Raw genomic sequence first — 72,089 nt, forward strand, 5'->3', positions numbered from 1 at the left:
GTAGGTTTTTTGGGAAAAGTACAAATCAAAGAGACAGATTTTAACGGAAAGGCAAGCTCTCTCTTCTCCACCGTAAAAGGCAGATAATAAGAAAAGGTAGTTGAGGACAAAAGTGTTCAAAATTCTACAGAAAATGTACATAATAATAACTCAATATGTATATCTGTATGTCATATTGGTGACAGCTTGTTCGTAAATCGTGCGTATCATATAAGTTTCATGTTGTATTCTATTTTTCACGGCTATAATAAAAATAATAAAACTAATACGCTTTTTTTCCAACTTTAATACCATACTTATAACTTTGATTCCAGTGTCGACAGTGAAATATAACGAGACCCTCATGTCGCACAGAGTTTTCACTGACACGTTATGTCCAGTTATGAAGCTACAGTTCAGAAATCTAATGATGATTACTTTTGTCTTTCGAAACTGAAAATTTCTTGGTGGAATGCAGTACTAGTCCACTCTAGTCCATGTTGTATGGAGGTCTCGCACATAACTGACTATGGTCGACTAGGGTTGCACTTCATCGAGAAATTTTCTTAGTTGGCGGAGAACAGGTAGAAAAACAAATGACGTCAGAACGGACCTGCTGTTGACGTAATTTCCGGTATGCTGAATTAACTTGTCGATCATATGGGATACGACATGGGTTATAATGAAATGCTACTTGTGAATAAAATTCAAATTATATAAAGCTTTTCAAATTATGAGCATGATAAAATAATATCATTAATTTGAATGATTGTATCTATTAACAATACTGAGCCATAGACATCAACTGAAGATTCTACAAGTTTATCTTATATATATAATGAAAAATTTTTATCATATTTTTTTGTCTTGGATTATGACTCTAACACGAAAAGAGCTAAAACATCACGTTTTTCAGTTTAGCATGCAAAACTGTGTTTGATTTATAAACTCTCGTAATATTATTTTACTGGAAAACAAATACTTATTAAATGATGAAATGAGCTACAATTGTGATATTAAATCAATCATACTTTTTTTGCTGTTTCACAAATAACGTATGTCAGTATAATTTGATGATTTACAACAAATGTGTTTCTTTATTCGACACAACATAATTTTTTTTAAACTCACATGTTTTTCAATTAATTTTTTAAAGTTATTTGTTATATTAGTAACATAATGGGGAAATATATATATATATATATATATATATATATATATATATATATATATATATATATATATACTCCCCCTCTACGTTACTAATATAATGAAATCATTATAAAAAATCTAATTCTTCTCACAGAATACATGTAAGTTTTTTTAACAACGTGCTAGTAAAATATATTTTATCACTGCGGTATAAATTAAAACTATTCATCCAATTTTACCAAATCCTATTATTTACATGTCTTTTATGATTTATAAATATTGAACATTTACTCAATTTATTACTAGTCATAATCAATGTTCAGCTTACTATGAATGCTACTAAGAAAAGTGTTTTCCATTGATATACATTTTAGTTCAATTTTTATCATTCAATAAATCAAGTCATAAACTCTTAAACAACAAATTATATTTTACATTCAAACTATGCGTAATAATCTAACATCATCACTTATAGCATAAATATGCATTAAATAGAAAAATGTTACTGTAGTAGTGATATAATTTATTCATAAATTATCCGTACAGTAAAACTCCGATTATCCGAAATCAATTTTGCATCTATAAAATTATCTTGAATACTATTCATCATTATTTTCCTTATACACGTCTATGCTTTATTTTCGAGATAGATCTGATCGGTGTTGTTAATTAAGGTAAAAATTATCTACGCTCAATCCGGATAAGCAGTATACTTTATTCTCTTTTGATGAACATAGTCGATATGACAGCACGGCTACTCTTCATTAAAATTCATAGGCAGTGTATCCTCATCTGGCCTCATACAGGTTTAACTATGAAATGAAAACTTTTCTCGCACAAATTTTCGGGATTTATACCACTCGAGGGCATCACAATAAACAAAGAATGTTTCAATTGTGTAGAGTTATTCCCAACAGTAAAAAAGTTACGGCCACTCTTCACATAAATACATGAACTGGCATCCTCACCGACCCGATCTAATCCTCCCCCCCCCACCCCCCGCGTCTTCTACGCCATCATAACTTGATTATAATTTTTTTCGGAGCTTTTTGGGGTTTTTTCACAAGTAAGGTTGATAACAAACAAACAACGTTAATATTGTGTAGAGTTATTTTTAACAGTTGAAAAGTTACGGCCGTTCTCTATTTAAGTACATGTGCTGGTATCCTCACCGATCCTCCCACGCCTTTCACGCCATCATAACTCGATTCTAAAATTTTTTTTCAGAGTTTTTTGGGGTTTTTTACTACTAGAAGGCATCAGAATGAAGAAAATACATTTGTATTGTGTGGAGCTACTTCCACCAGTAAAAAAGTTACGCTCACTTTCCATGAAAATGTATGGATTGGCATCTTCTCTGATTTGCCGACGCCATACGCGCCTCCATAACTTGCTTATAAATTACTCATTGACTGTTTGAGTCAATTTTCCTCGAAAGTATACCTCCGTTTATCCGGATTGTTGATAGTGTTTGATAATCAGTGTCCGAATCTATGTATATCGTTTTGATTAACACAGTCATTACTACTAACTAAAATTTATTACATTGGCTCGATCACATTTGGATATGCGGTACTTTACTGTAGTATAGTGATATAATTTATTCATAAATTACCTATTAAAGAAGCACGTTTCAAAAGCGATGCACATATTCGTTATTGTTCATACAGATGATGACTAATATTAACAAAATCAACTGATATGCAATCAAAACGTTCTTTGAATAATAAAAATGAATATTTTCTAATGAAATTTTTGATCAGATGTGCTATCAACAATATTTAACATAGATGTTTTTCAGGATAGTGATAATAATACCATTTATGCATGCTTTGTTAACGCTTCGCCGACTTTTTAAAATAAAATTTTCGACAAGGGTAAAATATTCTACTTTTTATGCTACTTATTAGTTGCCAATATAGGGGAAGTATATGTATTTATATATGTCGGAGATGAAAGAATAAAATGGAGTTTTTCAATAGAACGGGAAATTCCCAACAGTCGAGACTAGTTTTTATAGTAGAATTAGATAATAAAATATAAGTTCTAGTTGTTTACAACTCAAGCAGATTATGTTTATTACGGCAGGCTTAGGCTCGCTGTGGTAAACATCTGTTCACCAAATGTAGCCACGGTCACAGGATAGGTATGGTAAGACACAGAGGACACGATAGTGAGATAATGAGACGGTTGTTCTTCTTTGAATATTTTGACCAAAAAGGTTTTTAAGGAAGAGTACAGAGTTTTTGGACGAGTGGAGTCAGGCAGTTCTGATTGAACATTCGTTGTGCGAGTACAAGTTTTCCTGTCGACCGTGGATTCGTTCTCGAGCCTAGTTTACCGTAGCATTTGTAAATTATTCGATCAGATTTTATTTGAATATTATTGGACTGTCGTGTATTACAATTATTATAATTTTCTGTGTAATCAATTATTGCATTAATTAGTATTTAGTGTATTTTGATATTTGCGTGACACTACCATCATTATATTACTTGTCTAAGCATCATTATTTGTGAAAAATACTTTTAATATCAAATCAATGTGTTGCACAATTATTATTTGATCACAATATAAATAAAAATGAGAGATATTAATATCTCTTATATATATATTAGAGTGCGCCAAAAATAAGGACTAATTTTTTTTTCTTTAGTTACCGTGAAAGTATCGTTAAGAATGATGAAAAAAAAATCCTGGTAAAGTTTGAGCTCTTCATATTAATATTAAGAGGTGGCGCTTCGTGATTTTTGATTTCCCGTTTAAATAACATGGAAAAAAAAGTGTGTGTGTCAGCTCCGACGCACGATTGGAGTTTACTCCTTCAGATCGACTGTCTAGATAGGCACAGAATTAAAGGCTTACTAGTCTAAGAAAAAGATTAATACCATATCAGATGGTAAATAAACAAATCAATGAAAATACCTAAATAATGTATTTTTATTCTATTTTAGTCTAGTCGAGAAGTTGGGTTTCTGCGAAAAATAGTTACAGGTCTCCTAAAAATCTAGTTGATGGCTTAAACGATCTGCAATGGCGTCTAGAAAAAGACGTTTTTTGGATTTTTTTTGGAAAAATAAAATTACAATTGTTATGATCAAAAAACCGTTAAAAAAATCTAGCCGTCCAGCTTTTTGGCAAAATCTCAAAAAGTATAAGTGATAGCTCAAATATTAGAAAAGTTTCTGAAAGAGCAGAAAATTTTAGTTAGAAAGTTCTCGACTCCCCGAATTGTAGCTCCAATATTTATAATTTTAATTTAACGTTAAAAATTAGCATTTGCGCGGCAGTTTCGGCATGCGCGCGCCGCCACTCTAGTGAGCGCAGTTTTTAAATAGTTCTTTTTTTTGCAATTAAATATCAATTAAAAAATTTGAAAACAGGTGTCATCTAGACACTTCAAAGAATATGATTTCGCGGTAATAAAAGTTGAATCACCATTTTTCAAAAAGTTATTCAATTGTTTATCAACATTTTTAACTTCCCGCTAAGAAAATTGTAAATTTTCAAAAATTCGGGAAGTTATTGGTTTCGGTCCGATTTACGAAAATCGAATTTCCATGAGATGTCGACGTTTTGAGGTCCGAGGGAGCTATTCTGACTAATTTTACGATGATGTCCGAGTGTATGTATATATGTATGTACGTACGTACGTACGTATGTAAATACCTGTATCTTTTGAACGGATTAACCGATTTTGAACTTTAAGGTGTCATTCGATGCGGATTGACAATATCTTGAAGCCGAGAGAAAATTGAGCTTGATCGGTAGGGCTCGTTCATAGATATTCCAAAAATAAAGTTTTTTGAAAAATGTTTTTTTTTGATAACTTTCAATGTGCTCGATAGATTGATTCCAAAATGGACTGGGCTTTAGAGCTTTATAAGCCGCGTCGAATGCCACAGCTTTAGAACTTGACAAAACGCGTCGATTGCCGCCTCAACCATCATAATCGGTTAATTCGTTCGCGAGATATCGTGGGAGAAAGAAATGCTAAAAAATGGTTTTTTACAAAACAATGGCATACAAAAGTATTTGCGAGCTCGAAGAGCTTGAAAATTTATTCACAATAGTGTTTTCGAGCTCAACGAGCTCGAAAACAGCGGGAAGTTTTGGGGCTGGCCCGCAGGGTCAACTTATAGACCGATGTTTTTTACGGGTTTGTGTTGTCATAAAAGGCGGCATAAAAGTTTAAATAATTAATCTATAAATTTTTTGTTTCTTGGAGCCCTTTTTATAAACATACTCAACAAGATGACGGTATGAAAGTTTATACAATATTTTGATTTCATAAATTATTAATTTTTGAACTATGAAAAAAATTAAAAATTAAAATAATGTAGGGGAGGGTGGGGCAGAGCGGCCCCCATGGGGCAGAGCGGCCCCCCTGAAATTTTGACCAAAAAAAAAATTTTTTTTTTTTCCGACTAATTATTATAAATCCGATATGTTTGCGCATTTTTACCCCCACGCATGACATTTGGGGCAAAATGGACAAGCCCAAAATTTAGAAAAAGTGATTTTTTCATATTTTTATCGTCAAATTAAAAAAAAATTATTATAATTCCACATTTCTAGCCCTACGCATAACACCTGGGGCAAAATGGACCAGCCGAAACTTCCGAAAAAATTATTTTTTCATATTTTTCGGCCGTTTCTCGATGTAAGAGGCAAATTTGGTCACTAAAAATTTATAAAAATTAAATTTTGTTTTTTAGTTGATAAATTTTTGAAATAAAGTAAAATTATAGAATTGATTTGTTTTTTATTAAATAACAATTAGTAATTAAGATAATCGAGAGTGAACGATTTTTTACGCTTTAAAAAACTTTTTTCGAGTAATATAAAACCAAAAATAGTTGTCAAGAGAAAGAAATACATTCTTAATGATGAAAACAACTTAAAAAAAAAATAAACGAAAAAAAAAATTTTTTTATCACTTTTTGGAGGGGGGCCGCTCTGCCCCACAAAAAAAAAATTTTTTTTTGCAGAATTTTGGCAAAATGTCCATAAATTTGTTCGAAATAGGACAAAAGTAAAGTGATCTTATGGTTGAAAGCCACAAAAAATAATAATTGGCTTAGGGGGGCCGCTCTGCCCCACCCTCCCCTATATATATATATGGGTCATTCCACCAAATAAAATTATTTTTACGGGGCGACCCTCGTCGATTTGGTTCAAATTTTGTGGAGTCGTTCTGTATATTAAAAAAAAAATTCTCTGAAAATTTGAGCCTTTTATATGCAGCTGTTTCAAAGTTATGATTTTTTGAATTTTTTAAAAATATTTGTTTTCAACTTTTTCATTAATTTTTTTAAAGGAAAAAATTTTTTTTTAAAAATGAGCACATAACAGTTTTTCGTAGGAAAAATTCTCAGCTTTCCAATAAAAATATCTGTTTTTCATTTTATGTTACAAAAGACCTTTTAAAATTCGATTAAAGACGAAAAAACGATTTTTATGACTGTGCGGCGCTTGATACATCTAATTTGATATTTTTTTCTGAAAGCTGAGACTTTTTCCCACAAAATATGTGATTTTCACGGTGTGCATATTTTTTGTTTGAATAAAATTAAATAAAATATAAACTCTCTATGATTAAGAAACGTTAATTCTTATTTTTTTTGAGGATGTTGATACATTTTTACCACATATATATCCTAAGCTATCAACAATAAGTGAGATAGGGTGCACTGCTTGTGATTCGTTCACCGTTTATGACTCAAAGTATTGTATGTCCAAAACATTTATTTTCTAAAAAAAGTCATCATTCCCTGATTAAACCAAACGATTGGAAACGGTTTGTAATGTTAAATACCCATAAAAAGGGTGATTCAAAAGTATTCAAAGTATTCAAAAGCCTTAAAAAGTATTTAAAATTTTTTTTCCAATCGTTTTAAGTCGTTTCTTTTAATAAGGGATGGTTATAACAGTGAAATCAACGCTGGTAAAATTTTGAATAGCCCGGATGTATAAATTTTGCGGTGTGAGGATATGTTTTCGGGTATGTATCTGCAGTAAAGCTCTAAAAACAAAAATTATAAAACTACTTTTCATGATACCAGCGTCAATGATTCAAGTCTAGGAGTTAGTAATTTGAACTTTGATTCTTGTGTTTTATTCAATAGTGATTTCAGACTATTGATGTCATCTGCATTAATGACAGTTCTGACTTTGTAATCAAGTTTTATAAAAATTTGTGTGCATAATAAATAGTATTTATGGTTTCTGTTTAACTATAAATTGCAAAGCATAAGTTAGGCGTACACTAATGGTTGATCGCACCATTGGGTTTAATATAACTTGATTCTAACTGGCTGCTGACACTGATAATAATTTTCAATGCAGGTAATCATGAAAAAAATAGTGTGTAACACTAGATGAAACACGACTTCGGATTGCAGTTATTGTCAGCTTTTGCCTACGGCTCGGGCAGCCTACTTTACTTTCTTCTGACATCGTTTTGTTTCATCTCTTGCCACACAATGAACTATTACAGTTTGTTAAAACTATAAAATCAATGACTTGTATTTAAATAATTATTGATTTTATTCAAACAAAAAATATGCACATCGTGAAAATCACATATTTTGTGGGAAAAAGTCTCAGCTTTCAGAAAAAAATATCAAATTAGATGTATCAAGCGCCGCACAGTCATAAAAATCGTTTTTTCGTCTTTAATCGAATTTTAAAAGGTCTTTTGTAACATAAAATGAAAAACAGATATTTTTATTGGAAAGCTGAGAATTTTTCCTACGAAAAACTGTTATGTGCTCATTTTTAAAAAAAAATTTTTTCCTTTAAAAAAATTAATGAAAAAGTTGAAAACAAATATTTTTAAAAAATTCAAAAAATCATAACTTTGAAACAGCTGCATATAAAAGGCTCAAATTTTCAGAGAATTTTTTTTTTAATATACAGAACGACTCCACAAAATTTGAACCAAATCGACGAGGGTCGCCCCGTAAAAATAATTTTATTTGGTGGAATGACCCATATATATATATAGGGGAGGGTGGGGCAGAGCGGCCCCCCTAAGCCAATTATTATTTTTTGTGGCTTTCAACCATAAGATCACTTTACTTTTGTCCTATTTCGAACAAATTTATGGACATTTTGCCAAAATTCTGAAAAAAAATTTTTTTTTTTTGTGGGGCAGAGCGGCCCCCCTTCAAAAAGTGATAAAAAAAATTTTTTTTTTCGTTTTTTTTTTTTTTAATTGTTTTCATCATTAAGAATGTATTTCTTCCTCTTGACAACTATTTTTGGTTTTATATTACTCGAAAAAAATTTTTTAAAGCGTAAAAAATCGTTCATTCTCGATTACCTTAATTACTAATTGTTATTTAAGAAAAAAAAACATCAATTCTATAATTTTACTTTATTTCAAAAATTTATCAACTAAAAAAAAAATTTTAATTTTTATAAATTTTTAGTGACCAAATTTGCCTCTTACATAGAGAAACGGCCGAAAAATATGAAAAAATAATTTTTTCGGAAGTTTCGGCTGGTCCATTTTGCCCCAGGTGTTATGTGTAGGGCTAGAAATGTGGAATTATACTAATTTTTTTTTAATTTGACGATGAAAATATGAAAAAATCACTTTTTCAAAATTTTGGGCTTGTCCATTTTGCCCCAAATGTCATGCGTAGGGGTAAAAATGCGCAAACATATCGGATTTATAGTAATAAGTCGAAAAAAAAAGAATTTTTTTTTTGGTCAAAATTTCAGGGGGGCCGCTCTGCCCCACCCTCCCCTATATCGTTTTGATTAACACAGTCATTATTATAAACTGAAATTTATTACAGTCGGCTCGATTACATTCGGATATGCGAGACTTTACTGTAGTATAGTGATATAATTTATTCATAAATTACCTATTAAAGAAGCACGTTCCAAATGCGATGTACATATTCGTTATTGTTCATGCAGATGATGACTAATATTAACAAAATCAACTGATTTGCAATCAAGACGTTCTTTGAATAATAAAAATGAATATTTTCTAATGAAATTTTTAATCAGATGTGCTATCAACAATATTTCACATAGATGTTTTTCAGGATAGTGATAATAATACCAATTATGCATGCTTTGTTAACGCTTTGCCGACTTTTTAAAATAAAATTTTCGACTAGGGTAAAATATTCTACTTTTTATGCTTCTTAGTAGTACCAATATAGGGGAAGTATATATATTAGACTGTTTCAAATTAAGCGACTATTTTTTTTTTTTGAAGAACTTTGAAAAATCGAAAGGGTATGTTAAAATATGTTGACAGTTAAGATATGAGTTCTTAATATTGATATTAAGAGGTGGCTGTTTATAATTTTCGGTTTTTCATTTAGTAACATGGTAAAAAATACATAACTTCCGAAAAAATCAAGATACAGAAAATTTCTTCAGAAAATATATTGTAGCAAATTTACCGATCCACAAAAAAGGTCTTGTATGATTTTTGCATAAATTCAACCATTCACAAGATAACCGACGTCAAAGTTTGATACAATTCGAAGAACTTGTTTTTGCTCGTTCTGAATTTTATACCATGTCGACTAATGAGAATTCAGGAATTGTTAATACAGTTTTTTGTAGGAAATTGAATGCTCTACAAAAAAAGTCTCTTATCATTTTTTGATAAATCCATCTGTTCCAAAGTTATTGGAGCATGAAGTCAAGTTAGAGTAAATTTTGAGATCTTTTTACTTTCCCGGCGAAACTATCGGACTTATCATAAAATGTCATAGGATATTTTTTGTAGACAATTTTATTTTCTAGAAATTATCATTGATAAAGTTTTTTGAAATTCTGCATTGTTTTCTAGTTATTTCCATTTTATTGCCAAGCACCGAAAAAAAAATAATTCTTATCGATTTTAAGAGCTTGGCATTAAAATGGAAATAACTAGAAAACATTGCAGAATTTCAAAAAACTTTATCAATGATAATTTCTAGAAAATAAAGTTGTCTACAAAAAATATCCTATGACATTTTATAATAAGTCCGATAGTTTCGCCGGAAAAGTAAAAAGATCTCAAAATTTACTCTAACTTGACTTCATGCTCCAATAACTTTCGAACAGAAGGATTTATCAAAAAATGATAAGAGACTTTTTATGTAGAGCATTCAATTTCCTACAAAAAACTGTATTAACAATTCCTGAATTCTCATTAGTCGACATGGTATAAAATTCAGAACGAGCAAAAACAAGTTCTTCGAATTGTATCAAACTTTGACGTCGGTTATCTTGTGAATGGTTGAATTTATGCAAAAATCATAAAAGACCTTTTTTGTGGATCGGTAAATTTGCTACAAAATGTTAAGGGAGAAATTTTCTGAATCTTGATTTTTTCGGAAGTTATGTATTTTTTACCATGTTACTAAATGAAAAACCGAAAATTATAAACAGCCACCTCTTAATATCAATATTAAGAACTCATATCTTAACTGTCAACATATTTTAACATACCCTTTCAATTTTTCAAAGTTCTTAAAAAAAAAAAAAATAATCGCTTAATATGAAACAGTCTAATATATATGTATATAGAAAGTAAAAAGTTTTAATTTTTTGAGATGTTTCCCTTTCGAAATTGAGGATTGATACATAGAATTAATTAATCAACTCAGATAGCTTCATGAGCTAGACAAGGAAATCCCGAAGATGAGATGCGATTCTATAGCTTTTTTAATGTGTAATTAAAATCGTGAACAAATTTATCATAGACAATAATAAGCAACATATGAGCGATCTATTCTAAATAACAGTAAGTTATAAGATTAAACACACTAGATTTACAACCAAACTTATCCTAATAACTAATGTTTACTTACAATCTACTAAAATTACACTATGAACATCAAATAACTGTATTTTATCTAACAAGCCGTTGATATAACGAACTGGAGCACTGTAGAATAGAAGAACATGAATTGTGTAGCTAATGAGAGACAATTGTTTCTCTGCTTACAAAGATCACGCAATGTTGTTGACAACAGTATGATTGCACTTTCGATGTACATAGAAATGCATATATCTATCACACAAAACGCTGGCGCCCGGTCTACACCTGCGCAGGAATGCAACAAGATAGGAGACTTTTCCACACGGTTTTCACTTGAGAACTGAACTTCAGCCTCTGAGTCAGCACACCTCACTGCCAAGACGAAGTCCAGGAAGTTTTTGACATCGTGAACGTAAAATAGGTACAGTGCTTTTGAATAAAACAGGAAAACAACAATGCCTATTGTACGTACTTTAGAGGGCATTTTTCGTCGATTTGCCTAACTCGCTGAAACAATGAGGCATTGTTGCTAATGAGGTCCTAAATTCCAATACCGGAAAACCTACTTATATTAGTAATTTTAAATATATTTACATCATCTATACCATGACTTTGTAAAAACCGATACATATTTAGGTAATGTAAACTTTTTCCTCTGCCTAACTGAAGTAATTATTGTGAAATATTTCCAGAAAGGCGATGATATGTTTTTGACCCGCACCGGTGGTATCCACTATTAGATCTCTCACTTTATGAATCAACTATAGACGCAGCGATCCCGGTCCGATACCATCACTGGTAGAGCCCATGAGGTGTACCATAAGATGGTAATAATGCAAGTTATACCATGGCTGATGCCCGCACCTCATGGTTAGTTTTCGATCTTAAGTCTATACTACACGGTAGAACAGCAGTTTATATCTACTGATTCTATTACAATGTTCCGGTTGTTATCTGTTCTCCTCACTTGACTTCTTTATGGATGCCAAGTGATACATCATCAACCGGGAATAAAGGTTCCGTAAGAAATTCATGTATAATTAAACATTACGAGGAAATTATTTTTCAGGCCTCATTTTCAGTTGTCATGAATTGATACTAAAGTTTCCAAGGTTAGATAGGTTAACTGTGCTCGTGCTCACATATACAAAATTTCCAGGGATTGCGTAATTAAACTAACAATGAACAAACAGTTCGGAGAAGACCTGTCATAAAAGTCTAGGTCACATTAGCATTCACGCCCCTGTCGTAAAAAAAATTATAGCTTCATAATCGTTGGCACATAATTAAATGCAGAACCATGAGTGAATAATGTGATAATTCATGCTATGGTGAAAAAGTTGGTATCAGGCGTTTTGAGCACCTGACATAATATCCCCGACAAAATATCCCCGACAAAATATCTCCGGACAAAATATTCCCATGAAAAGGAGGCAAAAATAGTGAAAGTGGCAACTATTACATAATAATATTATGGGGGATATTTTGTCCCCATGAATATCCCCATGAAAAAAAAGCAAAAATAGTGAAAAAAGCCAAAAAAACTGACACAAAACTGGGGATATTTTGTCCAGAGATATTTCGTCGGGGATATTTTGTCGGGGATATTTTGTCAGGTGCTCAAAACGCATGGAACCGAAAAAGTTAACTGAATGGAATTCTCACTTATCTTATTGTCAATAAATAAAAAAATGGTTATTTATTACCTCCCTTACAATTGAAATGTTCAGCCTATATAAATCCGCCCAATTTGAAAAATCACATAAAATCCAATGGATTTTATAGATTGATTGTCGTATTTATATGAACCTTATGAATAGTGAAAGGAATTTACTCCGAGGCATGCAAAACTGAGTTACCGAGCGCGAAAAGTTACGAACAAATAATACTTGTTTGAACAATGTCAACTAGTTTTCTTAGTTCACCTCTATTTTTTGGCTATAAAATCTAGCAATTAGATATATTATAATGCTCTGTATCACGCAAGTCAGGTATTATGGTTACCTCTCGAAACTAAAACTGGCAGTTGATATTACTTATTTACTCCAACCAGTTCTGTCTCTAATTAATAACTTTGAAAGTGAGAGTAATTTTCGATTACGGAATACGTTTTTTTTAGAAAAATAATTTTCTAAGGTAAAATTTAAAGATTAAATCAAATAAAACATTTAAAAAATGAAGACGTTGTGGATACTCATAGTTGTAATTTTTATGGTGGAGGCTGGTCCAATTCCTCCATTGATAAGAATATTAGATCGACGTATGAATGCAGGCCTACGTCACTGCAAATCCAACAACGGTGCCGTAAGTAAACTATTACAATTACACGTAAGAACATATCGTTAATTTTCCACGTAAAAATGCACGACATTCAACCTCAGATAAAACATTTTCATGATACCAGCATCGAAAATTAAAAGTTCAGTGTCTCTACAGCCCGCCGAAACAAGCTAATTTCAAGCCGGTGCTACAAACAACAGCTAGCGAATTCGTAATTCAAAAATACTTTTATACAGCGGGCAAAAACATCTGTGATTCTTCTCTTGGGAAAAAACACAATTGTTTCTGCCCGGTTTCAGATATATTTAATGTTCATCTGCAGCCGTATTACTCTCATTTGTTTACTGGTCACTTTAATTTACTCATTTCATTTTTTAAGTGACAGTTTTAATTAACCAAAGAAAATTACTAATAAATGGGTGAAAATAATATTTTTGTCTTATTTACTATTCAATAAGTGACTGTAAATCGCATATTTCTCATTCTCTGGCAGTTCTCCGCATCATCGGCTTGATATTTACTTGTTTCTTACTGGCTGCTGACACTGAATCTTAAAGTTTCGATGCAGGTAATCATGAAAAATATAGTGTGTGACTCAGGATAAAATACGATTCCTGAGAGCGGGTGATGTCATCAACCTCACCCTAGTCTGCAATCGTCTTGTTTCATCTCTTGTCACACAATATACTATTGTCTCAATAGAATAGTATGAAATATAAGCAGAGCTGAACATTCATTGAGATTAATAAATACGTTTTTTTCTTTTTTTTTAGTGCAGAAAACCGATGACTTTCCAACAATGGGCCGATGAATTTCAGAAGACCATGCGTCATAACATTGAAGCTATGGCAACGTCTATGTATAATTTTTTTTTTCTTTCTGATGGAAGAAGAAGGTCACCGTCAAAAACGTTGCGATGGGGTAAATAGATATCTACTCAAGAACTGCAACAATGACTCTGAATTTCTACCACTGTAAGATTTCCGCTACATTTTCATTAAAAGAAACATTTAATCTCTATAATTGATTAAGTATTGTTAAGTATTTCTTAAGTATCTAAATTTGATTGTATGACTTTCTATTACACGCATAAAATGTTTATAAAAAGTCATGGAATATCTCAATTCCTGAAAATCCTACCATGACAACAGCCACTCTTTACAGAAAGTTGTAAATACTTTAAACTTAATTAAAATGTAAGTGACTAACGTTTCTTTTTTATTTCTGGTATAGATAATTTTCAAGAAGTTCGAATCTAAAAAATACCGAGTGTTGTTTAGTAAATAGGCACCTAGTATGTTTTTGAAATAGTTCAATTAATTCAAAGGCATCTAATATTCGCTACAGTATCTAGACTACCTATGATTTTTGGGGACCTAACGATGTATAATTAGATATGACATATTGAGCGCACACAGTCAAGACAAGTACCTCGTGCGTATTTTTTAACCACTGGCTACTTGATAGAACTGGGCGGATGACGTAAGTGCGACAGCGGCAGATAATTAAACCTAGATTTTATTATGATGAAGTGTACTTTCATTTATTATATCTAAAACATTGAATTTGTCACAGTAAACCGGATCGAATGACACGGAGTTTTTTATAATCCAAGTTTCAGAGTTGCTGAATCTTCAATGAAAATATAGATTTATTTGAATACCATTATAATGAGACTGACAAAGATGTCTCCGTGGGATGAGACATTTGCCCATCGATTAAAGAATTAGAATAACTTAAGATTAACTATGTTAATACTGTACGAATCAAAGTGGTATGAATAATGAGATCATCTTATTATCATGCCTTTAGAAAAGCGTAGGCTTTATGCCTCAAGGCGTATATAAAGCAGCCTGAAAATTTGGTATTCCGTCACACGGCAACAGGCAACCGACAGGACGTTCAAACCAAATAGCTTCGAGCAAACAAATTCAAGTGTAACCTCCAGACAGGTAAATCCCTGTTCATACGTTTTATTATGAAAGTGAATAGTGCACGTAATGAAGTAGATAAGCTCTCTTCACAGAACTTACATGCCCCTACACCAATAATGGTACATTGTAGTGATGGTTTCAACAATTCCCGTATTTAATGTTTGTTAGACATCTGTATATCTAAATTTAGAGCTACCAATAAGGTATCTTACCTAACACTCTACCTAACACTTTCGTCAAAATAAGACAGCAAAATCTCAACGCTATTAGTCAGCCGGAGAACTACGTTTATTGTTATCAAGCGCTATATGTTTGGATTTCGTCTAAATTGAATTCTTTGCGCAATTAAACCCGTCTGTTTTGATAACCTATGTGACCTACGAAAAACCCGAGTGTTAAAACGATTTTTTTAAAAATAAACAATAATTTCCTTATATTGTATATTATTAAGAGAATGGTAAAATGCAGAACGGCGGATCATTACTATACCGTTGAGGGCAAGGTTACTGCAATAATATTAGTTACATAATCGTCTTTTTCTGAACCATGAGTTAGTAAATAGAATTTTCATAGGGTTATAACAGTTGAACGTTTTCGGACATGCGAAAAGAGGGTCCGGTCAAAATCGTCTGTTATTAACTTTTTGACGCTATTATAGTTTTAATTACCACTTAGATTTATAGAAATGTAAAACGTTTTAATAGTGTACTAAAACTTGGTATTCTCTAGTTAGTTCTGGATAGCTATAAAATGTAATTTATTCACAAAAGCTACTCCCTTGTGATATTAAACGGTAGTAAAAAAGTCATTACAAGGTTTATTGTTATGGGTTTCAAATAAGTGTAGACAAATTTTTCGGAGTACACTTAATGTTCCAATTAGCGTAATTATAGAGCATGCGTATTCCACAACTAAGGCCAAATGGTATAAAAGGCTAAAAAATGTAGCGGGAAAGTTAGTTAAGTAAACACTAATCCCAAGAGTTGATCGTAAGGCTCACACACGTTGTCGGTTTGATTTTGGGACTACCAGTGCACGTTCAGTGATAGTAAATAAGTGGGTTACCTATTGGGAATTACTAACTGCATATCGGCTAGATCGGTTAAAGTGATTTAGTTCTTCGACGCATAACATAACAGGTAGAACGATGACTACCCAAGCGAACAGTATAAGTGCAATAGACTTTCTGATTTTTATGGAACATCCGGGGTCACTCAGCAGCATCATCGACGAATATTATACCATAGTATCTCGACAAGAAGTGAAAGCACTCAGTTCCTCCAACCACACCATGCACGAGGAGCAAGAAAACAGCTGCACGCGGATCATACGTTTCCTTCACTGCCGAGTGAAGCTCAATGGCAACCGGAATGTCTTGAATGCTAACTATGTTGACGGATATGAACATAAGCGGAAGTATATTTCCACCAGAAGCCCGTCTGAAAACAACACTGACAAATATTTACAAATGGTGTGGGACAAGAATGTAAAAATAATTGTTGTGCCATCTAGATCAGAGAATAAAGTTAATTTTCACCAATATTGGAGTTCAAACAAAGGTGCTGTAATAGAGTGTGCCAAATTTCAGATAGAGACTTTAGAAGTTACGACAAAACCTCACTACGTGTTATCCTTATTGATTCTAACTAACCAAAAAGGTCGAACACACAGGATATCACATTTTGAATATACCGCTTGGCCAGTTGATAGCTTTTGTCATGATCGTAAAGCCTTTTTGGATGTGGTTTCTAATATTAACGAGCTGTATACTTATCTAGAGAAACACAAGTCCTCAAACGACTTCGGACCCATGATTGTGCATTGCATCGATGGTAGTAATAGCGCAGGGGTATTTTGCGTAGTTGATACCTGTGTTACAGAATTCAAAAAGACTGGAATGCTATCTATATCAAGTACGGTGAAAAAAATGAGACAGCAAATATACGGCAGTATGAACCGGTTAAATGACTATGTTTTTTGCTATCGTCTTCTCCATGTCTATGTTAAATATGAAATGGTTATGTATTGAAAGTATTTTGAGGGCATTTTTAGTAAAAATAAGTGAGGGCCACCTCGTTTGTCATCTACCGATGGCGCTAGCCAGTGCATCAATTCATTTTTACTGGAGATGCTTTTATCTAAGTAAAAGTACTATGTAACTTGCAAATAAATATCAATTTTGTCTATGTCTATCTCGCATGATGACCTACAACTATTCTTAGCTCACGTAGGCTCTTTCCTAAAAATGCTTTAATAATGTACGCATTTCATCACCCGTTTTAATATTAGGTTTAAACTTTGAAATGCACTTGTTTTCGGATTGTTATCGAATTAGGAAAAACCGAAAGTCTTGTTAGTATGTATTTTTTTCCTTATAAATGATAACGTTTTGCACTTACCTACTCCAGATTGGTCTTGACCCCAAAATTTACGAGGGAGTAGAAGATAATTTTTGTTTGGGACAAATAGGGCAAAGTCGGCAAAATTCGGCACGTCAAAAAAATTACTAACTTTAAAAAAATATTTTTTATTTTAATTATTTAAAAAATAGTTTAAGTTGATAAAACTGTCTAGCTACACCAATTTTGGACGTCGTCAAAAAGTGGCTCTTGCGATGTCCAATACATATTTAACCTTCTCATTATTTTTCAATTCTTCAAAAATGTATTAAAAAGAGTAACACGTTTTAATAACCGCGGTCAAAATATCCGCGGCATAATAACCAACGACACAATAACTAAATGACAGAATAACCGAATGAAAAAAGAAACTAAAAAAAAAAACTTCTGATTTAGATTATATGGAATACCCCGAATGTTATGGACCCTAGAAAAATGGTGGTCATAATATTTTGTAAATATGTTAACAACAATCGGAACAACTTTCGGTTCAGTGTCCATATTTGGTGATTTTACCCTAATGCCTACATCAGATTGTCATCGACTGACGTGTTCCAGGCAAAAATTAACTATAAATAGGGAATTTTTTATGTACCGACATTAATTTTGGTTTTAAAGCTGTACAGTAACAATGTTGCTTCTTCAATTATTTTATTCCATACTTCCGATTTTAAATTACATGTATTCATGTTATGAAATAATAATTAGAGTATATAACTGCATGACGACGATAATCAATTTTGTAAATTACCTGAAGCAACAAAAACGGGGTAACTGCAACAAACCTGACCAAGAGCATCAATGCCGAACCACCAGCTGCTGCATTCACAAGTAAGTGCCCTATCTTAGATTATCAAACCATAAAGCAATATTTATATGGAAAGGAATGGGCGGTAACGATTTTAATATTCCATGGGAAAGGTTCCTATATCATATGGGAATAGGTTTTTTTGACGTTTCGGTTATAAAAATTTCACCCATACAAATCGTGGTAGTCACTCTAATGCTTATGACTTTTAACCCGATAAGATATTAAAATAATCCCTCTGAAATTATAGTAATCGTCCCGTCATCATAGCGGTATTTGTTTCTGTAATAGTGTGAAAATCGTTTCCATAATTTTATAGTACTCCCGTTTTTCAACATCAAGACTTACGGGCTGAATTTTACAACAAAAGCTTCTTACGCTTATAAGCAACCCCCATTGAAAAGTGCTGTCTTTTGTATACTATGGTGCCGAAAATGCACTCAAATATAAAACATGTAAACTATATGGTAAATATTTTCTTTTCAGCGCGCCATGCGTTCAACGAACGGACGCCGCAAGCTTGGATCGAGGTTCAAGCTTATCCTGTGAAAAATCGCAGAAGTTATTGGCAGTCGTGACCGTTTAACTATTATTGTACTTAGAAATAACCAATTACCAAAACAATAAGATCTGCTAGTTATGCCAATTAATCTCATAGAATATGCATTTATATTTATTTTATAGCTAGGATGTTATTTAGGTTTTAAGACAACTTTTACAAGATATATGTAATAAAATTATCATTTTAATAACTTTCCGTTTTATTTAAATCTAGGTAGACTACAGTCCAAGATTTATGTAACGAAATAAGTATCATCTTTCTATCTTGAAATCGTTTTCCAATAGCTAGATAGCTTTCAAACTTAATACCGTAGGCAGTGTACATTTTCTTTAGAGTCTTTTACATTTTTGTCTTTAACTGCCTTTTCCCATTAGCTGCCTAAAACGACATAGGAGAGAGAGCTTGCCTTTCCATTAAAATTTATCTGTTTATTTCCTACTTTTTCCTAACTTCCTACCTATTTTTGTGGCTAGGGCCGTCTTACTATACTGTATTGCATATGCTTGTGTTGGGTATGCAAACAAGTCTACGACAATGATACGGAAAACTCTAGAAGACCTGGTCGAGTACAGGTGACCTTTCTGTAGCAACTTCCCGAAGCAGGGACATGGTAGAAAAAGTCCTGTACTCGCAGGGGCTCGAACCCATGTACCTTGCGTCTAAGGTCAGAAGGACTCTCCCAAGACCGGCGCATTAGACCGCTAGCTATGCCGACTAGGTCATTGAAACTTGAAATTTCAATAATGATCGGAATACCTACTGTGCAGATAGTTTGTGAAGGAAATTATATTATATTTGGCTATCCTTTGCTGAAATTAAATGCTGACTACAATGTATCGGAAAACCCAATAGACTTCAGTTGTAGGCTACATTACGATTGTCTAAACAAATCGACCTGAATCCACGGGATGACATTGAAAAACGCCCACCTCTCGCAGTAACTCACCCTTATGCCTGTTTCAGTATAAAACAATTCCAATACCTACTATCCTGCAGTGCGTGTAAGGTAGTATATGAAGCACTCCTAACGGGCGAATCCCATTCGCCGAATGACTTAGATGGAACGCCTCTTACGCCCACAACCAATGTGTCCTTATCTTCACTTCGCACACATACTTACAGCAAATACTTATTGTAATTATAAACATTATAGATTGTGTAATCTTTCTCAGTCACATATAAACGGCTTCACTCACACATCAATGTTTTACTCTTTCTGATATTAGTCGCATAAGGCAAGGTCCCATCGCACGTGCAGCGAGTTGCCATTCACCGATTGCAAAAACTATTCTTCGGCCTTAGATCACTGTAAGTATACCGACAGCATCGTATGCCTATGGAAAAGCATGCTGACAAGACATCTGCTTTTTGTCGCTACGGATGCTGTACGTGACGACTTAAACTTACCTCTTGCTATTGATTCCCTATATATTAATGGATCACACATGATATCAAAGTATAAATGCTACGGGGTGTGACAAAAATGAGCGATCATGGAAGAGCTGCGATGAGAAGAGCATTATTATTGTTGGCAAAAGTTCTTAAACTCCTAGTGGTGAACAAGTGACTGTTAACAAATATAAAAATTGGTAAACCCCAATTATTCAGAATAGTTAATCTAATTATGAAAAATGGTTTGTTTTTTCTGTTTCTGGAAGGCCGAAGAGAGGTTATCTTCCCCTCAGTGAATGAATACCAAAGTCATTTGAATTTTACAGCACATTTATTGGCACTGATAACGATTAACCTATACTTTTTTCCCTCTGAAGCTGGTCAAATAAAAATGGATCTTATTCCCTAGTGTGTGAAAACATAATTATTTGAGGCAACTTAAGAACAATGGAGTTATCCTTATTAATACTATGGATGGGTTTCACCATTTGGTCTGAAGGTTTCTTGACAGTTAAACGTGTCAAAATGTTTTCAAAAGCTGAACGTTTGAAACATGCAGCTAATGTGCTAAAACTTGAGGATAAAATTCGTGAACTAAAGTGTCGTAAACCAAAAACACCTGAAGATGAAGACAAGATAAGTGAAGAAATACAAATTGCCGAAAGACGATACCAATCTCTCAAGAATGAACTGCTGGTTATGTGCGCGAGGAAACGTTTCGTAGAATATGAGGTGGAGATGGCCCTTACGTAATTAATAAGGTAAGTTCAAACACAATCAACTATTATGCTTCTATTAGTGACATCACAGTGTAAAAGACCCTTATAATTTTCTATTTCAAGATGTTTTAAGCAGCGCTGTAAAAAAAGAATATCAATTTCATGCGAGTAGTTTTAAAAATACGACAACAACAACTTTTGTGTGCACTAGTTTTTGAAGGGTATAGTCTTGATCATTTCGAGTGGACCGACTTTTCGAGTTGACCGACTCCCGCCATTTGGTGTTTTAAAACATCATAGCGGCCATAAAAAACTCGTAGATTAGAGATCACTAGGTGATGGATGAGGGCAAGTGTGTATAATGGCATGTCTGAAATCTTGGTGATTATATTCCTAAGTGGAGGTAGCCCTTATGGGTTGGGGAAGAACTTGCCCCCCCCCCCCCCCACTAATCCTACGCAAGCAGTTGACCAGAGCTGAAATCTGGTACCATGGGGGATCCATTCCAAGCCCCGCTTCGACCAGAGATGGGAGGAGTGTTTGGTCCGAATGAGGTCGGTCTCGTGGTGGTTGTCGGTGAGGCACCCATATGCAATGCATGCCTAATGGGTAAGCTAATGTGGTCTTATGCTCATATTTCGCTTTTATAATATATGGTAGTGTTGTTTATAAAAATAGGGACCACACGCAACGCGAGTATGCCCAAAAGGGCGAGATATCGGCTTCCGTGGAGGAGGTGGACTTAGGTCCCGTCACATTAATTAATTATAGTCTTGATCACCCCCGAGCTCTCATTAACTGTGATTTGGCTTAAATAATAAGAGTGTGACTTGCTCGGGAAAGTGAAAAATCTATCAGGAACAAGCGGATAATTGCTTGTCGGGAACGCGAAAGAAACAAGTGGATGAAGCCGTTTACATAGGGTATGGAAAGAAGTTGCGCCCCACCACTAATCCTACGCAACCATGTTGAGCAGAGCTGGGTCTGGTACCACGAGGGGCCTGTCCCAGCTCACTGTGACCAAAGCCTCGTTATTTTCTGAGATGGGAGTAGTGTTTGACCCAAGAGAGATAGGACTCGTGGTGGCTGTGGTTAGATACCACGCGCAATAAGGATTTTTGATTATACCTTCAGTTAATGTCCACCTTAGTTATTTTTTTGACTAAGAGTGTCGTCTGGGTAGAAGATGGGGATGCCCGCAGCTCGTGAATGCCCAAAAGAGTGAGGCAACGGCCTACGGTCAGCGGACGTAGACTTAGGTCCCGTTACATTAATTATAGTCTTGATCAAAGTAAACATTCAATTACGTACTAAACTTGGTCTATTGTTTACTAGCCAAGGGTAATTCTTCGAAGTACTTTAAGCTGGTATTTTTATTAGTCATATTTATGAGCGCACAACACACCACTCATAAAAAGTTTATAGCTTTTAAACATGCATTAAATTGGTGGGCTAGCGAAAATTTTCCTAACGGGGCGTTTTTTACGAGTTGACAGATAGTTTTGTGATTTAATACTAGGTCATGCGTATTACACACTGAAAATATAAAAGCTTCAACGGAGCAATGAAAGGTTTAGTTCGAAAGTACTACTTACAGTGAGTGGTAGTGACTCTTACGAATAATTTTTTTGTTTAATTTTAATAAAACAAGTGAGTTAGATAATTGGCTTCAAGTGACAGTGGATCGGTGGATATGAGACTACCAAATGCTTCCCAGTTGGGTTGCCCTTACATTGAAATATGAGTTTTAATATTATTTTTGTTTCTTTACAGATACTGCAGCGCGTGTAATAATACCCGTCGAAGATAAGAGAATAAGGATAATGTATTTCATCAATTACATACAAAAGCCAGACTCACTAAACTTCATCGTTCAAGAACATCGTGTGATGGTACCTGAGCAGAAAAACAGGGTGTCCTATTCTTCTAACCAAGCCGTAAATAAGGTGCGAAACGGCAATAATGTCCTACCAATCGTACATTTACTTTGCAGCCGAGTGAATCTCCTTAGTAAGGAGAAAGTCTTGAGTGCAAGGTTTGTGGACGGATATAAACATAAGCGGAAGTACATCGTCACTACGAACTCGTGTGGAAATAACACTGACAGATATTTACAAATGGTGTGGGATAAGAATAATTTTAATCGATTCTGGAGTTTAAATGAAGGTACTGTAATAGCCTGGAACAACTTTCAGATAGAGACTTTAGGAGTTATTACAAACCCCCACTTTGTGTTAACCTTGTTGGGTCTCAAAAAGGGCAAGCACGCAAGCTATCACATTGTCAGTATACCGCTTGGCCAGCTGATAATTTTCCCCATAACCCAAAGGTTTTTTTAGATTTCTTTTTTAATATTGACAACCTGTACGCTGATTTAAAAAAGCATGAGACCTTCAGAAATCTTGGTCCCATAATTGTGGATTGCATTGGCAGTAATAGTAGCTCAGAGGTATTTTGTGTACTCGATATCTGTGTTACAGAGCTCAAAAAGACTGGAGTGCTATCTATTGCAAATGCTGTTAAGAAAGTCAGACAGCAAAAATATGGTTGTACGAATCGATTAAGTGACTATGTCTTCTGTTATCATCTAATTCATGCCTATCTCTTAATGCAATTTGATACAGTTAACATGTGTTAAAGGCACAGCCCATCGTTTATGATTTTTTTATCTCGTATCTGGTTAGAAATACTGAGTGTATGTCGACGTTCCAAGCCTAAATGCTATGGGAAGGACACTTTATTTTGCAAAACGTCCTCAAGTATTTTAAGATTTGAGTTATAAATATGAACCACAGAATTAGTATCTGAAAGACCGAAGGATAAAGCCAAGTTTTCTCAAGATAATACAGAACGTCAGCGAGTAATTTATTCCAGGCGAATGTTGTCTGTTAATTTTAAATCTCAGGAACATGGTGATTATTCTTGGCTCTGAACTTACACGACATACTTTATCAAACGTTACGTGGTTCTTTAAAATGAATGTATGTTGTTTTTTAGTTTTTAAAAATAACAGTGAAAAATGTAATATGCTTGCATTCCTAAGAGAAGTTATGTTATATTTTTAAGTACAGAGGTCAAAAAGGTATCGTAATTATTGTCAAACAACTGCTCATGGGGTAATCGTGTTAATAGGTGTCACTTAATTACATGCAAACACGCCGTGTACAACTATTTGTATAAAATGTATCTTTTTCACCTTACGATAAGTACGATCTTTCTGCGATAGAATACTGTATAACCATACTAACTTTACCGGTGACAAATCGAAAAGTAGCTACAAGTAAATATTATTATATCTATGAATAAATGATATTAGTTCCGGTTTAGTTGGGTGATCGCATACTGTGCTACCACGTTTTACTAACTAGCTTTAGGTTTTCTTAGAATGAAGTAAGACTTTGTATTTAGATTAAATAGAATAACATATTAGTTTAGTCGGCAGATTTATCTTGTGATCTCATCTGTCAATAGTAAATAGAAAGCTATTGCCTATTTTGTATTTAATCCTTCTAATTTCACAATAAACTTATAAATTGCGCTTCGGCTGTCAATCATTTGCAAATTGAAACCCCTGGTTCTAACTTTACCTATTTTGATCTCCTGAGAAATAAGGACAATGCAAAATGTAGACCCTCAGAATAGCGCAAAGTCCTAAACAGGAGGTGAGAATTTCGAAATGGAGGTATGCTACACATTTCAGAATAAGTTACATGTGCGTGCTAGACATTATTCTTGACATAGTACATAAGAGAACAGTCAATGTGTGCTGTCCTCAAGCAACGGTCTGCGGACCTATTAATGCTTGAGGCCCAAAATTTTGTCTCAATGAGTTCTCGATTAAGAAGACACTGAATTATTGTTGTGAACTTACTCTTGAATTAAGCCCAAATATTTTAATGCGCATCATCATTTCTTTCACTTCAAAACGGAAAAAAAGTGCTCAACAGATGAGTAAAACTGAATGACATAATAAACTGCAATTAATGATTCCACGCTATCGTACGACTGGACGAAAATAAACACACGATAGCCTATGACCCCCACGTAATAATTAGAACAATCCGAAACCGGAATTCGAAAACAATTGGTGCTATCAATATTTAGTAGGCATTCAAAACATCGCCGCCAACGACGATTTGAATAAAGAATCCACATAAAATGAATCAGTTCTTGAATACATTTCATTCGGGGTAGAACCGAAAAATATTTCTCAGTGATGAATAGTTCAGGTAGATCAAATCTGCAACTTCTGCTTGAGATAGACTGGGAGCGACATGAGACCTATACTGGAGAGAACGTTTTTCACGTCATTGCTAAAGTAGGATGGTTAAAGATGCTGTATGCTATCGAGGGGCTCATAGATGAAAAAATCAAGCTCTGGCTGCAGACGCGAAACAATCAGGGCCATACTTGCCTTCACATTGCAACGGACGCACATAGAGGACAACAAGCAATACGGAAAATAGAGAAGTTACTGGGAATGGCGCAGATTTTAACGGAAGAGATCGTGGTACTGGTGATTTTGTACTTATTCTGGTAGAAAACGACAGTGAAGGAGAAGAAGAGAGTGTTTCAGAATAATAACTGAGTGTGAAAAACAAGTAGTGTAAGCATAAGTGTTGTGTTCGCGACGCAGATAGGATAAGCGCTTTATGGGTATGTGACGCAAATAGGGTAAGAGTGTTTCGTCGGCTAACTACTTCAGACAATGTAGAGTTAGTTAGAGTTGTTTTTTTATTAGAGTGAGTAATTAATCGCACTCAATATGGGAGAGTAAAGACTTAATATTATCAGATATTAACCTGCGGTCAAAACTTAATACGTAAATTTATATACTATACTAATTATAGTTTCGATTCTAGTATAAAACGTAAATTATAGTAAAACTCTCTGGTTTCGTACATACACGATTGCATTTTTGGCAACAAGCTTGTTACTCCAGTAAAAACTAAATGACATTATTAATTTAAGTTGGCAACACCATGTGATTGAAAATCAAGCCGGGGATTCCCAAACAATACACTCCGAACAGGGACGGGAATGTAAATAGGTAGCATCGATAAAATGCTCCAGTCGTTCGAAATTTTCATCAAGAATAGATGAGTTAACAACTGCTAAACAATGGGTGTTTTAGATCTTCTAGTTCTGCTTAAGATAAACTGGCGCGCACATTTTGCGTATAGCGGAGAGAACGTTTTTCACGTGATTGTGAAAAATGGATGGTATTGTTCCTTATGTGAACTCCAACATTTATTGGATGACAAGTTCACGACGCGGCTCAATCAGAAAAATGATCTGGGACAAACTTGCCTTCATGTTGCAGTGAGAATACATCGAGGGCAGCGAGCAATAAAGATGATAGAAAAGTTGGTGAAATATGGAACAGATCTCAATGTACGAGAACGTAATAGTAGTGACACTGTCCTTCACATTGCAGTGGGGAACCAAGACTACGAACTAGCTGCATGGTTGTGTCAACAACCACACATAGATTTAGAAGCAGAAAACTACTACAGTCACATGGCGTTCAAAAAGGCTTCAAAAAATAAGGACAAAGAAATGGCAATAATACTCAAAACTTATGGTACGATTCCTCGGCAAGATTTCCTGGCTACTGCGAAGAAAGTGTTTCTGATAAGTGGCTAAAAGTGTCGCGAAGTAAATAGTGTAGACATGAGTTTTATGTGTAGGTGTCGCAAATAGCATAAGTGTATTTTATTGATAGAAAGCATAGCTACTAGATGTAGACAATACAATCTCATTTGGTGTGTTTAAAATAACTCGTAGGTTAATTTGTGTTACATTAGTTTATACATTGCGAAGCGACTAGTATGTAAGATAATGTAATCACTGTTATCGCACCTTATCAAAATGTGTTTCTCAGAAGGTTTTTGTAATTCTTTGATCGAAGTGGATTGAATCTCACTTCCGATATAGACAAACAGCAACCGAACATTAAAAGATTGTTATTGAAATCTAGATACATTGTAATGTACTATTTGTAACTTGTATAAAAATCTCTAGAGAGTTTTGAGGCTCTAGACGTAGGGTACATTGTCTCGAATCCCGGCAAGAACAAGACTTTTTCCACCCCATCAACGGTTACTACTTCGGGAATCCGCCTGTACTCGACCAGGTTTTTTAGAGTTTTCCTGGTCGTTGTGGTAGGGTTGTTCGCATCCCTATCACAAGCATATGCAGTACAGTGTAGTAAGACGGACCTAGCTGCAAAAGTAGGTAGGTTTTTTGGGAAAAGTAGGAAACAAACAGACAGATTTTAACGGAAAGGCAAGCTCTCTCTCCTCCACCTTAACAGGCAGATAATAAGAAAAGGTAGTTGAAGACAAAAGTGTTCAAAATTCTACAGTAAATGTACACTGCAACCCACTGATAATAATAACTTGATATGTAAATCTGTATGCCATAGTGATGAGAGCTTTTTGTAAATCTTGCATATCATATAAGTTTTATGTTATATTTTATTTTTCACGTTTATAATAAAAATAATCAAACTAATATGTTTTTTTTTTCAACTTCAATACCATACTTATAACTCCGATTCCAGTGTCGACAGTGAAATATAACGAGACCCTGAGGTCGCACAGAGTTTTCACTGCCACGCTATGTCCAGTTATGAAGCTACAGTTCAGAAATCTAACGATGATTACTTTTATTTTTTGAAACTGAAAATTTCTTGATGGAATGCAGTACTAGTCCACTCTAGTCCATGTTGTGTGGAGGTCTCGCACAAAACTGACTATGGTCGACTAGGGTTGCACTCCATCGAGAAATTTTCTTACTTGGCATAGAATAGGTAGAAAAACACATGACGTCAGAACGAACCTGCTGTTGACGTAATTTCCGGTATGCTGAATTAACTCGTCGATCATATGGGATACGACATGGGTTATAATGAAATGCTACTTTTGAATAAAATTCAAATTATAAAGCTTTTCAAATTATGAGCATGATAAAATAATATTATTAATTTGAATGATTGTATCTATTAACAATACTGAGCCATAGACATAAACTGAAGATTCTATAAGTTTATTTTATATATATGATGAAAAATTTTTATCATATTTTTTTGTCTTGGATTATGACTCTAACACGAAAAGAGCTAAAACATCACGTTTTTTAGTTTAGCATGCAAAGCAGTGTTTGATTTATAAACTCTCGTAATATTATTTTACTGAAAAACAAATACTTATTAAATGTTGATATGAGCTACAATTGTGATAATAAATCAATCATACTTTTTTTGCTGTTTCACGAATAACGTATTTCAGTATAATTTGATGATTCACAACATAATTAATTCGACACAACATTATTTTTTTAAAACTCAAATGTTTTTCAATTAATTTTTTAAGTGATGTGTTTTATTAGTAACATAATGGGGGAGCATATATATATATATATATATATATATATATATATATATATACTCCCCCTCTCTGTTACTAATATAATGAAATCATTATGAAAAATCTTATTCTTCTCACGGAATACATGTAAGTTTTTTCAACAACGTGCTAGTAAAATATATTTTTATCATTGCGGTATAAATTAAAACTATTCATCCAATTTTACCAAATCCGATTATTTACATGTCTTTTATGATTTATAAATATTGAACATTTACTCAATTTATTACTAGTCATAATCAATGTTCAGCTTACTATGGATGCTACTAAGCAAAGTGTTTTCCATTGATATATATTTTAGTTCAATCCTTATCATTCAATAAATCAAGTCATAAACTCTTAAACGACAAATTATATTTTACATTCAAACTATGCGTGATAATCTGACATCATCACTTATAGCATAAATATGCATTAAATAGAAAAATGTTACTGTAGTAGTGATATAATTTATTCATAAATTATCCGTACAGTAAAACTCCGATTATCCGAAATCAATTTTGCATCTATAAAATTATCTTGAATACTATTCATCATTATTTTTCTTATTCTCGTCTATGCTTTATTTTCGAGATAGATCTTATCGGTAATGTTAATTAACTTAAAAATTATCTACGCTCAGTCCGGATAAGCGGTATACTTTATTCTCTTTTGATGAACACAGTCGATATGATAGCACGGCTACTCTTCATTAAAATTCATAGGCAGGGTATCCTCATCTATCCTCATACGGGCTTTAATACGAAATAAAAACTTTTCTCGCACAAATTTTTGGGGTTTGTACCACTTGAGGGCATCACAATGAACAAAGAATGTTTCGATTGTGTAGAGTTATTCCCAACGGTATAAAAGTTACGGCCACTTTTCACATAAATACATGAACTGGCATCCCCGGGAAAAAATGATCAGGCCTGACCATGCCTGTTCATGTATGATCAGGCCTGAAATTAGACCTGATCATGCCTGTTCATGTATGATCAGACCTGACATTAGACATGATCAGGCCTGATCATACCTGCCCATGCCTGTTCATGTCTGAGGCGTTAAATACACTCAGGCCTGATCATACCTGTCCATGTCTGTTCATGCCTGACCATGTCTGTTCATGTCTGAAGCGTTATATGCGTTCAGGCCTGATCATACCTGTCCATGCCTGTCCATGTCTGTTTATGCATGTTCATGTCTGTTCATGTCTGAAACGTTGAATAAGCTCAGGCCTGATCAGGCCTGTTCATGCCTGGTTATGTCTGTTCATGTCTGTTCATAGATATAAAATTTTTTTGACCAAGAATCTATCACGTATAACCCGGGAAAAAAGGATCAGACCTGATCAGACATGAACAGGCATGAGTCTTAAGACTTTCAGTACTTGAAGTTCGTACGAGACCTACTTTTCAACTCAATCTCTTAGGTCAACAGGTAACGAGGCGAACTTTCAAGCGCAAGGTCCACGGTTCGAATCCTAGACACTCCCATATTTTTTATTTTTTTTTTCATTTTTATAGAAATAATTATACATAATTGTATATAGTTATGCATAATTATATATAATTATATAGGACCATTATTTATATATAATCGTTCTACCAGAATGGGCATGAACAGACCTGATCAGACCTGATCAGGTCTGAACATGCCTGATCAGGCCTGGTCAGGCATGATCATTTTTCATGTCTGATCAGGCCTGAACATTTTTTCCCGGGTCCTCACCGACCCGATCCACCCTCCTTCTTCCACGTCTTACACGCTATCATAACTTGATTATAATTTTTTTTTTGGAGCTTTTTGGGGTTTTTTACTACTAGAAGGCATCAGAATGAACAAAACACATTTGTATTGTGTAAAGCTACTCCCAACAGTAAAAAAGTGACGCTCACTTTCCATGAAAATTTATGGATTGGCATCTTCCCTGATTCGTCGACGCCATACGCGCCTCCATAACTGGCTTATAAATTACTCATTGACTGGTTGAGTCAATTTTCTCGAAAGTAAACCTCCGCGTATCCGGATTGTTGATAGTGCTTAATAATCAATGTCCGAATCTTTGTATATCGTTTTGATTAACACAGTCATTACTACAAACTAAAATTTATTACATTTGGTTCGATCACATTCAGATATGCGGTACTTTACTGTAGTATAGTGATATAATTTATTCATCAATCACCTATTAAAGAAGCACGTTCCAAAAGCGATGTACATATTCGTTATTGTTCATACAGATGATGACTAATGTTAACAAAATCAACTGATATGCAATCAAAACGTTCTTTGAATAATAAAAATGAATATTTTCTAATGAAATATTTAATCAGATGTACTATCAACAATATTTCACATAGATATTTTTCAGGATAGTAATAATAATATCAATTATGCGTGCTTAACACTTTTTGAAATAAAATTTCGGACTAGGGTAAAATATTCTACTTTTTATGCTTTCTATTAGTAGCTAATATGGGTAAGTATATATGAGGGTGATTCAAAGAATAACAAATTTTTTTTTTCTCGGAAACAGGTTTAAAAGTTGAGTTATAAAATTCATAAACAAAAATGAAATTTGTCTCAAAATAATCAAACTTAAATCTTCAATATCATTCAAATGGTGAGGTTTATGAAAAAAATATAAGGTACCTTTTTTGTAGAGCATTAAATTTTCTACGAAATTCTCCAAAAACATTTTTCTGTACAATTAATTAATGATGAGGTATGAATTTTTTTCTATTGGACTAGGAAAAAAATGAAAAACGGCTATGAGGAGGATCTTCTTATGAAAATTAAGAGCCCATATTTAGTGAGAATTTTTTTAAGGTGTCTAGCTACTCATTTTTCCGTGTCACGTAAAAAAAAATAATTGATTTTTTTGACCCACCTTAATATACATATTAAAAAGATTTTAAAAAATCGGCTATTTTCTTTCTACTATACGGAAAATATTTTTCGAGACGACGAAAAAAAAATACTGTCAAAATTTGAGCTCTAAATATAAATATTAACTGTTAATTGTTTAATTCTTGCGCGAGTAATCTGTTTTAAGAGTCTTATACAAATTTTCAGTCAATATTGTTTATCATATTTTCACAATATTGTGAACAATTCTTTTTCATGATTCTATAAAAATAAAAATGATTTATTTGAAAATTACACTTGAAAGCAGCATGACTTAGCGATGTGGGCAGATTTGCAGGATTGAAGATTCAAATTATAATTTTATAACTTAAAATAATTTAAAGTTGAGAATTTTAAATTATTTTGAATTATTTCAAATCATATTTTGATGATATGATACAATATGAAATAATTTAGATTTTTAAAATCATTTCAAATTCGATTTCTGAATCAGGGTGACCAAGGCATGATTCATGTGTGATTCAGGCATGGTAGTGCATGATTCAGGCATTCTCGTGCATGGCCCAGGCATGGCGAGGCATTAATTAAAGAATTGAAAAAATAAATTCTTGCCAAATTGATAATGAAACTTAGTATAATTGCTTTTTTTTCACTTAATAATTAAGATTAATGTAATTGTTATATTTACTTGTAATTGATAATTAGAATTCCTTTCATTCATTATTCAAAAAGAATTTAATAACTAAATCAAGATTGAATTCGAATAATATTTTATTTTTTACAACTCTAAGTTTTCAAAAGATATTAAGAATCGTTATAAACTGAATGAGATAGGTCAGCCTATTGGACAGCAGACGTGCTTCATAACATGACGGTCGTGGGTTCGAGACCCGTCGCGAGTAAAATTTCAAAAGTACTTTTCAAGCAGTAAACATCAACTACACAATAATACTGACAAAATAAGTTCCCTGGTTAAAACTACTGATTGAAAAGAATTGAGAAGCGGCCACTCCATGCAAACTGTATATCTATATATACTAGGGTGGCGCAAAAAAAACCGACTATTTTTTTTTTTCAATCTCGCATGAAATTTGTTGGTTTACGATGTTTTAAAAAGCCTCTCCAAAAATCAGCTCGATAAAAAATTTTCAAGAGGTCGCTCACGAATTTTGAAAATATAAAAAATGATGGAAATTCGGATTTTTATTTCTAAATTTTTTTCTTTCTCGTGGCAGCAATAGTTTATATTTGTAAAATCATGACTATGCTGAAAATTTCAGCCCAAAATTTAAATATATAAACGACGCTCAAGAATTTTGAATATTAACTGATAATATGTAACTAATAGTTTGAATTAGTTTTTAAATTTTTTTATAACTCAATTATTGTCATTTCACTTAAATATAACTTTTGCATAACCAAAAATATACAGGACAGTCATAAACAATAAAATTTTGTAAGTTTTGAATAAGCGAAAAAACCTACAAATTGAATTAAAAAATAAAAAAGTATATAAGAAATTTATTATTTATATTTCTCGGGTTATATTTTCATTCATTTTCATGCAAATTGATGGTGAAAAAATCGAGAAGCTTTATTATTAATATTTAAGGGTCGCTCAAAAACGTCCAAAAGACAGCACTCGGAAACATTCAAAGTTCTTGAGCGAGGTTTAAATATTTAAATTTTGGGCTGAAATTCTCAGCGTAGTCAAGATTTCACAAATATAAACTATTGCTGCCACGAGAAAGAAAAAAATTTAGAAATAAAAATCCGAATTTCGATTATTTTTGATATTTTCAAAATTCGTGAGCGACCTCTTGAAAATTTTTCATCGAGCTGATTTTTGGAGAGGCTTCTCAAAACATCGTAAACCGACAAATTTTCATGCGAGATCGAAAAAAAAAAAATAGTCGGTTTTTTTGCTCCACCCTAATACATACAAACAAAAGAATTGAAATTATTTAAAAGAATTCGAATTTCATCATTTTTAATTCTTTGCAATCAGTATTTTTAACCAGGGTTAATTTAAAATTGAATGATCATTATTTTTATTTTTTTTCAAATAATTCGAGGGGTTGTGCTTGCTCAGACATGATCGTGGATGAGATTAACGCATGAAAATTCATGATCAGGTCTGATGATTTTTACCCGGGAAGAAAAGATGACGTTCCATGGTAACCTAATTTTGTAGAAGTTTCGTCATGCCATCCACATCTAATCGATACAAATGCCATTTATCACTTTCTGTAATATCAATGACACCTTTTGATTTGTAAAAATCAACTGCAGGGTTCCAATTTAAAACTGTAAAATCCAATCGACAGCAGTCACTATCTGAAGCTTTCTAAAAATTTATTCATATTTATAAATTTAAGATTAATAAATAAAAAATATAAAAAATATTTACCTTTACAACTGCTTGGAAAAGTAAACTGCCGATACGTTTCTTCTGATAGGAAGGCAAAACATAAAGTTCATCTAAAAACATTGATTTCCCTCGCCAAGTAGAGAAAGTATAATAATATATTGCATATCCAACTAATTGATTATTAATTTCAGCAACAAACGAGTGAAATAATGGATGCCTTCCAAATCCATCTCTTTCTAAATCTATTAAAAAATAAATTTCCGCTATGTTATGAACTTACTTAGTCATATATTATAAATCATGCTCATGCAAAGCCATACTTAGTCAAGTATGACCATTATTTTCTCGCTAAATATTATCATTCATGATCATACATGACTGAGTATGTTCATGCATGTCCATGCAAAATCATACTCAATCTTGCATGACTTTTCATTCCTCTTCATACATGGTCATTCATAATCAGGCGTAACTTTATATGTTCATGCGGGCCGATTTTTTTCCGGGTAAGTATCTCCCTGTAAGTATCAGATTTTCATAAATTCTTACAGATGTTCTATGAGAAAGTGTTATAGCTAAGTAAAGGCTTTATATAAAAACTTCGGAGAGTAATTTCTCTTTGAATCTGATAGATATTTTATCAGACGTTTCATATAAGAACGAATTTAACTTTTCGTGCCCATAGAATCCGATCCATTTTATTCAGGGAAAGTCATCATGTAAGTTCTAAGGGGTTGAAAGATTAACTCGGGAAATAATCATCCGATTCTTTCATAATCCCATGTTCCATTTGATTCTGGACGAAATAGTAAATTATATGGCGAGCGTGCAAAGGTATAGCAATTTCTGACAAGCGAAAGTCACACGGCATAAAAGTTGGGCGTTTAAAAATGCATTTTCAGTAGAGGTGGGTAGTTCCGGACCTGTATAGTTCTATGAACTGTCTTTTGTCGGATACGTATCTGATCGTTCCTCAAAATTCACTTTGGTATACTCACTAGTTCTTTTTTGTCCGCCACTGCCGTCATTACCAACAAGCAGTAAAGCAGCAGAATAATTTTTGATTAGTGATTTCTTATGGAATTTTGAGTTGAATACCAATCATAATTCATTCTCTATTTAGTATAAAATAAAGTTCGCCGTGAATGAATCTTAAACACATAGGTCACATAGCATAATGTTGTGTATACTAGAATATTTTGTATGTCTACGTTCTAAAAACTGAACCTTCGTGAGAATTTAAAACATTAAATAGTTCCACGGATACACAGAAAAAACAGTTAACTTGAATCAAGGAAAATATTTTTGATTCAAGAAATTTTTTTTGATCGATTCGGAAAATAAAAATTTTCTTGCCCCAAGTAAACAATTATCTTCAAATTTTTATCTTGAATCAAAATTTTTTTTCTCACGTCAACATATTCTTACGCTTAAATCAAAAAATTTTCACTTGTTTCAAGAGTTTATATTTCTTAAAGTAAGAGATATTTTTTTTGGAGCAAGATACATTATTTTTTGTAGCAATATTGCATTTTTTTGGTTAAAGAAAATAAAATTTCTCGGAACAAGTACTATTCTTTTAACGCAAGTATTTTTGTATTCTCCGAACAAGAAAACAAAAGTTGCTTGAGCCAAGAGAAAAAATTTCTTGGGAGAAAAGATCGATATGGAGAAGGGGAAAGTCACCGGTGCTCGCCACGAGATCGCGCCTACGATTTGTAGTGTCCCTGGTAAGACATTTATTTCAGAAGTGTTATATTCCAAATTTCATTACGATTTTGTTCGAGTACTGTTCTGTCATTTGACAGAATTACAAGTACCCTTTTGAATTGTACTAGAGTATATCCTATAATACATCATGACTTTAATATTTAATATTAAAGTTTACTTGAAATTCAAGTCTTGAATAATTTTGCTCGGAAAAAAAAAAACATAAAAAATTACGTTTCAGATTAAAAAAAAAAAGAAAAAGAATTAACACGTCAACCCGTCGGAGAGAGAATACATTTTTGACTAAGCAAAATTTAAGTCTTTATTGAAGAAGCAAACTTTTGGAGCTAGAAATTTTTTTTCTTGGCCCATGCAAGCAACTTTTATTTTCTTTTAAGCAATTTATTTTTCGGAGCAAGAGAATTTTTTTCTTGGGCCAAGAAATTTTTTCTTAGCCTAAGTTAAACTTTTTTTCGTTCAAAACGTTGATTTTTTAGCAAGAGATGACTTAATTTCTTTAGCCAAGAATTTTTTTTCTTAAACCAAGAAATTTTCAATTTCGCTTCAAAAATAAATTTTTTTGGAGCAAGAGAATTTACTGTCTTGAACCAAAAAAAAGTTTTTGAATCAAGTTTTTTACTTTTATTGAAACAAGAAAGAAAATTCGGAAGACAATATTTTTCTTGAACCAAGTTAACTGTTTTTTCTGTGTATGATTCCAGGAACTAGTTCTTTTTCGCTCCGGAAACGTTCCAGGTTCAATCCGGAATGTTCCCGGAATAACCCACCTCTAATTTTCAGGAGTGCAAATAAAAAGAGTAAATCTAATGCACGAGCTATTAGACAACTTAGACATTGCCATACAATCTACTTTATTGTTTTACTAATTTTTTTTTCTTACATGAAAAAAAAATATTCCGGTCACAATTAATGTATTCTCAGTATCGTAATGATCCGTAAATTATTTAGAGGATTAGCGATAGCAACTATCCAATGACAAGCAGCTACTACACTTATCCAAAAAATTAAAGGAACAAGAAAATTTTATAAATTTTTTAGTGATTTTTGGAAGGCTGTATTTTCGTGAAAAATGATCGTATCGAAAAAAATAAAAAAGCAAATTGAAGCTTGAAATCTCTAGTTTAAAGATCTTTCAGCAAAATATTTTTTTGAGCCACGGTTTTTGCGGAATCATAGGAAAAAGGTCGAGACAATATTTTTCTAAATTTTTTGGTTTTGTTTTTTAGGTCTACGGGGCCGGGAAAATTTTTTTCAAAAAAACAAATTCATGACTCGTTTAGGAAATTTATTCAGCTACAATTTGCTTTTTTTTGTTTTTCTGTACGACGATTTGCTGCTGAGATATCAGCCTTCAAATGAAAAAGGATCCTTTTGTCTTTGATTATTGATATCTCAGCAACTAATGATCACACAGTAATTTAAAGGGCAGTTTAATAAACTTAAATAAATTCCCTACAAGCTCCATTTTCGATTTTTCCAAAAAAAATTTTTTTTCATCCTTGATATCCATTAGAAAAACCCACAAAAAATGGCCATTTTCTGGTTTTTTAGTCAACTAATCGCTACTCTGCAAATATTGATAAAAAAAATAATGTTGCCAGGTAATTTTACAGCTTAATGTACCTCAAAAAACCCTGGAAATTTTCAGATTGATCCATTGAACCGTTTGTACGGACCGATCGCTCAAAGTTTTACGAAACAATTAAAGGAACAAGTTTTGTTCCTTAATTTGTGTAATCATTACTAAAATGAAAAAATTAATTTTTTTTTTATTTTCTTTCATTTTTGCGTTAGTTATTCAGTAAATGTAAGGTAAAGAGGAAAAAAAAAATTTTTTTTCGGAAAACGAAAAAAAAATAACCCCCCGAATAAAACGTAAAAAAAAAAAAAATGTAAAAAAATTCTTGTTTGGTCTCGTTTTTTTGAAAAAAAATTTTTTTTTTTCCTCTTTACCTTACATTTACTGAATAACTAACGCAAAAATGTAAGAAAATAAAAAAAAAATTAATTTTTTCATTTTAGTAATGATTACACAAATTAAGGAACAAAACTTGTTCCTTTAATTGTTTTGTAAAACTTTGAGCGATCGGTCCGGACAAACGGTTCAATGGATCAATCTGAAAATTTCCAGGGTTTTTCGGGATACATTAAGCTGTAAAATTACCTGGCAACATTATTTTTTTTATCAATATTTGCAGAGTAGCGATTAGTTGACTAAAAAACCAGAAAATGGCCATTTTTTGTGGGTTTTTCTAATGGATATCAAGGATGAAAAAAAATTTTTTTTTGGAAAAATCGAAAATGGAGCTTGTAGGGAATTTATTTAAGTTTATTAAACTGCCCTTTAAATTACTGTGTGATCATTAGTTGCTGAGATATCAATAATCAAAGACAAAAGGATCCTTTTTCATTTGAAGGCTGATATCTCAGCAGAAAATTGTCGTACAGAGAAACAAAAAAAAGCAAATTGTAGCTGAATAAATTTCCTAAACGAGTCATGAATTTGTTTTTTTGAAAAAATTTTTCCCGGCCCCGTAGACCTAAAAAACAAAACCAAAAAATTTAGAAAAATATTGTCTCGACCTTTTTCCTATGATTCCGCAAAAACCGTGGCTCAAAAAAATATTTTGCTGAAAGATCTTTAAACTAGAGATTTCAAGCTTCAATTTGCTTTTTTATTTTTTTCGATACGATCATTTTTCACGAAAATACAGCCTTCCAAAAATCACTAAAAAATTTATAAAATTTTCTTGTTCCTTTAATTTTTTGGATAAGTGTATATAGTCATAATAAACTCTTTTATCTAAACGTGTTCGACGAAGCGATTTATCGCGCTACCCTGGTAGGAAGGGACCATTGGCCAAGGCTCGGACCAGGCATTGGCCAGTCGTCATGCCAGAGTCCCGAGCCTTGGCGCAAGCTTTGGTCAAGCCTTGGCTGAACCATTGGGTGAGTATTGGTCCAAGCCTTGGATGATGTCCATGTCCCAAGCCTTGGGGAACAAAATATCAAGCCTCGGCCGAGTCTTGGGAAACGAAAACTTGAGCCTTGGCCAAGGCTTGGGAAACAAAATATCAAGCCTCGGCCAAACCTCGGGAAGCAAAAAATCAAGCCTCGGCCAAACCTCGGGAAGCAAAAAATCTAAGGCTCACCCAATGCTTGATCTAAAAGGTTATTATTTAAATTAATAAATATAATTAAAAAAAAGTTTGATCACACTTTTATCACCATTACATCGAATTGTAATTAACTAATTACTGAATTAATGGGAAATAACGAATAAAATTATTTGGGGGCTACCGGGGTTCGAACTGAGATCCTTCTGATTACTAGGCCGGGACGCTATCCACTGTGCTAAATCTGATGTCCAAATAATCATGATTTTTTTGCTTGTTAATTATTTAATTACAATTTAATTTAAAAATATTCAATCGTAAACATGAGGTGAAATGTAGTTTTATTTAATGAACAAAATTGTCTGATGAATAATGATATATTTTCATTAATTTGTAATTTTATGATTTGATATAAATGAATAATTTAAGAGTAAGATCAAGTAGCACTACTAGGGAAAGGGGGGGGGGGGGGGCAAAAGGAGGTAGGGTAGGCAAAACGAAGTACCCCCAAAATATTAAAAAAAAAAAAAATGTTTTTTTTCGTCTAATTGCTATAAATCCGATATATTTGCGCATTTTTAGCACTACACATGACACCTGGGGCAAAATGGACCATCCGAAAATTCTGAATAAATGATTCTTTTATATTTTTATCGTCGAATTAAAAAAAATTTAATATATTAATTCATTTTTCGGCTGATTCTCTATAGCTGGAGCAAATTCGGCCACTAAAAATATCCGAAAATAATATTTTTATTTTTTAATTGAAAAAATTTTTGAAAAAATGCAAAATAATCTGTAATCTAAAAAATCAAAAAACACGTTTTATGGGTTCACAATAATGACAAATAAAAAATATCGAATTGTTATTTTTTATTAAATAACAATTAGTAATTACGCTAATCGAGGGGAAACGATTTATTACACCTAAAAAAATTTTTTTTGAGTATTATAAAACCAAAAATAATTGTCAAGAGAAAGAAATATATTCTTAATGTTGAAAACAATTTAATAAAAAAAAAAATTATCATTTTTTGGAGGGGGGCCTCTCTGCCCACCAAAAAAAATTTTTTTTTGCCTTCGTATCCACCAATGATGTGAAATGTAATTTTTCTTTATGTATATTACATATAAAAAATTTGAATTTAATGAAATTTGATCAACTTTCAGAAAGTTTTTTTTTCAACTTTTTTAAAGGATACCCCATTTTGCCCGCCAAAAATTAAAATTTCATGTTAACTAAAGTTTTGTTCATAGCAATAACTAATTAAATGAAAATTATTGTATATCAAATAATTTTACTTTTTAAAAAATTTCAACTCTTGATATTAATCGTATACTCGGTAGACCGTTATGCCCTGGTCTTCTCTGTATACATATATACATAGATACATGTAAAGTTGATAATTTTAATATTAAATAAAAATTTAACCCAGGCTGAGGCATTGGCCAATGGTCAGCTGCCAAGGCTCAGCTTGACAAAAATTAAACTATCGGACCCAGCCTCGGCCGAGGCTCGGGCCAATGGTCAGCGGCCAAGGCTCGATTTAACAAAAATTTAACTATCGGGCCTGGCCCTGGCCGAGGCTCGGGCCAATGGTCAGCGGCCAAGGCTCGATTTAACAAAAATTTGACTATCGGGCCTGGCCCTGGCCGAGGCTCGGGCCAATGGTCACTACCCAAGGCTCGGCTTAATTTAATGAAACCATTGGACCAAGCCTCGGCCTAGACTTGGGCCAATGGTTAGCTGCCAAGACTTGGCTTAACGTAATCAAACCATTGGGCCAAGCCCTGGCCGAGGCTTGGGCCAATGGTCAGCTGCCGAAGCTTGGCAAGTGACAACAGGGCCAAGGCTCGGCCTATCGTCAGCCTTAGCGATTCCTACCTGGGTAATAACGTAAAGTTTTTTTTTTGTGTATTGGCTGCGTGCACGAAAATACTAATACTATTAAATTATCAGTGTGAGACGTATACATGCATAATGATAGCGCCACCAAAAAAGCGGACCGAAACTTTTCACGGACCATACGTATACACAATTGTATTAATACATATTAATTCTATAGTAGTAAACGTAAGCGCACGTAGCCACTACAAAAGATAAATTGATATCTCAGGCATTCTTATTTTTTTAAGATATAATTTCACATTACCTTTTGCATCGAGTTTTGGGCCATCAGGCATTTTTTCAAAATCTGCTAGTTTCTAAGAATAGATAAATTTTAAGAAATTAGTGAATATGAATATTAGGGTGTGTCATTTCAGAGCAACATTTTTTTTTTTAAGTGCATGGGAAAAAAAATCATAATTCAACACAAAAAAAAATTTTAGCGCATGAAAAAAAATTCTATGTCGATTACAGAGCTCATTGAAAAAATCAATTTCCATTTAAGTAACACGGGAAAATTTTATTTTTAACTTTGAGTATTGTTAACTCGTTAACCAATCAATAGATCGAATAGACTAATACATATTTTTGTAGGAAATTAAACGCTCTACAAAAAAGGTCTCTTATCATTTTTTGATAAATCCATCTGTTTAAAAGTTATTGGAACTCGGAGTCGTTATATTACATTTCGAGATCTCTTCACTTTTCCGGCAAAACTATCAGACTTATCACAAAATGTTATAGGATCTTTTTTGTTGGCAATTTTATTCTCAACAAATTATTATCAGTAAAGTTTCTTCAAATTCCGCATTTTTTTTTGTTATTTTCATTTTAATTTCAAGCTTTAAAAAAAGTTGTGTTTTGATCGATTTAAAGAGCTCGACATTAAAATGAAAATAACTAGAAAAAAATGCGGAATTTGAAGAAACTTTACTGGTAATAATTTGTTGAGAATAAAATTGCCAACGAAAAAGCTCCTATAACATTTTGTGATAAGTCTGATAGTTTTGCCGGAAAAGTAAAGAGATCTCGAAATTTAATATAACTTGACTTCAAGCTCCAATAACTTTTGAACAGATGGATTTATCGAAAAATGATAAGAGACCTTTTTTGTAGAGCGTTTAATTTCCTACAAAAATATGTATTAGTCTATTCGATCCATTGATTTGTTAACGAGTTAAAAACACTCAAATTTAAAAATAAAATTTTCCCGTGTTATTTAAATGGGAAATCGATTTTTTAAATGAGCTAGGTCTGTAATCGACATAGAATTTTTTTTGTTGCGCGAAAATTTTTTTTTTTGTGTTGAACTATGATTTTTTTCCCCATGCACTTAAAAAAAAAATGTTGCTCTGAAATGGCACACCCTAATGAATATACTATAATATAATAATTTATATTTATAATAATTAAATATGTTATTTTTTTATAAATACTTGAATTAGAGCTCTAAGTTCATGACAATCTTCTCGCCGTGTTTCACGAATTTCTAATTTATCCATTGTAATAAGTTAAAAAAATACCGAATTCATTACTCAATAATATAATCTATAGAATAATCTCATACGGCGGTTGAACTGGAAGTAAAGTTGTCCCAACGAAACAGTGTATCTACAATGAATAGTGGGAGTGTAGGAAGTTAAGTGTTGGTGGTGGGACAAAACACTCTATTGTTGGGATATCTATATCTCTGTGTCATTTAACAATTACAGGGGTTTGCTAAAACATTAACCTTGGAGAGTAAACTAGATATATCCAAGAAAGAATAAATGAGTGAAAGATCACGTGATGATTTATCAACTATATACAGAACGTTGAACCAGATTATGTACATTTTCGAATACTCTTATCAACTAAATTTGATAATAACACATTCTCTTTCGCCCATACGAAAAAATATATCCGGAAATATATCTTGGCAAAATAGCATACATACGACAATACTCAAAATATAAGCCGAATACGTACTATTTTGCCAGAATACATCTTTTTTCGTGCGGGCGCTCATATACTCATCACTTACAGGCGATGTGAAAATAACACCGCCGCCGGTGTAAAGAGGTATGGACTCGTGGTGATTATGATTACTGATTAGACAGCATGAGTCAATGGGGCAAGTTTTGTGCTTTCCTCCGGTTAAGGGGGGGGTAGGGTTTTAAAGGCGAAAAAAAAGCATATTTTTGTGATTTTTTCCCGGCGAGATGAGTAATATAATTTCATTAAACTTAATTACATATTATTGTATAACTTTTAAAGAATATCAGAAAAAATTTTCAACGAAAAATATTTATTAATAAGCTGGTGACGTTGAATCTCCGGAGGCGCCTCGAAAAGAAGTCGTTTTGCGGTGAACATCATAACTCGTTACCGGATCATCGGAAAAAAAAAAATTGATATGCATTTTAAAGTTGATGTATTTCCCGAGGTAACCACGAAGTTTTTTTTTTTTTTTTTTTTTTTTCGATTTTTTGCAGCACTTGGAAGTGAAAAACGCGATTTTAACTCAAAAAATCGCGGTTAATTTGTTATTAAAAAATAGAAAATAATGAAAAACAAAAAAAAACTCTTCGTAGTTACCTGTTGATTTATGTGAAGAAGTAATGTTCAAATTTTCAAAGGGATCGGTTCAGTATATTTTGAGTTATGATGTTCACGGACTTTAAAAATAACGTTTTCGGGAAAATCCATTTAAAGTTTTTTATTCGTGAAAATTTGAAATAAACTATCAATCAAAGAATATGAATTTTTATACTTATATTAAGTCATCAGTTTACATCCTTTGAAAGACACACAGCCGGAGAAAGGGATTCGGAAAAACAAAGAAAATTGCAGCTGATTTCTACTAGGGGTATGTAGGGGCAGGTCGGGCAGGTATGTGATGGTGGAGTGGAGTGACCCAGTGAAACAAAACAGAGGACACCTGTGATTTCTCTAAAACTAGTGCTACTACACTAGTTACTATGATTGTTACTTAAAAACTATTATATTATTGCTATTTTCTTATACCTATTGACTTAATACTACTTATCTACTAGTTATTATTCTTACATCTACTAGACTATCGTTTATGCTTTAAAAAACTAGGACTAAAATTCTAAATATTATGTTCCTTTGTTTAAACAAATTAATTACTACTATACTTATACTACTCTATTTATCTATTGACTTAAATTATGGTTCTATTTCATATGACTTATACTTTTGTATATAATATTCTTTTCATTTTCTTACTTTATTATAAACAGTATTATTTTACTTTAACAATGAGTTATTATTATTATTTATACTTATATGGCTGTGTTTTAAAATCTAAGTCGAATGAATATACCGAGATATAAAATTATATGGATGTACGGTATAAGTATGTGAATGCGCGACCGAGCGAAAATTATTCTAAGTCCTGAGCACCAAAATCAAAGGAAATAAAATAAAAACGCTTATATAGGTTTCGAATAAGACGTTTAAAAGTTTTAAGAGATTGAAAGAATTATAAAATGAACAGAAATACGAGAAATATTGGTGAAATTAAAATAAACTTTAATATTTCAATCGTTCATTCTTTCATTTTCTATCCGTCCGCCCGGATTATCGTCGCTCACACGGCTAAGTTCTCGGGACTTAGTATTTATTTAACAGCTTAAACGAATTCTTTTCTTTTAAATTCAATTTTACTTTGGATAAAATTATTTTTACTCGATTTCCTTTGACTTATTAACTCGGGACTTAGAAAATATTTTACAACAGTAGACTCTCGATGTCAACAACAGAGGGCGAGGGAATTTATTCCCGTTCACCTCTACAACGGGTAGATATAGAGATAAGACCGCGCATTTAAGCCCGGAAAGGCAACCTAGTTCTCCAGAGAAGTTGTCTGAGAAGACCATTCACGGACAACTGACGGAAACTCTCGTACCAGGCGTCCGACCGGACCAGGTAAGTGCAGTTTTTCATTCTCATGGAGGGTTGAGGGACTCCACCCTGAGGCCTTCTGCCGAGGGGTGGTGGGTATTTGGGAACCGAGTAGGTGAGGGTCTGTTGGAGACCATCCACTGATCCTCATGGGATGGGACTTCGTGTAGGGCCGACGGGGTAGTCGACCAGACTCCCCTGAAGCAACCGAGAATGGGGGTAGACCGCGATTTTAGACCGCGAATCTGTTAGGTATGTGTGTGTGTGTGTGTGTGTATACTTTGTGTGACCGCGTGGAATTATTAATAACCAGCGGCATTTTTGTTATTAAACCGCGTTAAAAGTATGGATATTATTCTATTGTAAAGGTAGTAGAACTGAGCATCGGAGCTCATGTAAAAAAAAGGTTTTGTTTGTTTTCTTATTTAAATAAAGTTTGATTATTGTTTATTCGAAAAACTGTGTATAAATTAAAGACCCCTTTTGAACCCTGGACTCCGGCGAGCTAAACCAAGCAAAAAGGGGTAACTGTTTATAATTATTTTACAAATTACTGATTCATTTAAGTTCTGATTTTCCGATATGTAAAATGATCTGTTCGTAATTAATTTGGGTTATATTTAATGTTTGATGACTAATTTAATTTAAAACCGGTTATAATTTTACTCGTTACAAAATGGCGCTCGAACAGGGACTTGAATCATTTCCGAGATAACGAGTACCGCGAAAGTTTTGTTTTATGAAGCGTTTGATTGTTGTTCTTTTGTAAGCAACTCGCAACCGGATTTCACACGTAGGTATGATCGGCATAATGACAGTCCGCACACCAATAGATACCGAAGCAACCGCGTCGGGGTTATCGGAAAAGGTGTGGGATGTCGTTCGAGAAATACAATCCGGTACCGGTGAGAGGGTTGACACTTGGCCAGCATGTGGGGTGTAATATCGGCATAGTGTGGGTTAAAATCCGCGAGGAAAAAGGGATTTTCGCCCTGCCGCTTCACCACAGTCCATGCTGCTTGGAGTGGGTAATCTCGCCGTACTGGGGTAACCTGTGAATCCGTAATTGGGACCTGAATTGGAACCTGACCGTGATTAACCTGACCGCGACCGCGAACAAAAGTGGAACCTGAAGTGGGACCTGACCGCGAATAATCTGACCGCGACCGCGTATAGAAAATGGAACCTGAAGTGGGACCTGACCGCGAATAATCTGACCGCGACCGCGAATAGAAACCGGAACTAGACGAACCTGAAAACCATGAACTTGAATGAATAAGTCGGACTACGGCCAAAAGGCCAGATTAACCTCTAGCACCGGAGACCCGGGTTGAAATTGGGCCACCCCGTAAAAAGGGGGTAGTAGTAGGATCATTTATTTGTGACTTTGATGAGTTTATTTTTTTTTATTATAAAGATATCCTTATATATATATATCAAATGTAGGTATATATATAAATTATAGGTTAGTCACTTCAAAGGTTTTTCTTTCTCTTTTGTTCTACTACCTCGTCTGAAAAAAAAAAAGAGAACCGTGCATGAATGAATGAATGAATGAAGCAGTATGACTATCACTAGTATAAACCGTTCGAAAATATTTCAATCTGTGTAGAGATGCAGTCTTCAGCGAAACAAGAATTCACGATGGAGGAAGAAATCTGGCTGAGGGAAGAAATGCTGCGGCGGCCACCCCAGTTAATTCTGACACCAACCACCGCGACAACTACCACCACACTCCGAACTACCTCAACAACTGCCCCGACAACAACAGCCACCAACACCCGGAAAAGGCCCGACATACGGCTTAAAAAGGTCCAAAAAGTGAAGTACCACCTGGTCAAAAAGGTCGAGCCATACGACCCGACCAAGCCCGGTTTTAAAAGGCCAACCAAAAGGCCCGTAATTCGGCCAGCCAGCGCCGAAATAATAAAACTTGCCAAACCAGTAAAGGCGACCACCAACCCGGGCCCACTGGTAATCAGCGGTCCCCAGTCAACGGCCGAACTGGTTGGGGAGAGCCCCCATGGGAAACCCAATAATCCCACGAGCACCAACCTCGATACTGGCCACGTCGGCAGTAAGGAGCAGCCCGACAACGACGACGCCTTTCCCGCTCGAGCCACGGCGAGTTTCCCCAAGAAGAAACGGAGGATAGGGGGACAGAGAAGGGAATCGACTGCAACCAACCCGGGCCCACTCAAGAAGAGCAGTCCCCAGTTGGGCAAATCGATCCAAGACGCAGACCTAGTGAGCAGGAGCGAGGCCACGACCACGACGAGACCTGGAAGAGAAACGAAAGAAATTGTCACCAACCCGGGCCCATTTAAAAAGAACGGTCCCCAGTTGGCAGAACTCAAACCTGGAAAAAAGGTGGCAACCGCCAACCCGGGCCCACTGGTAACCAGCAGTCCCCAGTTCACGGAAGCTACGTGGCTAGACTATGACGAGGCGCCACTACTAGAAGACTACCCGGAATATTTCGACGACCAACCAGGGGACCTGTTCCCGTCCAGACATCAGACGCGTCTAGAGCAATTATTGTTGTCTCTGACACCCCTGGTCGAAGTAAGGCCAAAAGTAGTGGCCAAACGAGTTGCTTTCACCGCCTACGATGGGGAATTACGGCTATTCAAAGTGGTAAGGTATAGGTGCACCCCGATACCAAAAGTCGAAACGTTGGACAAGACGGTCCACCAGCTGCTGAACGAGCTGGAAGAAAAGAAATCAGCAAAGCTGACCTCTTTTCTTTGTTGAGGTAGGAGGGGTGTGATGGTGGAGTGGAGTGACCCAGTGAAACAAAACAGAGGACACCTGTGATTTCTCTAAAACTAGTGCTACTACACTAGTTACTATGATTGTTACTTAAAAACTATTATATTATTGCTATTTTCTTATACCTATTGACTTAATACTACTTATCTACTAGTTATTATTCTTACATCTACTAGACTATCGTTTATGCTTTAAAAAACTAGGACTAAAATTCTAAATATTATGTTCCTTTGTTTAAACAAATTAATTACTACTATACTTATACTACTCTATTTATCTATTGACTTAAATTATGGTTCTATTTCATATGACTTATACTTTTGTATATAATATTCTTTTCATTTTCTTACTTTATTATAAACAGTATTATTTTACTTTAACAATGAGTTATTATTATTATTTATACTTATATGGCTGTGTTTTAAAATCTAAGTCGAATGAATATACCGAGATATAAAATTATATGGATGTACGGTATAAGTATGTGAATGCGCGACCGAGCGAAAATTATTCTAAGTCCTGAGCACCAAAATCAAAGGAAATAAAATAAAAACGCTTATATAGGTTTCGAATAAGACGTTTAAAAGTTTTAAGAGATTGAAAGAATTATAAAATGAACAGAAATACGAGAAATATTGGTGAAATTAAAATAAACTTTAATATTTCAATCGTTCATTCTTTCATTTTCTATCCGTCCGCCCGGATTATCGTCGCTCACACGGCTAAGTTCTCGGGACTTAGTATTTATTTAACAGCTTAAACGAATTCTTTTCTTTTAAATTCAATTTTACTTTGGATAAAATTATTTTTACTCGATTTCCTTTGACTTATTAACTCGGGACTTAGAAAATATTTTACAACAGTAGACTCTCGATGTCAACAACAGAGGGCGAGGGAATTTATTCCCGTTCACCTCTACAACGGGTAGATATAGAGATAAGACCGCGCATTTAAGCCCGGAAAGGCAACCTAGTTCTCCAGAGAAGTTGTCTGAGAAGACCATTCACGGACAACTGACGGAAACTCTCGTACCAGGCGTCCGACCGGACCAGGTAAGTGCAGTTTTTCATTCTCATGGAGGGTTGAGGGACTCCACCCTGAGGCCTTCTGCCGAGGGGTGGTGGGTATTTGGGAACCGAGTAGGTGAGGGTCTGTTGGAGACCATCCACTGATCCTCATGGGATGGGACTTCGTGTAGGGCCGACGGGGTAGTCGACCAGACTCCCCTGAAGCAACCGAGAATGGGGGTAGACCGCGATTTTAGACCGCGAATCTGTTAGGTATGTGTGTGTGTGTGTGTGTGTGTATACTTTGTGTGACCGCGTGGAATTATTAATAACCAGCGGCATTTTTGTTATTAAACCGCGTTAAAAGTATGGATATTATTCTATTGTAAAGGTAGTAGAACTGAGCATCGGAGCTCATGTAAAAAAAAGGTTTTGTTTGTTTTCTTATTTAAATAAAGTTTGATTATTGTTTATTCGAAAAACTGTGTATAAATTAAAGACCCCTTTTGAACCCTGGACTCCGGCGAGCTAAACCAAGCAAAAAGGGGTAACTGTTTATAATTATTTTACAAATTACTGATTCATTTAAGTTCTGATTTTCCGATATGTAAAATGATCTGTTCGTAATTAATTTGGGTTATATTTAATGTTTGATGACTAATTTAATTTAAAACCGGTTATAATTTTACTCGTTACAGGTATAAGAATCAGATATACCGGCCGGTCATTTGAAACGCTGTAACTCCGTTAGTTTTACTCGGATTGATTTAAAATTTGTACACAATATTCTCGACATATTGTTCATTCAGAAAAAAAATTAAAAAAAAAATTTTTTTTAAATAATTTAAAAACCCTACCCCCCTTAACGTAGACCCTGAGTTACTTGATTAATTTTTCGACTAAGGATGTTATCTGGGAAGGGCGTGAAGTTTTGTGAGTGGAGTTTTGTGAACATGATTCAATTCATACTTCAAAAATTTTATTTTTGTCAATTACTGTGTTTTGAAATTGGGCAGCCGAGGAGGTAGGGACTCCGCAGCGCGTGTATACTCAAAGGGTAAAGAAACGGCCTCCCGTGAAACGGAGGTGGACTTCGGTTCCGTTACGTTAATTTATTGACATACATGAATTTTCATTTACTCGATTAAATTTCTAAATAAACCCCAGCTTAATAAATTGCCGGGCGTTCCTTTCATCAGTCAGTCTAATCTGAATCTAACATTTTGAAGTAAAGCTAAGTAGTCCTGCTCCTACCGGCCAATTTCACCCTAGTCTAAAATAGTTTTGTTTCATCCCTTGTCACACAATATACTATTTTATTACGCGAAGTTAAAAATAAAAATGATTTAATCCTACAAATCTGTCAACAGTCGATTTGGTTCAGCAATAAAAAATCTCAAAATTCTATTTATATCAATTTTTTTAGTGTTCAGTTCTTATAATATTACATTCCAATTTATATTATTTAATATTTTTCAGAAAATACAAAGGAGACTTACAAAGTTTGTCATAAAAATTTACGTGGAATGCATTTACATAAAAGTTAAGATTTTTTTTTTTTAATGCAACTCATACTTAAAATTTATTTACAGTTAATGAATAAAAAAATGATGTATAACTTTTAAGATGACATGGAAGAGTTTTAAACGATTGATGAATATTTAATGATGATTACAGTCTAAAAATTTAAAGTTCATCTTTGTCATTTAAGTCAATATCACTAAGATCTATTTCTTCTTCTTGTGGAGGCTGGCCATCTTTACCATCCCATGCTTCAGTTTCAAGAATTTTAGGAAGTTCGGCGCCTTTCAATGGAGCAGTTCCTCCTCTACCATAACTAAGATCTCTCAAGAATGAATTAATACCATCTTCTGAGAAGCTACCTCTCAAAAGTGAATACTTCATTTTCTTAGCATTGACAACAGCCAAAGCTGGATAACCAAATCCACCAATTTCAAGGGCCTCCTCAAGTTCTGGCTGTGCTCCGGCTTCAGCCCATGCCCATCTAAAATTGATGAAATTTAGTTTTTCGATCCAACTAATTTGCAAAAAAAATTAAAGCTCAAATACTTACCCCCACATTTTTTTCTTGTATTTTTCTCCTAAAACTCTGAGTATTTCCAAATAATCATTTCTGCACTTGGATTGACAATCAAGAATATGAGGCAGTACCGAAATAACACATAATGGTTTCTCATCGCATGCTTCTTTCATTGACTTTTCACTGGTAATCTGAAGTATTTCAGGAGCAGGAACATTTTCTGCAAGTTTATCAAGTGCCCAATTGACAATGTCACTTGTAGTACGACCGCCATCATATTCAGAAACAGAATCAGAGTCTTTTTTGCCGGGAGCGAAGACTTTTATTGTCGGATATCCTCTGATTTCATACTGACTACTTTTAACAGTATTAACTGTAGCGTCCAATGCACCCAATTTAACTTTTCCTTTCAGCTCGGTAGCGGCGCTTGCCCAAATCGGGGCAAGATTTTTGCAGTGTCCACACCATGGCGCATAAAATTCAACCAACCACAAGTCTTCCGAGTTCATAACTAATTTATCGAAATTATCGTCTGTCAATTCAACTACATCCTTAGAATCTTTGGACTAATGAAAAATCACTGGTTATAAAACTTGAACTTTTCATTTTTTGATAATGAATGCAAATAATTTTTCATTAAATTGCTTACCTTTGAATCTGAACCACTCGATTTTCCACCGAGCGCTTCTTTGGCTTTTTTACTGGCAATTCTCAGAGCTTCAGTCACAATACCGTCCGCTGTTCGTGCTCCATTGTAACTTTCAGGCTTATTTTTATTGGCACCAAATATTTTGATTGTTGGGAAACCTTCGATGCTAAATCTAGATCCAAATGATTTGTGCTCATCTACATCTACGGCTCCAACTTTTATAATACCCTGTTTAATTTTAATAATTTTTGTGTTCATTCTTAATGAGTTTATTGAATAATTAAAATATTTTATACAGTGAGACAGGGTTGCAAAAAATGCATTTTTTTTTTAAATGCATTTTCGATATAATTGATAAATTAAAATTAAATGTTCAATTTAAAATTACTTTAATTATTAATTTTTTCATAATTTAGTATTTGATCAGATAATAATTATCCATTTCTCTTCAAATTCAAAAATTACGATAAGATACATTAGTCATTTTTTATTTAATTAAAAATTAAAAGAACGTACATTTACCATTTTTTAAAAAATGAATTAATTAAATTTTTTCCATTATCCATTTTTTAAGAAATGGATTAATTAAATCTTTTCCATTATCTATTCTTTGAGAATTGGATTAATTAAATCTTTTCCATTATCCATTTTTTGAGAAATGGATTGATTAAATCTTTTCCATTATCCATTTTTTGAGAAATGAAAAATAAAAGAAGTTTCATTAATCCATTTTTTTTTTAATTAAAAATCAAAATACTTATAATTATCCATTTAATGAAAAATTAATAATGCAAATCATTTGAATTATTCATTTTTTTAATAATCACAATTTTAATTTTTTTGATTGAAAAATTTGCACCACAGAACGTGAGGAAGACTTATCTCTGAGTTCATTTGTTTTAAAAACCTGTAATTCCATTATATATATATATCTATATATTTCTTAAATTTGTTTAAAAATGAAAAAAAACTTAATTTAAAAAATGTTTTATATGTTAATTATTGATTTCTAAAAAAATTAAGTGTTTCTTTTTCTACTAAATAATAAATATTGTATTATAATGAATAGTTGAACGATTCGTCCTTTCAAAACTAATAAATTACAATACTTTTAATTATCCATTTTCCAAACTATTAAAAATTAAAATACTTTTCATTATCCATTTTTTGTAAAATTAACAATTAAAACAGTTTTAATTACTTATTTTTCAAAAAATTGAAAATTAAAATAATTTTAATAATTTATTTTTCAAAAAATTAAAAATTGAAATAATTTTAATTACTCATTTTTCAAAAAATTTAAAATTGAAATACTTTCATTTTACATTTTTTCAAAAATGGTTAATTAAAATACTTTTAATTAACCATTTTTGACAAAAATTATCATTTAAATCGTGTCAATTAACAATTTTGGATAAAATAATTAATTAATATAATTTACATTAACCATTTTTTTTTTTAAATAACGATTAAAATGACTTTTATTTCCCATTTTCAAAATAATTAATAATCCAAATCATTTCAATTATTAATTTTTTTTTAAATAATAATTGTAATTTTTATTAATTAAATAATTTTCAACCCTGCAGTGAGAGAAGAGAAAATTAAATTTAAGTAATTATATTTCTTGTTTTCATAAATACTCAAAATAAGTTATTTTTTTCTATATTTAAATTGATAGTTCTTATTTTAAGAAAACTATTGCTTCACTTTAGCAATAAATTTCTGGAAGTATCAATTACTTAAGGCAAGCAAATATTGATTCAATTTAGTTCTTACCTTCTCAAATTTATTACAATTAAAAACTTCAACAAAGCAATTATTTGGTTAAATAAAAAAAAAGAATTGAGGAAAGATATAATTATAAATCAGAAAAAAATTATTGCACTAAGAAAAGAAGTTGTTTTTATACCAAAATGAAATTTCTCATTGGCATTAATAAAAATATAAAATATATTAATTTTTTCGAGAGCTACTTCTATAAACTATTAAATATTCAAATTTTATTATTTAATTATGCAAATTAATATCTGAGATGAATAACTTAAAAGTTTATCAAAAACAAGACTTCCAATAAGCCACCATGACCCTCGAACTTCAGATGGCTGTAACTCAAAAAAACTATTCGAAATATGCACTTGAAATGCTAGTATGCTATTTTTGAAGGTATCGACTATCGAACTATGCAAAAAAACAAAAGTAATTTTTTCAAAATTTCACACAAGTTGTTACCCTTAAGCAAAAAAATAAAATACTTAAATAGAGTAATTATTTTACTTGACTGAAGAAAATAATTACTGGGCACTATTTAAGTAACTAAAATACTTAAATCAATCATTTTTTCTCCCTGATTAAGAAAAGCGATTTGGAAAGATTAAAAAAAAAGTTTTTATACTTTTCAATTTTTTTATAAACTTAAAGCACTCATAATTTTTAAGCATTCAATTCTTTGAAAATATCTAAATCACCCGTTATTCAGTAATTTGAGGAGATTTCAAGTTATTCAATTTTCTCAAAACTTCACAATAATTTTTAATGACTAATATTCGAATTTTTTAATGGTCGAAAACTTGGGACGATTTGAAAATATAAAATTGTTTTAAACACTCTTAAATACTTTTCAATCACTTAATAATAATTAAATTCCATATGATACTGAACTTTGCCGACGTTTAATAATTTTAAAATTTTTTTGAAAACGATAAATTATAAAAAAAAAATATCACAAAAATTGCACCTGTAGCTTTTTTAATTCTCTACATGTGCATATTTTTGGTTTTTTTTTTTTTTTTTTTTTTTTTTTTTTTAGTTAAATTGTTAAAAAAAATTGGAAAATTGTTGATTGTCTGCTAACTTCAGGATCATGAATTCCATGTATATGGAAATTCGGAGGAATTAAAAAATATTACAATTTCCATATTTTTTTTAATAGCTAAATACTCTGAAATTTTGATTCCTGGAGATATTTAGAGAAATTAAAAAATGCTAAATTTTTGTGAATACTTCCGAATACTTTTAAGTAGTGTGTCGTCAACTGATCCCAACAATTTTATACCACAACATGTGATCCCTAAAAATTGATCCCATCGACAATTGATTTTTATCAACAACTTATTTACATAATTTAACTTTTGATATTAATAACAGTGAATTTTAATTACTCATGTCATAGTAATTAATTACTAATTAATTATTTTACATTGTCTGTGGAATCAGTTGTCTGTGGGGTAAATTGTCAGGTAATAAATTGTCGGGTTCCACCATGATATCTCCCCATACGAAATTTCTCCAGGACAAAATCTGTTGGACACGATCGCTATAAATGAGATCTTATAATAATCTATGTAATCATAATGAAAAATTCCCAGCCCAAATTTGACATCATCGTCAATTGCAAGAACTTGACGTAAAATTACTGTGGAGTTAATCAAAATCACTCAACGTCAAATCTTTGAAGTGATAGTATGGCCACCAGGGATTGGACTGATAAAAATAATTTTAGAAATTTTATCCTGGAGAGATTTTGTCATAGGGAGATTTTATCGTGGGGAGATTTAGCCAAGGAGATTTTGTCCAGAGAGATTAAGTCGTGTTACCTAATTGTTGGGGATCAGCTGTCATGGAACCACTTAAAAGGGTTTTAAGTCACCAAGTAATAGCTGGATCTCATTTCATAGCAAGATTATAACGATTTGAAATCATCGACGTTTTTAAATACTTGAAAATTTTTTCTTATCGCCAAATGATATTGAAATTTTGATTTCCGTAGAGATTAAGAACAATTCGAAAGTACTCAATTTTTTTAGAATACTTCCAAATAGTTTTCAATCACTAAAAAATTTTTTAATTACTTCAAATACTTCATTATTGTTATTGAGAATTCAGAAAGATTAAAAACCATTAAAATTTTTAAAAATCTTCTGTACCCTGATTAAAAAGTATTTAAAATGATTTGTTTTTTAATCATTTTAAATACTTTTTAATCCTTCAAATCATTTCTAATCCTGTCTCTTATGGACATTTAACGTGTGAAATCATTTTTAATCATTGTTTTTAATCAGGGTAATCACTTTTCTTAACCAGGGGTTAAAAATATACATTTTTTTCCCAGTATACAATACCTTAAGTGCTTTTGCAGCTTTTTCATATTCAGGTTTTAAATTTTTACAATGGCCACACCATGGCGCATAAAATTCTACGACCCATATGTAATCACTATTAGTTACTAATTTATCAAAATTATTGGGCGTTAATTCAACAACATCTGAGGTTGATGAGTACATACAATTAGCACTCGCAATTAGTACAAACAACCCTAAAAAAATCAATAACAATAAATTATTATAAACATACTACATTTATATAAAACAAAAATGTAAATAAATAAATAAATATGTAATTTCGACAATTGTTCTATTTTTGTTTTCGTTGTAAAATTTGAAAACCGGCTTGATTGAAATAAAATAAAATACACAATAAAAAAAAAAAAAAAGAAAAGAAATTACCAATTACTGCTCGCATGATGACTTTCTTTGCCATACGATTTTTATTTAAAAACTTCAACTTGGTAACAATTCAACTGACTATTTTTTCTAAAAACGAAATATATAACTGATAGAATGTCGTATTCCGCCGCGTTGACTCTTTTGAGGATTTTCGTGGATTATTTTGATTGGTCCACGAAGCTCGATGACTACCATAGTTTTGTAATTCGAGGCCTCCCACGCAAAGTATTTTTGTATTACTATAAAAAGCCATAATCAATGCGACCAATCAAAAATACTGTTTTTATTTGGCTTTAATTTATTGGTTTAAATAAAAAATAGTTAATGTTTTTCTTAAATAAATAATTAGAAACAAAAAAATTATATTTTAAACTCTACTTTATCAGTTGCGATAATTTTAGGTATATTGTGATCATAAGTTAACAATGAGTGTGAATGTAGCAGACATCAGAAAAATTTAAAATTATTAATAAATAAAGTAAATAATTAATAAAATTAAATTTTTAAAAAGTGCGCATTTAAAAAATTTCGAAATTAATGAGCGCATTTTTTATAATTATCATTTTTTAAATTATTTACTCTGTTTATTTATAATTTTAAATTTGTCTGATGTCTGCTACATTCACACTCATAAATTAACATCATATTAATTTATTTTTGTGACCTCTGCGTAAATAAACTAATTTTTAAATTAATAACAGCTCTTTTTTTTTTCAATTTCAAAAACAGAATTAGTTTTTACATCCCCTTCACCCCAACAATTAGTCGATAGCGTACGTTAACTTCTTGCAGTCAATTTGAAGTCAAATTCCAGCATTAAATTTCCGTCAACTTGCAGCAAACATGTAGCCCAATATAAATATATATAAATCGTTAAATATTTCCGTTAGTTATCTTTAAAATTATATATATATTTTTTAATCATTTATTTAATTAGAGGAAACATTCTAAATATATTTCAATGACTTTATACTTTTGAAATAACTATTGTTCTTTGATATATTATCACCGTCATTAATCTTCGCCTCTTTTTGAAAACACTGTGAAATAAACTTCTTACTTTTTAAACATCTATTTAGACAAAAGTCATAAATTGTCGAAAAAAAAAATCAATTCGTATAGAAAGGGTATAAAAATTAATTTCCTAAAATAAAATATTATATATATAAATATATGAAAATAAATAAACGCATTACTATAAATATACCAAATAAATTTTAATATAGTTAAATAAATGAATAATTAAATATACCAATAATTCAAAATACAAACTGAAAAATAGAACGTTTTAAAAATAAATGAACTAATAAATATATTTATAAGTATTAAACTCATCAATAAAATAACAATAAAACAAAGAAACACTAGAAATAAACATCTGTATAATAAATCGAGCAAAATAAACTTAGATCTAATAAACAGAACCAGAAAAAAAACCATGAAAATAAACATCCATATTAAAAACATAACCATAGAAAGAAAAGCATGAAAATAAGCTTATATTTAAATAATAAACATAACTATTTTTAAATAATGATTTACTGACTCAGATAAATTAACTGAGTACCCTATCAAAAAATTCCCATAGAATCCACTCAACTGCGACAAAACCCGCATAGAATCCTATAGACTGTATTGGTTTCTATGCGGTTTTTGTCGCAGTTGAATGGATTCTATGGGAATTTTTGGATAGGGTAGTACATAGATCTGTGAAAATTTACCCTATCAAAAAAATCCATTTAGGATTGCATAAGAACTCATAGGAATCCATATAGGAAAGTATGAATTTATGCAAGAAACCTTAGGAATTAATATAGGACTGCATGAATCCATGTAGGGAACCATGGGTTTCCCATAGGAATCCACATCATACTAAATTCATAAGGGAATCTAGCATGGATTAGAAATTAGGAAAATTAACAAAAAGCGTCACGCAATTAATACAAAAATTTCGATCGTAAATCACTCTCTAATGCTTCGCATTATGAGTCGTGCAATACCATCAAAAGCGTGTGTGTTTTCACGAACTTTCCTGGAGTGTAATACTTTTGTACGATTCCTAATTTAGTGTTTTATTAAAATTATTTGTAGTTTATAAAAATAAATAATCCACCTTGAGTTAATTAACAAATCAATATCTCATTCCGACTACTCCCGTGTAAAAAAAATTTTTGTTCCTAATGAATTTAGATCTGAATTTCATAACGAAACTCAGATCGTGACACAAATATGACTTTCATCATGAATTTGCTCTCACAATTTTTCGTCTAGTAAACCCGTATCACTTCTAAAAATTTATTATTATGTCTTTGAATTGGACTGGGATGACTTCGATAGAAACTTGACTGAATTTTTACTGAATTAAACCTTTTGTCAAATTTATCGACTCAGAAATTACCAATAAATTTCTTTTATCAAGTACTCGATTATCGTAAATCAGTTTCGATTGTAAAATTAATTTAGTGAATGAACTTCGGATCACTTGGGTAAAAATTTGACTGAGTCATAATTTTTTCGTGATTGAAATTGTTGATACAAATTCATGATGAAAGTCATATTTGTGTCACGATCTGAATTTCGTGATGAAATTTAGATCTAAATTCATTATGAATAAAAATTTTTTTACACGGGCTGATATAAAGAGCATCAATTAATCAATTTTTTAAAACTATCCTGCCGATAGAAAATTAATCTATTTTTTATTCATATATGCGTGTCAATAGACAATAGACATAGAAATTCAGATACCCCGGATTCTATAGAAATTAATTATGTAGAAACCCAGATTTTTGTATTAATTTTTTACAAAAAAATCCGAGTTCCTCCATGGGAATCTAGGTATACCACAATAGATGTTTAAAAAGTAAGAAGTTTATTTCACAGTGTTTTAAAAAAAAAAACGAAAGAAAAATTAACCGTAAATTTTTCTTTCCAACTTTTGCTGTCAAATTGTCTGCAAATTTCAGGCAATTTTAGTGTCAAATTACTGTCAATTTCAAGTTAAAATGGCTATTAGGGTCAGCGCCTGATAGACGCTCACTACCTTTCAAATTGACGGCAAATATACGTCAACTTTTCATATTAAATATGACTACAATATGAGTGCTACAGCGCAAATTGGCAGAAAATTGACGGCAAATGTACGTCAACTTTTTATATCAAATATGACTAAAATATGAGTGCTACAGCGCAAATTGGCAGAAAATTGACGGCAAATGTACGTCAACTTTTCATATTAAATATGACTACAATATGAGTGCTACAGCGCAAATTAGCAGAAAATTGACGGCAAATGCACGTCAACTTTTCATATTAAATATGACTACAATATGAGTGCTACAGCGCAAATTGGCAGAAAATTCATTGCAAATCCAACTTTTCAACTTTACTGGCAACTTGTCATCCATTTACGGCTGCAGATTTAAATTTCCGTAAAGTTGACAACTATTTGCAGTCATCATGTCTGGGGTATGGTAACTCGAAGTCGATAGAGAAGAAATTTAAAAAATAAAATTTATTGACAGAGATTTGACATTCTCCATTTGACAGATGTGTTTACTTCGATTAAATTAAATTAAGATTGAAAAAAAAAATCATTGTTACAAATTTCAAATATTATTTTATATTGTTATTAAATATTTAACATTCGAGGTGTGAAATTTTTAATTTTCTACGCTTTTTAACAGAATTTATTTATTGGCTTAGTTTATTACTGTCATTACAATGCAATTAATTATTATAATTATAAACTATTAGTAAATATTAAAAACAAAAACAAAATTGTCTTTCCAACAATAAGTATTTTTTCTCAGCAACTTGTCAGTAATAAATAAAAGTTAGTGATTTAACAGGCGGTAAAGATCAATGAAATGATGGATAAATGGAGTATGTATGACAATATGAATTTATCAACTCTACCATGTCATTATGTATCAATTAGAGATACAATTGTAAGCAGAGTATCTGGTGAATGTGATCAGAGTGTCAGTCCATTACGAGTTGGTATGCTCGTTGAGGCCAAGGAAATAAAATCAGATGGTGGGATGAGAATTAGCGTTAAAGATACAAGCAATTATGAAGTTTGGCATAAAACTGAATGGAAATGTCATAGAATTGATTTTGTACCTGTAACAGAGAAAGTATGGTATTTTTTGGCAGCTGTATCAATTCCACAAGAAAGAGTTCGCTTGGCTCAGAATACTAAATTTTGTGAGGATGTTGATAATTTAAAAATAAATCATAAAGTCTGGTACTATCCAGAACCTAACTCGGCAAAAAGATATAAAGCTGTCATTAAATTTATCGGACCAGTGGAAGAGTTGGGACCAGGATTTTATTTCGGCCTCGAGTTATTGGTATAATATTAATTAATATTTTATTAAATTAAATATTATCTCTGATCAAACAACTGAATTCGACCGAATTAAAAATTTCAATTCTGTCGAATTCTGCACGGAAAAAAATAAATAGTAAATGCAACATGATGCAGTCTTGGTAAATAAACATGATGAAATCATGTTGCATCCACATGATTTGTCATGTTTCGGCTAGATGATAATCATGTTGCGGTAGCATGAGAAAAATCATGTGGCAGCAACATGATTTTCATGTAGCCTTAATAGCATAAAATTAAGCTGCAACAACTAAATATTTATGCTTCAGAAAAATTATTTGTTATCCAGCAACTAGATTTTTTCGGATTTATAATATTGCAGATGAAAATTAGAGTAAATTATCAAATTAAATCATTTGTAAATGATATTTTTGCTTAAGGAGTTAGGGGTAGTCAGGATTTTCAAAAAATCGATATTTTGCTTGATAACACCGCACACAAAAAAAAATAAGTTCTCTGTACTTTTGACGGGACCGATTTATTCCCATGTATTTTGACCCGCTGAATCCGAATCCGAAGTCCGTTTAACCCGTACACCCTCAGATTTATAGAAAACTTTAAAAAACCTCAAAAATACACAAAAATCGACCGTTTTTTTAATTTATAAATTTTTTTAACCCTAACTAAGCATGATTTTTATGTATTTCGGTCCTCCACATACTAACCTGAAGTTTATTTAAAACAGTAGCCATTTAAAGTCTGAGTAAATTCGAAAAAACCCCAAAAAATTTCAAAAAAGCAAAAAAATTCTTAGTATTGTGATGAAAAAAATTTTATAGGGCTAAATAAATAATTATTTTCATGTATGTTTATCTGTCACATATAATTCTCGAACATCCATGGCTCAGACATCTCTAAAATTTTAAATAAATGGCAAAAATTCCCAAAAAATCGAAAAAAATAAAATTTGGTATAACAAAAATCATTTTTTAAATCGAAATAAATAAAAGAAATCATATTGTTCGATCTGTGATATATATATAAAAAATATTTTGGCCTAAAACATAAAAAAATTTTAATATGCTTCAAAAAATTTTTTTCATCACAACACTAAGAATTTTTTTGCAATTTTTTGGGGTTTTTTGGAATTTACTCAAACTTTAAATGGCTAATGTTTTAAATAAACTTCAGGTTAGTATGTGGAGGACCGAAATACATAAAAATCATGCTTAGTTAGGGTTAAAAAAATTTATAAATTTAAAAAACGGTCGATTTTTGTGTATTTTTGAGGTTTTTTAAAGTTTTCTAAAAATCTGAGGGTGTACGGGTTAAACGGACCTCGGATTCGGATTCAGCGGGTCAAATACATGGGAATAAATCGGTCCCGTCAAAAGTACAGAGAACTTATTTTTTTTTGTGTGCCGGTGTTATCAAGCAAAATATCGATTTTTTGAAAATCCTGACTACCCCTAACTCCTTAAGCAAAAATATCATTTACAAATGATTTAATTTGATAATTTACTCTAATTTTCATCTGCAATATTATAAATCCGAAAAAATCTAGTTGCTGGATAACAAATAATTTTTCTGAAGCATAAATATTTAGTTGTTGCAGCTTAATTTTATGCTATTAAGGCTACATGAAAATCATGTTGCTGCCACATGATTTTTCTCATGCTACCGCAACATGATTGTCATCCAGCCGAAACATGACAAATCATGTGGATGCAACATGATTTCATCATGTTTATTTACCAAGACTGCATCATGTTGCATTTACTATTTATTTTTTTCCGTGTGCAAAACGGAATTCAACAATTGAAAATTTAAATTTTGTTAAATTCGGTATGACAGAATTTAAAAGAATTCAAGGATTATTTTCGAATTAAAAAGAATAAAACCGATTGAAAAATTTGGAACCTGTTTTTATTCAGTTTATTTCGGAGTCAGAACAAAAAATTTGAGAATTATTTTCGAATTGAACCAAATAGAATTATTTAAATTCGTTTCAATTTGGATAAATTCTGGTTTTCTTGTCGAATTAGACAGAATTTATCTGAATTATATAGAATTAAAAATTCAATTCTGTTTGATTCGATCGAATTCAGTTGTTTAATCAGGGATATTGAGTGACAAGGGATGAAACAATAGGGTGGCCACAAGCCGGAAATTATCAGGGAATTTTATGCAACCGGGAAATGTCAGGGAATTTCAAAAAGTATCTGGGAATTTAATTGCGATAGTCAAAAATTTTTTAATTTTTAATAAAACACGAGTCATAAAAATTTAGGGGTATTAAGAAAATTCAAAATTTATAAGTCAATTTTCACAGGATGTAACTCGATGGAAAATGGTCGCGTCCAACAAAAAGGCAAATTGTAGCTTCAAGTGTCTACACAGAAAAAAATAATTTCTTGTGTTACGTTCCCGTAATATTTTATTGATTAAATTAAATAAATTATTTTTAATAAATTAATTTTTTGCAATGTAACGGAAATCGGTTACGATAAAAGAGTCGCCGTGGCTCGCGGGTAGTCAAAACAGATGACGATGCATGATACTCGGGCCACGACGATTCTCGCACAGAGAACATGAGATACAGCGTCGACATTTTGTCAACTCTGTTGGCTTTATTATATTTTTATAATGACAAAATAGTCAGTCCTTCGAGAGAGCTCATAAAGAGCTCGAACTTCTGTTCTCCATATAATTAATAAATTACATTTTATCCTAAATTTATTCAACCTTATTGTGGGTCGCCAATTGGCACCCCAATATTTTCACCTACACTATGACCCATCATACCCCATCAATATATTTTAAATCACGAGAATTAAATAAATAAATAATTACAATAAAATAATCGACGACCAGGGCCCACCGGGGGTCTATCGATACTCCAATGAGGCCAAACCTGAATAAAATTAAACAATTAAAAATTATTTTTATTTTTAATTAGTTTGGGGTAATTCTCAAAACGTAACAGTGGTGCTGTGACCAGGATCAGTGACCATTGTTTATAGACAATACAAATAATTATTAAATAATTAAAAATTAATATTGGGAATTATTCAAAACGTAACAATTGGCGCAAGGAATTTTTTGTGTTATAAATTGAAAACAAAAATTTTCTTAATATAAGAAAAAATTTCTCGGTTCAAAAAATTTTTTCTTGTTCTAAAAATATTCATTCTCGCTCCAAGAAATTTTAAGTTTTCAATTTATAATTCAAAAAATTTCTTGAGGCAAGTAAAAATTTTTCTGAGACCAATAAAAATTTCTTGCACTAAGAAATCCTTTTTTTCTGTGTAGTTTCCTGATCTGGTCTTGAAATTGTTTTATTATGCACAGATCCAGAGTAATCCTTATAAAACTATCGAAAAAAAAAATTTCAAAATTTTTGCTCGTTTAAAAAAGGGCCTACGGGCTTTTATAAATTAAATTTCAAATTTTTTTTCGATAATTATCATTGACTTTTGATTACTCCGGAACTGTGCATGCTAAGAAAATTTCAAGATTAGGTCAGAAAACTAGACACTTGAAGCTACAATTTGCCTTCTTTGCTTTAGTTGTACGACCATTTTCCTTCGAGTTACAGCCTGTGGAAAATCACTTAAAAATTTGTAATTTTTTTAATATTCCTTAATTTTGGTGACTATGGTATATTTTGAATTTATTTTAATCATAAAATTTGATTAAATATTTTAACTTACATATTTTTAACATCGAATAACCAAAAGTAGGCAGTATTAATTTATTTTATTGACTTTTTTTTTGGTTTCTCGTATGATTTAATCACCAGATTTAATTATTGACAATGAAAATATAATAAAAACTTTAAATATCTTAAAGATATGAATAAAATTTTTGAATCAGGGATAAATGTAAAAAAACTTTCGTGGAAATCTGGAAAATATCAGGGAATTTTGAATCAGTTCTTCTTGGCCACCCTAAACAAGATTTCTTTCCAGGGTGAAATTGGCTGCCCGAACTGTCTAGGTAAGGGCTGACATCACCGGCAGTCCGAAATTGTGTTTCATCCTAAGTCACACACTTTATTTTTCATGATTACGTGCATTGGAACTTAAAGTTTCAGTGTCAGCAGCCAGTAAGAAAAAAGTTAATTTCAAGTCGATGATGCGCAGAACTTTTAGAGAATGAGAAATCTGTGATTTACGGTCACATATTGGACAATAAATAAGACAAAAATATTTTTTCTCACCTCCGGGCGGAAAGCGTCAACTTTCGTCCCGCTGTGCAAAACGAAGTTGCCGCTTTCCGCCTCCGTCGAGGAGAAAAATAGTATACACTCCTCGGGAAGTAAATAAGAAAGCCTCAGATCACATGTTTGTTGACCTCGGCTTCGCCTCGGCCAACAATTACATGTGATCTGAGACATTTCTTACTTTACTTCCCTAGGTGTGTAAAATACTATCACTTATCTATATTATTAGGAGAATAAGGAAAATTTTGTTCCCGCCATATCTATATGATAGAATTAGTTAATGTTATTGAAACTGGTATCATTAGATAGGTCTTGACTTGGATTTGTGCCTTTTCATAATTTAAACTCTTTTTAATTGCCAAGTATTGAGATAAATAGATTTATCTATATCATTCGAATTACATTTAAATTACGCGAGAAAAGAGACGATCGTATTTATTTTCTTTAAATAAATTAATACTTTAATTATTCTGACACTAAATATGACCGAATGTCACTGAATTTATAGCTATATTATTTATATCGCGTTACTTATTCCAAAATGACAGATTTTTATGCTCCATTTTGGTTTTAGGAAGCTTCTAAAAGCCAAAAAAGTGTGCATAGAAAAAAAAGGATTCATTGACACAAAAAATCTTTACTCGCCTAAAGAAAATTTTTACTTACCCCAAGAAATTTTTTGCATTGTGAATTGAAAACAAAAATTTATTTAGAACTAGAAAAAATTGCTTGGTGCAAGAAATTATATATTGACCAAAAAAATCTTTTCTCGCTCCAAGACAATTTTTGTATATAATTCATAACCCGATGAAAAAAGATTTCATGCAATTGTATAGAATTATATACCAATTATATATGGACTAGGGTGATCCAAAAAATAACAAACTTTTTTTTTTTCTTCCAAACAGGTTCAAAAGTTTCATTTAGATAAAAAAAGACGCCTGTGAAAATTAGAGCTCTTAATATTAACATTAAGAGGTTCCTCATCGCACTTTTCTATTTCCCATAAGAATAACATGGGAAAAATTTTTTTTACGTCTTCTGATTTTTATAAGTAGCTAACGATGCGTCATAGGAATAAATGACAGGCATTATTTTGTAGGGAATTGAATGCTCTACAAAAAAAGATTCTTACCATTTTTTGAGGAATCTATTTGTTCAAAAGTTATTTGAGGTTGAAGTCGAATTCATATTAAATATTGAGATTTCCTACTTTTCTGGCGAAACTATCAGACTTATTACAAAATATCATCAGACCTTTTTTGTAGACAATTTTATTCCCTAAAAGTTATTTTTAATAAAGTTTTTTCGAATTCCTCATTGTTTTCTAGTTATTTTTATTTTAATGTCAAGCTCTTAAAATCGATCAGAAGACTATTTTTTTATGAGCATGACATTAAAATGAAAATAACTAGAAAACAATGCGGAATTCGAAAAAACTTTATTAAAAATAACTTTTAGGGAATAAAATTGTCTACAAAAAAGGTCTGATGATATTTTGTAATAAGTCTGATAGTTTCGCCGGAAAAGTAGAAAATCTCAAAATTTAATATGAATTCGACTTCAACCTCAAATAACTTTTGAACAAATAGGTTCCTCAAAAAATGATAAGAATCTTTTTTTGTAGAGCATTCGATTCCCTACAAAATAATGCCTGCCATTTATTCCTATGACGCATCGTTAGCTACTTATAAAAATCAGAAGACGTAAAAAAAATTTTTCCCATGTTATTCTTATGGGAAATAAAAAAGTGCGATGAGGAACCTCTTAATGTTAATATTAAGAGCTCTAATTTTCACAGGCGTCTTTTTTTATCTAAATGAAACTTTTGAACCTGTTTGGAAGAAAAAAAAAAAATTTGTTATTTCTTGGATCAGCCTAATATAGACTATATATAATTGGATAGAAAAAATGGCCCGATCCAATTGTATACAAGTCTATATAGAAATTGTATACAATTCTATACAAATTGTATACAATTCTATATAATTATATACAATTCTATATATTGCAATTATATAGAATTGTATATAATTATATAGAATTGTATATAATTTGTATAAAATTGTATATAATTATATAGACTTGTATACAATTTGTATAGAATTGTATACAATTTCTATACAGTTGTATACAATTGGATCGGGCCATTTTTTGTATATAATTTTATACAATTGTATAAAATCTTTTTTCATCGGGAATGCGAAAAATTTTTTGGTGCAAATTAAAATTTTTTGCGGCAAGAAATCCTTTTTTTCTGCATATTTTATAAATTTAGTAGTGATATTTGGACAGTCATGTAGTGATTGGCTAGTAGTTGTTTGCAGCATCGACTTGAAATTAGCTTGTTTCGACTGGCTGTAGAGACACTGAAAGTTTAAGTTCCGATGCAGTTACCATGAAAATGAATATTCCAGTATTTAATAAGTTTCTTAAAAATTTATTATTTTCATTAAGGATAAAACTGACAGTATTCGAACATCACTTGTAGCAAAAAAACACTTTGCAGGGTCATCCAATAATAGTAATACCTTTGCTACACTCATTAATATTCAACCAATGAAATCTGACGAGGTCAACTTTCCACCTTTTAGCGCTAATGGTATAACATAAAAAATTTTTGTTTTATAACAAAGAAAGTCTACGCCGAAAAAAACAATTTTTTGGCGTAAGAAAAATTTTTCATTATGAAATGAAGACAAAAATATTCTAGCCCTATGAAAATTTTTGTTTTCAATTCATAATGCAAACAATTTCTCAAGTAAAAATTTTTTGCACCAAGAAATCTTTTTTTTTGTACTAAGAAATTTCTGTTATTGGGATTTTACAGCAAAATTATCACAGAAAGAAATAGAAGCATCCTGGTCGAAACAATTAGATGGATTTGTAAATAGTACTACTAATAATCATGCAGTTAATGGCAAATACACTCAACATGACTTGAATGCTGTCACTAAAAAACGATTGATACATTTTGAAGATAAAAATAATAATAATGATAGTAGTAATAATAATGATACTAATAGAGAATCAGACAGCTCTCGTTTAAATGACTCATTGGTACCGAAAGTTATTCATCAATCAGCAAAATCAAAAGTATTATCTAATCATGATGGAATTAATTTAAGCAAAAGTATTAATTACAACCTTATTCCGATAGGTAATTAACAAATTATTTTAAATTGATATTGTCAGCTTATAAATACTACTGCGTTACTTAACTTCCGCTTTGCCTAGTCGTTGAAAAAGCTAATTTTATCCACGAGTCTGAAAATAGCCGCGACGGCAGTTTGCATGTTTCAAACAGTTTAATTACATCTCCGGGATATCTATTTTATTAAATTTTTTGAATAATTATAAAATGACAACATTACAAAATATTCCGTTGTTTGTACTTCAACATAAATGGAGTAGTGATGTGGATTCTAATGTGCAAGATAATTTTATATCACCTCAAAACACCATAAATTCATTCAATCGTAAGCCAAATCTGTTGTTTTTCTGTATATCTATTCATATATATATATACATATATTTATTTGTGTGTGGGTATGGGTAGTAAAAATATTGTTTGTTGTTATTTATTTATTATTATTATTTTTAATGGTAAAAAATAACAGGCACATTAGACTGTGTCGAATAAAATCGATTTCTTTTTTCGGTCCCATACAAAATACGTTGTATCCCTGATTAAAGAAAATGATTGTGAAAATTGACGACAAAAAAAAATTATTGTGAAAATTTGAGCGCTTAATATTGATATTAAGTGCCCGTGTAAAAAAAAATTGTTGAAAAAAGGTCAAAAAAGTGTTGACTATTCTAAACTTCAAAACTTGACACAATGACGAACTTATTTTAAACAATTTTCAAACTTCTGAAAACACACAGAAAAAAACATTTGACATGATACTACGAATTAACATTTTTCAGTGCAAAATACGTTCAGAAAAAACTGATTTTGAACTATTTCTGAACGTTTTTCGTTTCAGCATATGTTAATAATGTGAGGATAATATTTATTGATACTTCTCTTGAATTTTTAAAAGTTTAAAAAGCGCTCAAAAAAAGTTCGTAGTTGTGTCACGTTTTGAAGTTTAGAATAGTCAACACTTTTTTGACCTTTATTTAACAATTTTTTTTACACGGGAGTATCATTGCAATTTTTGATTTCTTTAGAACGAGCGGGTTTTTGTCTCATAACTCTTAAACAATCGAGATAAACGAAATAGATTTGAATGCATTTTTTGTAGGAAATTAAATGTTCTACAAAAAAGGTCTGATTGAAATTTTTTGTCAGATGAACCGTTTCCTTATAATCATGCCTTGAACATAGGTATGATTTTACAATTTTATTGTTCAACTTTGAAATTTCGTAATTAATGTAAAAATCAGATTCTGAAAAAAAAAACCAATAAATATTCTCAAAGGAAATTAAATGGTCTATAAAAAAAGTCTCTTAACAATTTACATTACAATGAATGTTAATTAATAAAAGTAGTGTAATACAGATATTAGTAATACATTATACATATGATACATAATACATACATCAATATATCACTCCATCATCAAATAAAAAATTTCATTAGAGATTTTGACCAAATCACGCATTCTCTTCGCTCAACAAGAACTCAAAACATGCTTTACGGAAAGTAGGAAAAGACGGTTGTGAAGTGCAGTATGAAGGTAATCGATTCCATATTCTAATCGCACATTAATTACAAAATTTTAAAGTTGAACAATAAAATTGTAAAATCATACCAATGTTCAAGGCATGATTATAAGGAAACGGTTCATCTGACAAAAAATTTTAATCAGACCTTTTTTGTAGAACATTTAATTTCCTACAAAAAATGTATCCAAGTCTATTTCGTTTATCTCGATTGTTTGAGAGTTATGAGACAAAGACCCGCTCATTCTAAAAAAATAAAAAATTGCAATGATACACCTCTTAATATCAATATTAAGGGCTTAAATTTTCACAATAATTTTTTTTTGTCATCCCAAATAATATTTTCACATTATCGTTAAAAAAAAAAAAATAGTTCATTTTTTTGCCCCAGTCCAATATACACTATAACTATAATATTTATTCACTGATGATAGAATATAACACATATCATTAAAATTGTTATTATGATTATCATTAAAGACATTTATAATCAAAACAATAATAAATTGATAATTTTAGATGATTTATTCGAAAAATATGACAACAATAAAATGATTCGAAAGGACAATGGAAAATCACTTGATTTAGGAACAGAAGTTGAAGTTCTTGTGGGCTCTGAACTACGACATGGTGTCATTCGTTGGATTGATAATTCACCGGGGGCTAATACTAGTAAAATTATGGCAGCTATTGAATTTGTAAGTTACTTCATTAGATTCAATATATTCACATGATTTTTGAACCCTGTCACAATGCAGGGCGAATCCTTTACGACTAAAATAAAAAATAAATACTGTCATCTCCATGTTCATTGTACGTTAAATTTGCGTTGGTTTCAGAAAGATGACCCTCATTTACAAGGTACAGATGAAGCTTACAGCGACGTTAAACATTTGAATCGTAAATTAAATAGATCAATATGTACAGATACTAAATCTTGCCAACAGTCTAACATAACACCTGTAAGTATAAATTGTTTGTAATTAAAATTGTTCTAAACACGAATTAGTGAAAATAAGTGAATATTCACTTATTCATATTTATTTAGAGAGTACTATTGGTGTTTATGGTGACAATTTTTTAATTATTTTCTTTTCATTAAAAGACAGACGATTCATTATTGAGAGTAAATGATGACAATTTAAGTAAAACGGAAAATTTATTGATCAAAGGTATTGTAAGACCGATATGTGTTGAGGAAGGTCTTGAAAATATTTGTGGTAAATATCGTGGTATTCAAGGTCATCACAATTCATGTTATTTAGACGCAACATTGTTTAGTATGTTTGCTTTTACAAGTGTCTTTGATAATTTACTCTTCAGGTAATTAATCTCACACTGAGAGAAAAAAATTTATATTTTCAAGAAAAACTTCTTAATTTAAGGAGGGTCTATAGTAATTTTTGTCCGAGCTTTTCTCTCAAACTAACCCTCTAAACGCAAAACTAAGAACCAGGCTTGATGCTTTCCCTAGTAGCAATGGAATTGGGCAAGATACTTGGAGAAGCAATTTGTAAAGAATTGGACAATTCTCGACCAAGACACTTGATCAAGATTCTTTATCCAGACTAGCGACAGACTTGGGCCAATCTATGACCGGAATTTGACCAGATTCTTGGCCCAGAGTCTTGACATAGACTTGCGCGAGAAACGCAAAAGACGACGAGCGCGCACCTATTTCCCTCCTTTCCACTTGAATGTGAAAAGTATAGTGTTGCAGTGGTTCTCATTTATAGTCTAGTCAACAAGTTTAAAAATGTTATTTTTTTTACAATTACGCATTGAGTTTGCAGTAATACCTAAAAAAAATTGATTTCTAGAATTTTCTAGCACTTATAAAAATTGCTATTTTTATTTGTAAAAAAAAAAAAAATTTTGTCAAATTTAATGACGAATTCAATAAGCTGTCACTCGTATTTTTAAAAAAACCAGATTCATTTTCTACAGAGAACTCACTTCTCGACTACAGTATTGTAAATGAAACTAATGTATGTAGAATGAGAACCTCTACTTCATAGGATAGTCCCAAAGTTTAGCAATAGATGGCCCCAGATTTCTGGTCGAATTCTTGACAAATTCTGACCACAGTCTGGCTCAAGTCTTGACCAATAATCTTGGTCAAGAATCTGGACCAATTCTTGACCTAAAATCTTTCTAAAGTATCTTTCTAAAGTACCTTGATCCATGCTGGCACAAGGCCTTTACCAAATTGCTACTCGGGTTACTCTATAAACTAGCAGTCTACGTTTTGATTTTTGAAAAATATTCATTTGTTTAAGAGAAAAGCGTGGACAAAGTTTCCATTTACTGCGCTAATGCAGCAAGGATAGTTCCGTTTGTTGACTTAAGTGTATTAATTATTATAATAATGTGATGGTAACCATAATGTAGCTATTTCACATATAACCATAATTTTATTCGATGCAATGTTTTTTTCATCATAAATTATCAAGATTTCTTAGTGTGTTTGTTCATTATTAGATCAATGTTCATGAGTATTTTTAACAAATACTACATTTTAATTAATAACAATTTAACCCTGTACAATTTTCCACCAAATAATTAGCTGATCATTCAAATTTTGGCATTTAACTTAAAATTTTGACCATTTTTTTTGTTCTATAGCCTTGAGAATTTTTGAGAATGTCAAAAAAAATTTTTATTTTGTAATTAATTTTTATTTGAAAGTTTGAAATAATCAAATAATGAGAAATCTACTTCCATTTCGGCTGCCGAATGACCTTTTTTTATCTAATATTGTACAGATTAGTTTTGTACCTTAACAAACATTTTCTTTATAAATAAATAATTTTACCCTACCTAAGATTCGAACCTAGACCGATCACGCGAGATTTATCACGCTCAGCCACGGTGGCTTATTGGAAATCATGTTTATAATATACTCTTAAGTTACTCGTCGTTGCTTGTCATCTTGAATATTAATTTACACAACTAAATAAGAAAATTTTAATATTTAATAGTGTATAGAAGTAGCTCTCGAAAAAATTAATATATTTTATATTTTTATCAATGCCAATGAGAAATTTTATTTTGGTATGGAAACAAATTTTTTTATAATTATATCTTTCTTCAATTCCTTTTTTTTTCATTTAACCAAATTATTGCATTATCAAAGTTTTTAATTGTAATGAATTTGAAAAAGTATTAACTAAATTGAATAAATATTTGCTTGCCTTAAGTAATTGATGCTTCTAGAAATTTATTACTAAAGCGAAGCAGTAGTTTACTTGAATTTGATTTTTTTTCTCTCAGTGTAACTTCATGATCAAGATTTTTAAAAGGTTTTTGTACTAATAAAATTTGTTCTTCTATTAGACCTCCGACTGAAAAAGACTGTGCGCAATATGAAGAAGTACAGCGAGTATTACGAGAAGAAATAGTAAATCCTCTTCGAAAAAATATATTTGTTCATGCAAATCGTGTTATGAAATTAAGAACATTGCTCGAAGAATTGTCATCAGTGTCTGGATTAACGAGTGAAGAAAAGGATCCTGAAGAATTTCTCACTTCATTAGTCGCTCAGATATTGAATGCGGAACCTTTTTTAAAATTAAGCTCTGGTC

General features: G+C 32.0%; 6 protein-coding genes and 1 pseudogene across 6 annotated transcripts in view; 5 read left to right on the top strand and 2 right to left on the bottom strand.

Annotated features, from left to right (window-relative positions):
* The first annotated feature begins 15,684 nt into the window (after positions 1–15,684).
* Positions 15,685–17,319, top strand: LOC130669695 (tyrosine-protein phosphatase non-receptor type 9-like). Its single transcript, XM_057472714.1, has one exon. It carries the CDS (start codon positions 16,274–16,276, stop codon positions 17,153–17,155), a length of 882 nt encoding a protein of 293 aa, XP_057328697.1. The 5' UTR covers positions 15,685–16,273; the 3' UTR covers positions 17,156–17,319.
* Positions 17,320–21,497: 4,178 nt separating this feature from the next.
* Positions 21,498–24,103, top strand: LOC130669973 (receptor-type tyrosine-protein phosphatase S-like; annotated as a pseudogene).
* Positions 24,104–25,760: 1,657 nt separating this feature from the next.
* LOC130670205 (NF-kappa-B inhibitor cactus-like) lies at positions 25,761–27,490 on the top strand. Its single transcript, XM_057473483.1, has one exon. The coding sequence runs from the start codon at positions 26,128–26,130 to the stop codon at positions 26,650–26,652; it is 525 nt and encodes a 174-aa protein (XP_057329466.1). The 5' UTR covers positions 25,761–26,127; the 3' UTR covers positions 26,653–27,490.
* Positions 27,491–31,026: 3,536 nt separating this feature from the next.
* Positions 31,027–41,990, bottom strand: LOC130669393 (thialysine N-epsilon-acetyltransferase). Its single transcript, XM_057472270.1, has 4 exons — positions 41,829–41,990; positions 40,658–40,709; positions 33,697–33,899; positions 31,027–33,633 (listed from the first exon to the last, which is right to left on the bottom strand). The coding sequence occupies exons 1-4, from the start codon at positions 41,892–41,894 to the stop codon at positions 33,469–33,471; spliced, it is 486 nt and encodes a 161-aa protein (XP_057328253.1). The 5' UTR covers positions 41,895–41,990; the 3' UTR covers positions 31,027–33,468.
* Positions 41,991–43,273: 1,283 nt separating this feature from the next.
* Positions 43,274–49,648, top strand: LOC130670174 (uncharacterized). The gene is made up of 2 exons (XM_057473415.1): positions 43,274–44,325; positions 45,914–49,648. The coding sequence occupies exon 2, from the start codon at positions 45,916–45,918 to the stop codon at positions 47,053–47,055; it is 1,140 nt and encodes a 379-aa protein (XP_057329398.1). The 5' UTR covers positions 43,274–44,325; positions 45,914–45,915; the 3' UTR covers positions 47,056–49,648.
* A 12-nt stretch (positions 49,649–49,660) lies between these two features.
* On the bottom strand, positions 49,661–55,439 carry LOC130670173 (protein disulfide-isomerase A6 homolog). Its single transcript, XM_057473414.1, has 5 exons — positions 55,276–55,439; positions 54,892–55,085; positions 50,771–50,998; positions 50,155–50,687; positions 49,661–50,085 (listed from the first exon to the last, which is right to left on the bottom strand). The coding sequence occupies exons 1-5, from the start codon at positions 55,307–55,309 to the stop codon at positions 49,767–49,769; spliced, it is 1,308 nt and encodes a 435-aa protein (XP_057329397.1). The 5' UTR covers positions 55,310–55,439; the 3' UTR covers positions 49,661–49,766.
* Positions 55,440–58,797: 3,358 nt separating this feature from the next.
* Positions 58,798–72,089, top strand: part of LOC130670172 (ubiquitin carboxyl-terminal hydrolase CYLD) — a 19,057-nt gene continuing 5,765 nt past the window's right edge. The window contains exons 1-8 of the mRNA XM_057473413.1: positions 58,798–58,926; positions 59,127–59,630; positions 66,291–66,435; positions 66,664–66,993; positions 69,025–69,203; positions 69,345–69,467; positions 69,611–69,828; positions 71,842–72,089. The exon at positions 71,842–72,089 is cut by the window's right edge and continues 222 nt beyond it. Of these exons, the coding sequence (XP_057329396.1) occupies positions 59,145–59,630; positions 66,291–66,435; positions 66,664–66,993; positions 69,025–69,203; positions 69,345–69,467; positions 69,611–69,828; positions 71,842–72,089 (1,729 nt within the window). The 5' untranslated portion in view covers positions 58,798–58,926; positions 59,127–59,144. The remainder of the gene's footprint in view (positions 58,927–59,126; positions 59,631–66,290; positions 66,436–66,663; positions 66,994–69,024; positions 69,204–69,344; positions 69,468–69,610; positions 69,829–71,841) is intronic.

Source organism: Microplitis mediator, chromosome 6 (assembly GCF_029852145.1).
Source record: "Microplitis mediator isolate UGA2020A chromosome 6, iyMicMedi2.1, whole genome shotgun sequence".
NCBI lineage: Eukaryota > Metazoa > Arthropoda > Insecta > Hymenoptera > Braconidae > Microplitis > Microplitis mediator.

Coding starts and splice junctions, on each gene's coding strand:
- LOC130669695 (XM_057472714.1), top strand. CDS start 16,274: ATGACTACCCAAGCGAACAGTATAAGTGCAATAGACTTTCTGATTTTT.
- LOC130670205 (XM_057473483.1), top strand. CDS start 26,128: ATGGGTGTTTTAGATCTTCTAGTTCTGCTTAAGATAAACTGGCGCGCA.
- LOC130669393 (XM_057472270.1), bottom strand. CDS start 41,894: ATGGATAAATTAGAAATTCGTGAAACACGGCGAGAAGATTGTCATGAA. Junction 33,900..40,657: donor CCCAAAACTCGATGCAAAAG/GTAATGTGAAAT, acceptor ATTTTTTAATAG/ATTTAGAAAGAGATGGATTT. Junction 33,634..33,696: donor TTTTCCAAGCAGTTGTAAAG/GTAAATATTTTT, acceptor ATAAATTTTTAG/AAAGCTTCAGATAGTGACTG.
- LOC130670174 (XM_057473415.1), top strand. CDS start 45,916: ATGCAGTCTTCAGCGAAACAAGAATTCACGATGGAGGAAGAAATCTGG.
- LOC130670173 (XM_057473414.1), bottom strand. CDS start 55,309: ATGGCAAAGAAAGTCATCATGCGAGCAGTAATTG. Junction 50,688..50,770: donor CGAGTGGTTCAGATTCAAAG/GTAAGCAATTTA, acceptor ATTTTTCATTAG/TCCAAAGATTCTAAGGATGT. Junction 50,086..50,154: donor TACAAGAAAAAAATGTGGGG/GTAAGTATTTGA, acceptor CATCAATTTTAG/ATGGGCATGGGCTGAAGCCG.